A 71,720-nucleotide genomic window follows, 5' to 3' on the forward strand; every position below is an offset into this window, starting at 1 on the left:
TGGGCTACCGTGGTGGTGGAGGTGTGGGATATTCTGTGGTGGTGGTGGTGTGGAATACCATGGTGGTGGTGGTGTGGGCTACCGTGGTGGGGGAGGTGGTGTGGTGGTGGCTACCGTGGTGGTGGTAGTGGTGTGGGCTACCGTGGTGGTGGTGGTGGTGTGGGCTACTGTGGTGGTGGAGGTGGTGTGGGCTACCATGGTGGTGGTGGTGTGGGCTACCGTGGTGGGGGAGGTGTTGTGGGCTACCGTGGTGGTGGTGGTGGTGTGGGCTACCGTGGTGGTGGTGGTGTGGGCTACTGTGGTGGTGGAGGTGGTGTGGGCTACCATGGTTGTGGTGGTGTGGGCTACCGTGGTGGGGGAGTTTGTGTGGGCTACCGTGGTGGTGGTGGTGGTGTGGGCTACCGTGGTGGTGGTGTGGGCTACTGTGGTGGTGGTGGTGTGGGCTACCATGGTGGTGGTGTGGGCTACCGTGGTGGTGGAGGTGTGGGATATTCTGTGGTGGTGGTGGTGTGGGATATTCCTTGGTGGTGGTGGTGTGGGCTACCGTGGTGGTGGTGGTGGTGTGGGCTACTGTGGTGGTGGAGGTGGTGTGGGCTACCATGGTGGTGGTGTGGGCTACTGTGGTGGTGGTGGTGTGGGCTACCATGGTGGTGGTGTGGGCTACCGTGGTGGTGGAGGTGTGGGATATTCTGTGGTGGTGGTGGTGTGGGATATTCCTTATTGGTGGTGGTGTGGGCTACTGTGATGGTGGTGGTGATGTGGGCTATCATGGTGGTGGTGGTGTGGGTGGTGGTGGGCTCCTATGCTGGTGGAGGTGGTGTGGGCTACCGTGGTAGTGGTGTGGGCTACCATGGTGGTGGTGGTGTGGGCCTTCGTGGTGGTGGAGGTGGTGTGGGCTACCATGGTGGTGGTGGTGTGGGCCATCGTGGTGGTGGAGGTGGTGTGGGCTACCATGGTGGTGGTGTTGTGGGCTACCGTATTGGTGGATGTGTGGGGTACCGTGGTGGTAGTGTGACCTACCGTGGTGGTGGTGGTGTGAGCTACCGTGGTGGTGGTGGTGTGGGATACCATGGTGGTGGTGGTGTGGGCTACTGTGGTGGTGGTGTGGGCTACCGTGGTGGTGTTTTTGGCTACCATGGTGGAGGTGGTGTGGGCTACCATGGTGGTGGTGGTGTGGGCTACCGTGGTGGTAGTTTGGGCTACCATGGTGGTGGTGGTGTGGGCTACCATGGTAGTGGTGGTGTGGGCTACCGTGGTGGTGGAGGGGGTGTGGGCTACCATGGTGGTGGTGTGGGCAACTGTGGTGATGGATGTGTGGGCTACCATGGTGGTGGTGGTGTGGGCTACCATGGTGGTGGTGGTGTGGTTTACCGTGGTGGTGGTTTGGGCTACCATGGTGGTGGTGGTGTGGGCTACCATGGTGGTGGTTGTGTGGGCTACCATGGTGGTGGTGTGGGCTACTTTGGTGGTGGATGTGTGGGCTACCGTGGTGGTGGTGTGCGCTACCATGGTGGTGTTGGTGTGGGCTAACGTATTGGTGGATGTGTGGGCTACTGTGGTGGTGGTGTGAACTACCATGGTGGTGGTGGTGTGGGATATTCTGTGATGGTGGTGTTGTGGAATATTCCGTGGTGGTAGTGGTGTGGGCTACGATGGTGGTGGAGGTGGTGTGGGCTACCATGGTGGAGGTGGTGTGGGCTACCATGGTGGTGGTGGTGTGGGCTACCATGGTGGTGGTGGTGTGGGCTACCGTGGTGGTGGAGGGGGTGTGGGCTACCATGGTGGTGGTGTGGGCAACTGTGGTGATGGATGTGTGGGCTACCATGGTGGAGGTGGTGTGGGCTACCATGGTAGTGGTTGTGTGGGCTATCGTGGTGGTGGTTTAGGCTACCATGGTGGAGGTGGTGTGGGCTACCATGGTAGTGGTTGTGTGGGCTATCGTGGTGGTGGTTTAGGCTACCATGGTGGAGGTGGTGTGGGCTACCATGGTGGTGGTGGTGTGGGCTACCATGGTGGTGGTGGTGTGGGCTACCGTGGTGGTGGAGGGGGTGTGGGCTACCATGGTGGTGGTGTGGGCAACTTTGGTGGTGGATGTGTGGGCTACCGTGGTGGTGGTGTGCGCTACCATGGTGGTGGTGGTGTGGGCTAACGTATTGGTGGATGTGTGGGCTACCGTGGTGGTGGTGTGAACTACCAAGGTGGTGGTGGTGTGGGATATTCCGTGGTGGTGGTGTTGTGGGATATTCCGTGGTGGTAGTGGTGTGGGCTACAATGGTGGTGGAGGTGGTGTGGGCTACCGTGGTGGTGGTTTGGACTACCATTGTGGAGGTGGTGTGGGCTACCATGGTGCTGGAGGTGGTGTGGGCTACTGTGGTGGTGGTCTGTGATACCATGGTGGTGGTGGTGTGGGCTACTGTGGTGGTGGTGTGGGCTACCATGGTGGAAGTGGTGGTGTGGATTACCGTGGTGGTGGTGTGGGCTACCATGGTGGAGGTGGTGTGGGCTACAATGGTGGTGGGGGTGTGGGCTACCATGGTGGTGGTGGTGTGGGCTACCGTGGTGGTGGAGGGGGTGTGGGCTTCCATGGTGGTGGTGTGGGCAACTGTGGTGGTGGATGTGTGGGCTACCATGGTGGTGGTGTGGGCAACTGTGGTGGTGGATGTGTGGGCTACCGTGGTGGTGGTGTGAACTACCAAGGTGGTGGTGGTGTGGGATATTCCGTGGTGGTGGTGTTGTGGGATATTCCGTGGTGGTAGTGGTGTGGGCTACAATGGTGGTGGAGGTGGTGTGGGCTACCGTGGTGGTGGTTTGGACTACCATTGTGGAGGTGGTGTGGGCTACCATGGTGCTGGAGGTGGTGTGGGCTACTGTGGTGGTGGTCTGTGATACCATGGTGGTGGTGGTGTGGGCTACTGTGGTGGTGGTGTGGGCTACCATGGTGGAAGTGGTGGTGTGGATTACCGTGGTGGTGGTGTGGGCTACCATGGTGGAGGTGGTGTGGGCTACCATGGTGGTGGTGGTGTGGGCTACCATGGTGGTGGTGGTGTGGGCTACCGTGGTGGTGGAGGGGGTGTGGGCTTCCATGGTGGTGGTGGTGTGGGCTACCGTGGTGGTGGAGGGGGTGTGGGCTACCATGGTGGTGGTGTGGGCAACTGTGGTGATGGATGTGTGGGCTACCATGGTGGAGGTGGTGTGGGCTACCATGGTAGTGGTTGTGTGGGCTATCGTGGTGGTGGTTTAGGCTACCATGGTGGAGGTGGTGTGGGCTACCATGGTGGTGGTGGTGTGGGCTACCATGGTGGTGGTGGTGTGGGCTACCGTGGTGGTGGAGGGGGTGTGGGCTACCATGGTGGTGGTGTGGGCAACTTTGGTGGTGGATGTGTGGGCTACCGTGGTGGTGGTGTGCGCTACCATGGTGGTGGTGGTGTGGGCTAACGTATTGGTGGATGTGTGGGCTACCGTGGTGGTGGTGTGAACTACCAAGGTGGTGGTGGTGTGGGATATTCAGTGGTGGTGGTGTTGTGGGATATTCCGTGGTGGTAGTGGTGTGGGCTACAATGGTGGTGGAGGTGGTGTGGGCTACCGTGGTGGTGGTTTGGACTACCATTGTGGAGGTGGTGTGGGCTACCATGGTGCTGGAGGTGGTGTGGGCTACTGTGGTGGTGGTCTGTGATACCATGGTGGTGGTGGTGTGGGCTACTGTGGTGGTGGTGTGGGCTACCATGGTGGAAGTGGTGGTGTGGATTACCGTGGTGGTGGTGTGGGCTACCATGGTGGAGGTGGTGTGGGCTACCATGGTGGTGGTGGTGTGGGCTACCATGGTGGTGGTGGTGTGGGCTACCGTGGTGGTGGAGAGGGTGTGGGCTTCCATGGTGGTGGTGTGGGCAACTGTGGTGGTGGATGTGTGGGCTACCATGGTGGTGGTGTGGGCAACTGTGGTGGTGGATGTGTGGGCTACCGTGGTGGTGGTGGTGTGAACTACCAAGGTGGTGGTGGTGTGGGATATTCCGTGGTGGTGGTGTTGTGGGATATTCCGTGGTGGTAGTGGTGTGGGCTACAATGGTGGTGGAGGTGGTGTGGGCTAACGTATTGGTGGATGTGTGGGCTACCGTGGTGGTGGTGTGAACTACCAAGGTGGTGGTGGTGTGGGATATTCAGTGGTGGTGGTGTTGTGGGATATTCCGTGGTGGTAGTGGTGTGGGCTACAATGGTGGTGGAGGTGGTGTGGGCTACCGTGGTGGTGGTTTGGACTACCATTGTGGAGGTGGTGTGGGCTACCATGGTGCTGGAGGTGGTGTGGGCTACTGTGGTGGTGGTCTGTGATACCATGGTGGTGGTGGTGTGGGCTACTGTGGTGGTGGTGTGGGCTACCATGGTGGAAGTGGTGGTGTGGATTACCGTGGTGGTGGTGTGGGCTACCATGGTGGAGGTGGTGTGGGCTACCATGGTGGTGGTGGTGTGGGCTACCATGGTGGTGGTGGTGTGGGCTACCGTGGTGGTGGAGAGGGTGTGGGCTTCCATGGTGGTGGTGTGGGCAACTGTGGTGGTGGATGTGTGGGCTACCATGGTGGTGGTGTGGGCAACTGTGGTGGTGGATGTGTGGGCTACCGTGGTGGTGGTGGTGTGAACTACCAAGGTGGTGGTGGTGTGGGATATTCCGTGGTGGTGGTGTTGTGGGATATTCCGTGGTGGTAGTGGTGTGGGCTACAATGGTGGTGGAGGTGGTGTGGGCTACCGTGGTGGTGGTTTGGACTACCATTGTGGAGGTGGTGTGGGCTACCATGGTGCTGGAGGTGGTGTGGGCTACTGTGGTGGTGGTCTGTGATACCATGGTGGTGGTGGTGTGGGCTACTGTGGTGGTGGTGTGGGCTACCATGGTGGAAGTGGTGGTGTGGATTACCGTGGTGGTGGTGTGGGCTACCATGGTGGAGGTGGTGTGGGCTACCATGGTGGTGGTGGTGTGGGCTACCATGGTGGTGGTGGTGTGGGCTACCGTGGTGGTGGAGGGGGTGTGGGCTTCCATGGTGGTGGTGTGGGCAACTGTGGTGGTGGATGTGTGGGCTACCATGGTGGTGGTGTGGGCAACTGTGGTGGTGGATGTGTGGGCTACCGTGGTGGTGGTGTGAACTACCAAGGTGGTGGTGGTGTGGGATATTCCGTGGTGGTGGTGTTGTGGGATATTCCGTGGTGGTAGTGGTGTGGGCTACAATGGTGGTGGAGGTGGTGTGGGCTACCGTGGTGGTGGTTTGGACTACCATTGTGGAGGTGGTGTGGGCTACCATGGTGCTGGAGGTGGTGTGGGCTACTGTGGTGGTGGTCTGTGATACCATGGTGGTGGTGGTGTGGGCTACTGTGGTGGTGGTGTGGGCTACCATGGTGGAAGTGGTGGTGTGGATTACCGTGGTGGTGGTGTGGGCTACCATGGTGGAGGTGGTGTGGGCTACCATGGTGGTGGTGGTGTGGGCTACCATGGTGGTGGTGGTGTGGGCTACCGTGGTGGTGGAGGGGGTGTGGGCTTCCATGGTGGTGGTGTGGGCAACTGTGGTGGTGGATGTGTGGGCTACCATGGTGGTGGTGTGGGCAACTGTGGTGGTGGATGTGTGGGCTAATGTGGTGGTAGTGTGGGCTACCATGGTGGTGGTGTTGTGGGCTACCGTGGTGGTGGAGGTGGTGTGGGCTACCATGGTGGTGTGGGCTAACGTGGTGGTGGTTTGGACTACCATTGTGGAGGTGGTGTGGGCTACCATGATGCTGGAGGTGGTGTGGGCTACTGTGGTGGTGGTCTGGGCTACCGTGGTGGTGGAGGGGATGTGGGCTACCATGGTGCTGGTGTGGGCAACCGTGGTGGTGGTGGTGTAGGCTACTTTGGTGGTGGTGTGGGATATACCGTGGTGGTGGTGGTGGTGTTGGCTACTGTGGTGGTGGTGGTGTGGGCTACTGTGGTGGTGGTGTGGGATATTCCTTGGTGGTGGTGGTGTGGGCTACCGTGGTGTTGGAGGTGGTGTGGGATACCATGGTGGTGGTGGTGTGGGCTACTGTTGTGGTGGTGTGGGCTACCATGGTGGTGGTGGTGGTGTGGATTACCGTGGTGGTGGTGTGGGCTACCATGGTGGAGGTGGTGTGGGCTACCATGTTGGTGGTGGTGTGGGCTACCATGGTGGTGGTGGTGTGGGCTACCGTGGTGTTGGAGGGGGTGTGGGCTACCATGGTGGTGGTGTGGGCAACTGTGGTGGTGGATGTGTGGGCTACCATGGTGGTGGTGTGGGCAACTGTGGTGGTGGATGTGTGGGCTACCGTGGTGGTGGTGTGGGCTACCATGGTGGTGGTGGTGTGGGCTACCGTGGTGGTGTTGGTGGTGTGGGCTACCATGGTGGTGGTGGTGTGGGCTAACGTGGTGGTGGTTTGGACTACCATTGTGGATTTGGTGTGGGCTACCATGGTGCTGGAGGTGGTGTGGGCTACTGTGGTGGTGGTCTGGGCTACCGTGGTGGTGGAGGGGATGTGGGCTACCATGGTGCTGGTGTGGGCAACCGTGGTGGTGGTGGTGTAGGCTACTTTGGTGGTGGTGTGGGATATACCGTGGTGGTGGTGGTGGTGTGGGCTACTGTGGTGGTGGTGTGGGATATCAAATGAAATCAAATCAAATTTATTTATATAGCCCTTCGTACATCAGCTGATATCTCAAAGTGCTGTACAGAAACCCAGCCTAAAACCCCAAACAGCAAGCAATGCAGGTGTAGATGCACGGTGGCTAGGAAAAACTCCCTAGAAAGGCCAAAACCTAGGAAGAAACCTAGAGAGGAACCAGGCTATGTGGGGTGGCCAGTCCTCTTCTGGCTGTGCCGGGTGGAGATTATAACAAAACATGGTCAAGATGTTCAAATGTTCATAAATTACCAGCATGGTCGAATAATATTAAGGCAGAACAGTTGAAACTGGAGCAGCAGCACAGCCAGGTGGACTGGGGACAGCAAGGAGTCATCATGTCAGGTAGTCCTGGGGCATGGTCCTAGGGCTCAGGTCCTCCGAGAGAGAGAAAGAGAGAAGGAGAGAATTAGAGAACGCACACCTAGATTCACACAGGACACCGAATAGGACAGGAGAAGTACTAGGATATACCTTGGTGGTGGTGGTGTGGGCTACTGTGATGGTAGTGGTGGTGTGGGCTACTGTGATGGTAGTGGTGGTGTGGGCTACCATGGTGGTGGAGGTGGTGTGAACTACCGTGTTGGTGGTGGTGTGGGCTACCATGGTGGTGGTGTGAACTACCATGGTTGTGGTGGTGTGGGCTACCGTTGTGGAGGTGGTGGTGTGGGCTAATGTGGTGGTGGTGGTGTGGGATGTTCCGTGGTGGTGGTGCGGGATACCATTGTGGTGGTTGTGTGGGCTACTGTGGTGGTGGTGTGGGCTACCATGGTGGTGTTGTGGGCTACCATGGTGGTGGAGGTGGTTTGGAATACCGTGGTGGTGGTGTGGGCTACCATGGTGGTAGTGTGGGCTACCATGGTGGTGGAGTTGGTATGGGATACCATGGTGGTGGTGTGGGCTACCTTGGTGGTGGTGGTGGTGTGGGCTACTGTGGTGGTGAAGGTGGTGTGGGCTACCACGGTGGTGGTGTGGGCTACCATGGTGGTGGTGTGGGCCACCGTGGTGGTGGTGGTGTGGGCTACCATGGTGGTGGTGTGGGCTACCGTGGTGGTGGAGGTGGTGTGGGATATTCCTTGGTGGTGGTGGTGTGGGCTACTGTGATGGTGGTGGTGATGTGGGCTACCATGGTGGTGGTGGTGTGGGTGGTGGTGGGCTCCTATGTTGGTGGAGGTGGTGTGGGCTACTGTGGTAGTGGTGTGGGCTACCATGGTGGTGTTTGTGTGGGCCATCGTGGTGGTGGAGGTGGCGTGGGCTACCATGGTGGTGGTGGTGTGGACTACCATGGTGGTGGTGGTGTGGGCTACCATGGTGGTGTTGGTGTGGGCTACTGTGGTGGTGGTGTGGGATACCATGGTGGTATTGTGGGCTACCATGGTGGTGGAGGTGGTTTGGAATACCGTGGTGGTGATGTGGGCTACCATGGTGGTGGTGGTGTGGGCTACCATGGTGGTGGAGTTGGTATGGGATAACATGATGGTGGTGTGGGCTACCTTGGTGGTGGTGGTGGTTTGGGCTACTGTGGTGGTGGTGGTGTGGGCTACTGTGGTGGTGGTGTGGGATATTCCTTGGTGGTGGTGGTGTGGGATATTCCTTGGTGGTGGTGGTGTGGGCTACTGTGTTGGTTGTGTGGGCTACTTTGATGGTAGTGTTGGTGTGGGCTACCATGGTGGTGGTGGTGTGGGCTACCGTGGTGGTGGTGTGAACTCCGTGGTTGTGGTGGTAGTTGTGTGGGCTACTGTGGTGGTAGTTGTGTGGGCTACCGTGGTGGTAGTTGTGTGGGCTACCGTGGTGGTGGTGTGGGCTACCGTGGTGGTAGTTGTGTGGGCTACCATGGTGGTAGTTGTGCGGGCTACTGTGGTGGTGGTTGTGTGGGCTACCGTGGTGGTAGTTGTGTGGGCTACCGTGGTGGTTGTTGTGTGGGCTACCGTGGTGGTAGTTGTGTGGGCTACCGTGGTGGTAGTTGTGTGGGCTACTGTGGTGGTAGTTGTGTGGGCTACCGTGGTGGTAGTTGTGTGGGCTACCGTGGTGGTAGTTGTGTGGGCTACCGTGGTGGTAGTTGTGTGGGCTACCGTGGTGGTAGTTGTGTGGGCTACTGTGGTGGTGGTAGTTGTGTGGGCTACCGTGGTGGTGGTTGTGTTGGCTACCGTGGTGGTGGTTGTGTGGGCTACCGTGGTGGTGGTAGTTGTGTGGGCTACCGTGGTGGTGGTGGTGTGGGCTACCGTGGTGGTAGTTGTGTGGGCTACCATGGTGGTGGTAGTTGTGTGGGCTACCGTGGTGGTGGTAGTTGTGTGGGCTACCGTGGTGGTAGTTGTGTGGGCTACTGTGGTGGTAGTGGTGTGAGCTACCGTGGTGGTAGTTGTGTGGGCTACTGTGGTGATGGTTGTGTGGGCTACTGTGGTGGTGGTTGTGTGGGCTACTGTGGTGGTAGTTGTGTTGGCTACCGTGGTGATGGTGGTGTGGGCTACTGTGGTGGTGGTGGTGGTGTGGGCTACTGTGGTGGTAGTTGTGTGGGCTACTGGGATGGTGGTTCAAACAAACATTTTCTTATTCCATTCAATTCTAATCCTAATCCAACCTAATATATTTCTCCCATTACCTTCTAAACATCCAACATTTTAAACGTTCCAACACCATTAGATTATCAACCTCCTCCTCTAACAAACATAGTCAATATGCATCACACCTTACAGCAAACAACAATATAACATTCTAACATTTTACTGGACTACTTTAACTCCACTTTAATATTTCACAATGTTTATTTCACAATGTTTATTTCACAATGTTAATTTCACAATGTTTATTTCACAATGTTTTCAACCTTTAACATTTAACATATTTAACCTTGAATTTTCACTTCAATAAACCTCAGTCACAATAAAAAAATAATAATTTACTCTCATTTTTCTTATTTTCTTTTAATCAATGTCAAATCTCTTATCAATGTTCTCTGTGCTCCATGTGTAAGTGAAAGGGGAAGCGCTTCATGAGTATGAGTGTATGCAAATGGGGCCTTCCTACCTATGCACTCTGTCACTTTAATGTCACAGAAAACAGTATATAACTCAACAGGTGGTCCCTATTTAGTGGTCCCTATATCTATAACTCAACAGAGCTTTATTGAATCTTTCCTTCCTCTTGTGACGGGACATTGGGACTTCAGTACAGCCTACTCCATCATCATCATCATCATCATCAAATTCTTCATCCTCCAGCGACAGAATCTGCAGAGGGGCCGTCAGGTTGTCCAGTGGTCTCAGCTTCCTGGAAGTTGAGTATGGACGCATGGCGTCCAGCATGGCTTTGTACAGCTGCCCAGATGAAGGGTCTTCCATCAGGAGAGAATCCGGGGTCACCCCCCGTCTCAGTTGGCCCACAAGCTGGTGCACCAGAGTGCCCTTGTACAGCCTAGACTCCAACAGGGAAACAACAGAGGGTTGAATTAGCTGTGTTGCTGCTGGGCTAGAATACAATGTAAAGGAATACCACTGGTCTACTCTAGAGGTTAGAGGTTAGAGGTTAGGGTTGTTTTAGGAAGGGACACCTTACCAGGCACACTGAGGCTCAGGTAGAGGGAAGCACAGCAGTTGGTTCAGGTCAAGGCAATCCCTCATGCAGCGCTTCCATTGGCTATAGGCGTGGACCACACCCAGGTCTGGACTCATAGCACGTCTCTGAATCAGCCCTCTCATCCTCTCCAACACTGGTCCCTCCTCTATAAACCCTGATACACAAGAAGGGGAGGAGTCATTGGCTGCACTTCACGTACTTTATTTATAAATTCCAAGTTGTGTGTGGCTGTGTGTGTGTTTTCATTCATGCTCTGGTCCATACCTCTCTGGCTCTTCCTCTGTCTGCAGAGCTCTCCGAACACAAGTCCTAGTAGCAGGGCCTGCAGGAGAGGAAGGTCTGGTCGGGGATGGGCGTGCCTCAGCCAGTAGTAGGTAACAGCCACAGGAAGTCCCAGGTGAAGTGGGAGACCATTCAAAGTGGACTGGGACACACCAAGGGTCTCCAAAAATACCTCACGCCGCTCAAAATATGGAGTCTAAGAAACAGAACAAAATAATGAGAATCAATTTCAGAATCAACAGCAGCATGTTTATATTATACTGTATACTACATCACGTCTACATACCTGATATACTGTATACTACATCACATATACATACCTGATCCAGTGTGTCCAGCTGCAGCTGTTGTGCAGCACTGGGCAGGATGGCATTAACCTTGCTGCTGGTCAGGTTTGTTTCTTCCCTGTCATACTCCTCTACTTCCCTCCCTTCACCCAGCAGCAGCCCGTAGAATGCCTGCCGTATGGGCCGAGAGGTGTTGTTCCCACTGGGTAAGCTGTGATCTTCCACTTGGATACCCTGTATCACTGGCCTCCGCTGCAGAATGTATATCATGTAGGGGGGAAGTGTCCCGTTCGTCAACGGCAGCAGAGTCCAGTCTGGAAGGACACTCAGATGGTTTGGGAGAAGGCCGGCATCAGCCGCCTCGCCATCATTGAAGAAACACTCCAGGCAACCGGGTTGAATCTGGTATGTTTCTATGCCCTGAGAGAGGGCCTGGAGGGCAGCATCCATGTTGTTTTCCCCATGACCAATGAGGAGGTGCACATTGTCCAAGGCCTCCTGCTTCTCCTGGAAACTGGCCAGCCATTTCAGCAACTTGTTGAAAAAGACAACCCCTTCCCAAGCACAAAAAAAACAAACATATACAGTTAAAGTCGTAAGTATACGTACATTTTAGCCAAATACATTTAAACTCACTTTTTCACAATTCCTGACATTTTTTCCTTGTAAAAAAGACTGTCTTTGGTCAGTTAGGATCACCACTTTATTTTAAGAATGTGAAATGTCAGAATATTTATTTATTTCAGCTTTTATTTCTTTCATCACATTCCCAGTGGGTCAGAAGTTTACATAAACTCAATTAGTATTTGATAGCATTGCCTGTAAATTGTTTAACTTCGGTCAAATGTTTTTGGGCCAAAATACCAGCAACAGTGTGTGGAAACCTTGTGAAGACTTACAGAAAACGTTTGACCTCTGTCATTGCCAACAAAGGGTATATAACAAAGTATTGAGATTAACTTTTGTTATTGACCAAATACTTATTTTCCACCATAATTTGCAAATAAATTCATAAAAAATCCTACAATGTGATTTTCTGGATTTTTTTTTCTCATTTTGTCTGTCATAGTTGAAGTGTACCTATGATGAACATTACAGGCCTCTGTCATCTTTTTAAGTGGGAGAACTTGCACAATTGGTGGCTGACTAAATACTTTTTTTGCCCCACTGTACATACATACATACAAAACCCTAGTAGATATACAGGAGTAAAAACACACATACCCTCGTAACACCCTGACCTGACCAAAATAATGAAGAAAACAAAGATAACTAAGGTCAGGGCGTGACAGATATATACATTTAATGTCTACTTTATTATATACTGTTTTATTTAAGTATATTAAATGTATTTTAAATTATCTAAATTGGGACACTTAATTAGTACTTACGCAAATGATTAATATATTAAATAAAGAGCAAAACAAATATTCTTTGAATACACTTTAGGTCTGTTATATGATTCTGTAGTATTTAAGTATACTTCAGTATACATATAATATATTAGTATATACTTTTTTCTTGGGTTGCTTCGAGATTGGGTTGCTTTGGAGAGTAGTCTTCCCACCTGATGGGAAAGCCCATCTTATCTAAGTTGACATAGTCGTTTCCTGCGATGGCGGCGAAGACTGGGAGAAGCCGTCTGTTGATGTTGAAGTGACTGCAGAAGCTTGTTGTGGTGTACCGCTTGCAGAGGATGTCATTTTGAGGATTCCCGCCTTGCACTGACGCTTTCATCCCACTTCAAACGGGACATGGGCAGTCACATGAAAGTCACTGTCAATGGACAGAACCGGACATTTTCACCTTTGAGCCAGTGAGGCTATTTCTTGGTCTGCCTCACAGATGCTGTACGAACGGAACCTTTAAGCTGGAGAGGGCCTGTTTGAAGACTTGTTTGACGAGGGTTGATATTTAGACTTCCCCCTTGACGCCCCCATGGACAAGTTGTTGGCTGTGTTGATCTTTGATTGAATTCGTTGGTGGAGAGTTTCAAACTTTTTGTCAGAGCCTTCATCTATAATCACATAAGGGTCAATGTCGCAATCTCTCAGAGCCTTAAAAGCATCAAGATCCCCTCCATGCTTCTGATCCAAACATGAGTTAAAATAAAGCAAGTGGTAGAGATTACTGCCATCTATGATCAGCTTGGCGTTTCAGAAGTGATCATCTTTAAAAAAAAATAAAAATAAACGTTTCATTTTCATCTATAAACCCGAGATGAGCTCCGTCTGGGATGTGATGTCTTTACAATTTAAGAGTTTCAGTCACAGGACTATTTATAGGATCATTACAATGGATGAGTTTTCATTTCGTTAACTTTTCCCTTTCGATACATCATATGTCCCTCGTGATCTCTTTATGGTCACTTCACCTGATGCTGAGTAGATCTGGGGTAGGCTGTCATTGTAAACAAGAACTTGTTCTTAAATGACTTGCCTAGTTTATCTATATATATATATACCACATTTGGTGCTGATTGGTCCAGCGGTTCTGTAGAAGAATGCATTTTAAACTAGTAAACATCATTGAAAATGTTTCAAAATACATCAAAAAGCATGTAATATTGCATGATCAGTTTGTTGCTGAGATCTGATATTTGGCAAGCGTGGTAAACAGTACAGAAGCACTAACCCTACATGTCATGTTGATATCATTTTCAGTTCATCTAAAACAATTGTTGTGTGTATTTACAATCTCCTTCTCCAAACAGATGAATCATTTACCTAGCTCTTATCAATAGCTCTTATCAATAGCTCTTATCAATAGCTCTTATCAATAGCTCTTATCAATAGCTCTTATCAATTTTGAACGTACAGTGCAAAGAATGTTATTTCTATCAGAACAAATAAAGTAGATACATTTTTCCACTTGGAACAGGCAGGTTCACTCAACCTTATTCATGGTTTCCTTGCACTTAAAAGTGGGAGAATTATGATAGATTTAAGTCAAGGTCAGAATATGTCATAGCTGTAGACACACATTTCCGCCAAAACGTTAATTTCTTTGATCTCCACAACAAATGAATAGCGGGTGTTATAGCATAATATTGTCATGTTTAAATTCAAGGTCAAAATACACAAAAAGAGAGAATGGTACATGAAAAAAGGAATTATGTTCCATTGAAGCGCGCTTAACTTGGTCTTAATCGGCCCTCATCAGGAGGAATGTACTATATAAAACGTTTTCTATTCCATCTGACTTGGAAATGAAACCTCGTAACAGACAAGCTGCTGCACACAATTGGTAAAAAATTGGTTGGGTTGGTTGGTGTCTGGATCTGGATCCCAAAACTGTCTGGGTTGGTTGGTGTCTGGATCTGGAACCCAAACTGGCTGGGTTGGTTGGTGTCTGGATCTGGAACCCAAACTGTCTGGGTTGGTTGGTGTCTGGATCTGGAACCCAAACTGGCTGGGTTGGTTGGTGTCTGGATCTGGAACCCAAACTGGCTGGGTTGGTTGGTGTCTGGATCTGGAACCCAAACTGGCTGGGTTGGTTGGTGTCTGGATCTGGAACCCAAAACTGTCTGGGTTGGTTGGTGTCTGGATCTGGAACCCAAACTGGCTGGGTTGGTTGGTGTCTGGATCTGGATCCCAAACTGGCTGGGTTGGTTGGTGTCTGGATCTGGAACCCAAACTGGCAGGGTTGGTTGGTGTCTGGATCTGGAACCCAAACTGGCTGGGTTGGTTGGTGTCTGGATCTGGAACCCAAAACTGTCTGGGTTGGTTGGTGTCTGGATCTGGAACCCAAACTGGCTGGGTTGGTTGGTGTCTGGATCTGGATCCCAAACTGTCTGGGTTGGTTGGTGTCTGGATCTGGAACCCAAACTGGCTGGGTTGGTTGGTGTCTGGATCTGGAACCCAAACTGGCTGGGTTGGTTGGTGTCTGGATCTGGAACCCAAACTGGCTGGGTTGGTTGGCAAATGACTGTATGTACACTGAACAAAAATATAAAAGCAACATGCAACAATTGAAAGGTTTTTCTTTTTTTAAAGTTCATATAACAAAATTAGTCAATTTAAATGAGTTCATTAGGCCCTAATTTATGGATTTCACATGACTGGGAATACAGATATGCATCTGTTGGTCACAGAAACCTTCACAAAAACGTAGAGGAGTGGATCAGAAAACCAGTCAGTATCTGGTGTGACAAACCATTTGCCTCATCCAGCGTGACACATCTCCTTCACATAGAGTTGATCAAGCTGTTGATTGTGGCCTGTGGAATGTTGTCCAACTCCTCTCCAGTGGCTCTGTGAAGTTGCTGGATATTGGCGGGAACTGGAACACGATGTCATACTCGTCGACCCAGAGCATTCCTAACATTCTCAATGGGTGACATGTCTGGTGAGTATGCAGGCCGTGGAAGAACTGGGACATTTTCAGCTTCCAGGAATTGTGTAACAGATCCTTGAGACATGGGGCTGTGCATTATCATGCTGAAACATGAGGTGATGGGGGCAGATGAATGGCATGACAATGGGCCTCAGGATCTCGTGACGTTATCTCTGTGCATTAAACTTTCCATTGATAAATAGCAATTGTGTTCATTGTCCGTAGCTTGTACCTAACCATACTATAACCCCACCGCCACCATGGGGCACTCTGTTCACAACGTTGACATCAGCAAACCTTTCGCCCACGCAACGCCATGCCATACACATTGTCTGCCAGTTACCCAGAACAGTTGAAACCAGGATTCAGTCACAGCGTGCCAGTGGCCATCGAAGGTGAGCATTTGCCCACTGAAGTCAGTTACGTCGCCGAACAGCAGTCAGTTCAAGACCCTGATGAGGACGACGAGCACGCAGATGAGCTCCCCTGAGAGGGTTTCTGACAGTTTCTACAGAAGTTCAGCAGCAAACCAACATTTTTATCAGCTGTCCGGGTGGTTTGTCTCAGATCATCCCGCAAGTGAAGAAGCCAAATGTGGAGGACCTTGGCTGGCGTTCACAAGTAGTATGCGGTTGTGAGGCCAATTGGACGTACTGACAAATTCTCTAAAACGACGCTGGAATCGGCTTATGGTAGAGAAATTAACATTCAATTATCTGGCAACAGCTCTGGTGGGCATTCCTGTAGTCAGCATGCCAATTGTACGCTCCATCAAAACTTGAGACATCTGTGGCATTGTGTTTTGTTGTTCCCCGCACAAGGTGCACCTGTGTAATGACCGTGTTTGCCTTTCACGCCAGCTACCTGGGTTTGCTTGTGTGCCCCGCCATTCGCTAGAGTATTATATGCATCTGTAGCGATTATGTAAACTTCAGTAAACACTTAATTTATTAAAACTTACCGCGCTTCCAATTGGATTCCATCGACAAGCTGTCTTCAAACTTGATGGGAAAGCCCATCTCATCCAAGTTGACATAGTCGTTTCCTGCGATGGCAGCGAAGACTGGGAGAAGCTGTCTGTTGATGTTGACTTGTCTGCAGAAGCTTGTTGTGGTGTACCGCTTGCAGGGGATGTAATTTTGAGGACTCCAGCCTTGCACTGACGCGTTCTGCACTGAAAATGGGACATGGGAAGAAATCCAGCCTGGATGGCAAAAATATAAAAGTCACTGTCATTGGACAGGACCGGACACTTCCACTTTTGAGCCAAGGAGGCTATTTCTTGGTCTGCTTCAAAGATGCAATGCGCGAATGGCACCTTCAGGCTGGAGAGGACCTGTTTGAAGACTTGTTTGATGAAGACTGGCAGTAAACCTCTCTCCCGAAGCCCCATGGACAAGTTGTTGGCTTGGTTGATCCTTGATTGAGCTCGTTGTCGGAGAGTTTCAAACTTTTTATCGGAAAAGTCAGAGCCTCCGTCTATAATCACATAAGGTTCAATGCCACAATCTCTCAGAGCCTTAAAGAACTTGCAGACCTGGTCCTCAAATACATCATAATCCCCTCCATGCTGCTGATCCACACACGAGGTCAAATAAAGAGAGTGGTAGATATTACAACCATCTATGACTACCTTGCTGTTTCTGAAGCGATAATCTGTTAAAATCTCTCCATGATCACCTATAAAGCTGGTTAAACCCAAGACACCCATGATGTGATCTATCTAGGATGTGATGTCTTTCTAAGTGAAGAGTTTCAGTCACAGGACTATTTATAGGATCATTACAATGGATGAGTTTCCTTTTAGTTAAGTTTCACTTTCAATACGTCATATGTCCCTCATGATCTCTTTATGGTCACTTCACCTGATGCTGAGTAGATCTTTATGGTCACTTCACCTGATGCTGAGTAGATCTTTATGGTCACTTCACCTGCTGCTGAGTAGATCTTTATGGTCACTTCACCTGATGCTGAGTAGATCTTTATGGTCACTTCACCTGCTGCTGAGTAGATCTTTATGGTCACTTCACCTGCTGCTGAGTAGATCTTTATGGTCACTTCACCTGCTGCTGAGTAGATCTTTGTGTGTGGTGTGTCTTTGGTGTGGGCTACCGTGGTGGTGGTGGTGGTGTGGGCTACCACGGTGGTGGTGGTGGTGGTGGTGGTGTGGGCTGCCATGGTGGTGGTGGTGGTGGTGTGGTTTACCATGGTGGTGGTGGTGGTGGTGGTGGTGGTGTGGGCTGCCATGGTGGTGGTGGTGGAGTGGGCTGCCATGGTGGTGGTGGTGGAGTGGGCTGCCATGGTGGTAGTGGTGGTGTGGGCTGCCATGGTGGTGGTGGTGGTGGTGGTGGTGGAGTGGGCTGCCATGGTGGTGGTGGTGGTGGAGTGGGCTGCCATGGTGGTGGTGGTGGAGTGGGCTGCCATGGTGGTGGTGGTGGTGGTGGAGTGGGCTGCCATGGTGGTGGTGGTGGTGTGGGCTGCCATGGTGGTGGTGGTGGTGTGGGCTACTATGGTGGTGGTGGTGTGGGCTACCATTGTAGTGGTGGTGGTGTGGGCTACCATGGTGGTGGTGGTGGTGTGGGCTACCGTGGTGGTGGTGGTGGTGTGGGCTACCGTGGTGGTGGTGGTGTTGGTTGTGGTGTGGGCTACAATGGTGGTGGTGGTGTGGGCTACCATGTTGGTGGAGGTGGTGTGGGCTACCGTGGTGGTGGTGGTGTGGGCTACCACGGTGGTGGTGGTGGTGGTGGTGGTGTGGGCTGCCATGGTGGTGATGGAGGTGTGGTTTACCATGGTGGTGGTGGTGGTGGTGGTGTGGGCTGCCATGGTGGTGGTGGTGGTGTGGGCTGCCATGGTGGTGGTGGTGGTGTGGGCTACTATGGTGGTGGTGTGGGCTACCATTGTAGTGGTGGTGGTGTGGGCTACCATGGTGGTGGTGGTGGTGTGGGCTATCACGGTGGTGGTGGTGGTGGTGGTGTGGGCTGCCATGGTGGTGATGGTGGTGTGGTTTACCATGGTGGTGGTGGTGGTGGTGGTGTGGGCTGCCATGGTGGTGGTGGTGGTGGTGGTGGAGTGGGCTGCCATGGTGGTGGTGGTGGAGTGGGCTGCCATGGTGATGGTGGTGGTGTGGGCTACTATGGTGGTGGTTGTGTGGGCTACCATGGTGGTGATGGTGGTGTGGGCTACCGTGGTGGTGGTGGTGGTGGTGGTGTGGGCTGCCATGGTGGTGGTGGTGGTGGTGGAGTGGGCTGCCATGGTGGTGGTGGTGGAGTGGGCTGCCATGGTGGTGGTGGTGGTGTGGGCTGCCATGGTGGTGGTGGTGGTGGTGTGGGCTACTATGGTGGTGGTGGTGTGGGCTACCATTGTAGTGGTGGTGGTGTGGGCTACCATGGTGGTGGTGGTGGTGTGGGCTACCGTGGTGGTGGTGGTGGTGTGGGCTACCGTGGTGGTGGTTGTGGTGTGGGCTACAATGGTGGTGGTGGTGTGGGCTACCGTGGTGGTGGTGTGGGCTACAATGGTGGTGGTGGTGTGGGCTACCATGATGGTGGTGGTGTGGGCTACCATGTTGGTGGAGGTGGTGTGGGCTACCGTGGTGGTGGTGTTGGCTACCATGGTGGTGGTGGTGTGGGCTAACGTATTGGTGGATGTGCTGGCTACCGTGGTGGTGGTGTGGGCTACCGTGGTGGTGGAGGTGGTGTGGGCTACCCTGGTGGTGGTGGTGTGGGCTACTGTGATGGTGGTGGTGGTGTGGGCTACCATGGTGGTGGAGGTGGTGTGGCTTACCATGGTGGTGGAGGTGCTGTGGGCTACCACGGTGGTGGTGTGGACAACCATGGTGGTGGTGTGGAATACCATGGTGGTGATGGTGTGGGCTACCGTGGTGGGGGAGGTGGTGTGGGCTACCGTGGTGGTGGTGGTGATGTGGGCTACCGTGGTGGTGGTGGTGGTGGTGTGGGCTACTGTGGTGGTGGAGGTTGTGTGGGCTACCATGGTGGTGGTGTGGGCTACCGTGGTGGTGGAGGTGTGGGATATTCTGTGGTGGTGGTGGTGTGGAATACCATGGTGGTGGTGGTGTGGGCTACCGTGGTGAGGGAGGTGGTGTGGGCTACCGTGGTGGTGGTGGTGGTGTGGGCTACCGTGGTGGTGGTGGTGGTGTGGGCTACCATGGTGGTGGTGTGGGCTACCGTGGTGGTGGAGGTGTGGGATATTCTGTGGTGGTGGTGGTGTGGAATACCATGGTGGTGGTGGTGTGGGCTACCGTGGTGGGGGAGGTGGTGTGGTGGTGGCTACCGTGGTGGTGGTAGTGGTGTGGGCTACCGTGGTGGTGGTGGTGGTGTGGGCTACTGTGGTGGTGGAGGTGGTGTGGGCTACCATGGTGGTGGTGGTGTGGGCTACCGTGGTAGGGGAGGTGGTGTGGGCTACCGTGGTGGTGGTGGTGGTGTGGGCTACCGTGGTGGTGGTGGTGGTGGTGTGGGCTACTGTGGTGGTGGTGGAGGTGGTGTGGGCTACCATGGTGGTGGTGGTGTGGGCTACCGTGGTAGGGGAGTTTGTGTGGGCTACCGTGGTGGTGGTGGTGGTGGTGTGGGCTACCGTGGTGGTGGTGGTGGTGTGGGCTACTGTGGTGGTGGTGGTGGTGTGGGCTACTGTGGTGGTGAAGGTGGTGTGGGCTACCATGGTGGTGGTGTGGGCTACTGTGGTGGTGGTGGTGTGGGCTACCATGGTGGTGGTGTGGGCTACCGTGGTGGTGGAGGTGTGGGATATTCTGTGGTGGTGGTGGTGTGGGCTAACTTGGTGGTGGTGGTGGTGTGGGCTACCATAGTGGTGGTGTGGGCTACCGTGGAGGTGGAGGTGTGGGATATTCTGTGGTGGTGGTGGTGTGGAATACCATGGTGGTGGTGGTGTGGGCTACCGTGGTGGTGGTGGTGGTGTGGGCTACCGTGGTGGTGGTGGTGGTGTGGGCTACTGTGGTGGTGGTGGTGTGGGCTACCATGGTGGTGGTGTGGGCTACCGTGGTGGTGGAGGTGTGGGATATTCTGTGGTTGTGGTGGTGTGGGCTACTGTGGTGGTGGTGGTGTGGGCTACCATGGTGGTGGTGTGGGCTACCGTGGTGGTGGAGGTGTGGGATATTCTGTGGTGGTGGTGGTGTGGGCTACCGTGGTGGTGGTGGTGGTGTGGGCTACCATGGTGGTGGTGTGGGCTACCGTGGAGGTGGAGGTGTGGGATATTCTGTGGTGGTGGTGGTGTGGAATACCATGGTGGTGGTGGTGTGGGCTACCGTGGTGGGGGAGGTGGTGTGGTGGTGGCTACCGTGGTGGTGGCTAGTGGTGTGGGCTACCGTGGTGGTGGTGGTGGTGTGGGCTACTGTGGTGGTGGAGGTGGTGTGGGCTACCATGGTGGTGGTGGTGTGGGCTACCGTGGTGGTGGTGGTGTGGGCTACTGTGGTGGTGGTGGTGTGGGCTACCATGGTGGTGGTGTGGGCTACCGTGGTGGTGGAGGTGTGGGATATTCTGTGGTGGTGGTGGTGTGGGATATTCCTTGGTGGTGGTGGTGTGGGCTACTGTGATGGTGGTGGTGATGTGGGCTATCATGGTGGTGGTGGTGTGGGTGGTGGTGGGCTCCTATGCTGGTGGAGGTGGTGTGGGCTACCGTGTTAGTGGTGTGGGCTACCATGGTGGTGGTGGTGTGGGCCTTCGTGGTGGTGGAGGTGGTGTGGGCTACCATGGTGGTGGTGGTGTGGGCCATCGTGGTGGTGGAGATGGTGTGGGCTACCATGGTGGTGGTGTTGTGGGCTACCGTATTGGTGGATGTGTGGGGTACCGTGGTGGTAGTGTGACCTACCGTGGTGGTGGTGGTGTGAGCTACCGTGGTGGTGGTGGTGTGGGATACCATGGTGGTGGTGGTGTGGGCTACTGTATTGGTGGATGTGTGGGGTACCGTGGTGGTAGTGTGGGCTACCGTGGTGGTGGAGGGGGTGTGGGCTACCATGGTGGTGGTGTGGGCAACTGTGGTGATGGATGTGTGGGCTACCATGGTGGTGGTGGTGTGGGCTACCATGGTGGTGGTGGTGTGGTTTACCGTGGTGGTGGTTTGGGCTACCATGGTGGAGGTGGTGTGGGCTACCATGGTGGTGGTGGTGTGGGCTACCATGGTGGTGGTGGTGTGGGCTACCATGGTGGTGGTGTGAGCTACTTTGGTGGTGGATGTGTGGGCTACCGTGGTGGTGGTGTGCGCTACCATGGTGGTGTTGGTGTGGGCTAACGTATTGGTGGATGTGTGGGCTACTGTGGTGGTGGTGTGAACTACCATGGTGGTGGTGGTGTGGGATATTCTGTGATGGTGGTGTTGTGGAGTATTCCGTGGTGGTGGTGGTGTGGGCTACTGTGGTGGTGAAGGTGGTGTGGGCTACCATGGTGGTGGTGTGGGCTACTGTGGTGGTGGTGGTGTGGGCTACCATGGTGGTGGTGTGGGCTACCGTGGTGGTGGAGGTGTGGGATATTCTGTGGTGGTGGTGGTGTGGGCTAACTTGGTGGTGGTGGTGGTGTGGGCTACCATAGTGGTGGTGTGGGCTACCGTGGAGGTGGAGGTGTGGGATATTCTGTGGTGGTGGTGGTGTGGAATACCATGGTGGTGGTGGTGTGGGCTACCGTGGTGGGGGAGGTGGTGTGGTGGTGGCTACCGTGGTGGTGGTAGTGGTGTGGGCTACCGTGGTGGTGGTGGTGGTGTGGGCTACTGTGGTGGTGGAGGTGGTGTGGGCTACCATACTGTGGTGGTGGTGTGGGCTACCGTGGTGGTGTTTTTGGCTACCATGGTGGAGGTGGTGTGGGCTACCATGGTGGTGGTGGTGTGGGCTACCGTGGTGGTAGTTTGGGCTACCATGGTGGTGGTGGTGTGGGCTACCATGGTAGTGGTGGTGTGGGCTACCGTGGTGGTGGAGGGGGTGTGGGCTACCATGGTGGTGGTGTGGGCAACTGTGGTGATGGATGTGTGGGCTACCATGGTGGTGGTGGTGTGGGCTACCATGGTGGTGGTGGTGTGGTTTACCGTGGTGGTGGTTTGGGCTACCATGGTGGAGGTGGTGTGGGCTACCATGGTGGTGGTGGTGTGGGCTACCATGGTGGTGGTGGTGTGGGCTACCATGGTGGTGGTGTGAGCTACTTTGGTGGTGGATGTGTGGGCTACCGTGGTGGTGGTGTGCGCTACCATGGTGGTGTTGGTGTGGGCTAACGTATTGGTGGATGTGTGGGCTACTGTGGTGGTGGTGTGAACTACCATGGTGGTGGTGGTGTGGGATATTCTGTGATGGTGGTGTTGTGGAATATTCCGTGGTGGTAGTGGTGTGGGCTACGATGGTGGTGGAGGTGGTGTGGGCTACCATGGTGGAGGTGGTGTGGGCTACCATGGTGGTGGTGGTGTGGGCTACCATGATGGTGGTGGTGTGGGCTACCGTGGTGGTGGAGGGGGTGTGGGCTACCATGGTGGTGGTGTGGGCAACTGTGGTGATGGATGTGTGGGCTACCATGGTGGAGGTGGTGTGGGCTACCATGGTAGTGGTTGTGTGGGCTATCGTGGTGGTGGTTTGGGCTACCATGGTGGAGGTGGTGTGGGCTACCATGGTGGTGGTGGTGTGGGCTACCATGGTGGTGGTGGTGTGGGCTACCGTGGTGGTGGAGGGGGTGTGGGCTACCATGGTGGTGGTGTGGGCAACTTTGGTGGTGGATGTGTGGGCTACCGTGGTGGTGGTGTGCGCTACCATGGTGGTGGTGGTGTGGGCTAACGTATTGGTGGATGTGTGGGCTACCGTGGTGGTGGTGTGAACTACCAAGGTGGTGGGGGTGTGGGATATTCCGTGGTGGTGGTGTTGTGGGATATTCCGTGGTGGTAGTGGTGTGGGCTACAATGGTGGTGGAGGTGGTGTGGGCTACCGTGGTGGTGGTTTGGACTACCATTGTGGAGGTGGTGTGGGCTACCATGGTGCTGGAGGTGGTGTGGGCTACTGTGGTGGTGGTCTGTGATACCATGGTGGTGGTGGTGTGGGCTACTGTGGTGGTGGTGTGGGCTACCATGGTGGAAGTGGTGGTGTGGATTACCGTGGTGGTGGTGTGGGCTACCATGGTGGAGGTGGTGTGGGCTACCATGGTGGTGGTGGTGTGGGTTACCATGGTGGTGGTGGTGTGGGCTACCGTGGTGGTGGAGGGGGTGTGGGCTTCCATGGTGGTGGTGTGGGCAACTGTGGTGGTGGATGTGTGGGCTACCATGGTGGTGGTGTGGGCAACTGTGGTGGTGGATGTGTGGGCTACCGTGGTGGTAGTGTGGGCTACCATGGTGGTGGTGTTGTGGGCTACCGTGGTGGTGGAGGTGGTGTGGGCTACCATGGTGGTGTGGGCTAACGTGGTGGTGGTTTGGACTACCATTGTGGAGGTGGTGTGGGCTACCATGGTGCTGGAGGTGGTGTGGGCTACTGTGGTGGTGGTCTGGGCTACCGTGGTGGTGGAGGGGATGTGGTGTGGGCTACCATGGTGGTGGTGTGAACTACCATGGTTGTGGTCGTGTGGGCTACCATGGTGGTGGTGGTGGTGTGGGCTACCGTTGTGGAGGTGGTGGTGTGGGCTAATGTGGTGGTGGTGGTGTGGGATGTTCCGTGGTGGTGGTGGTGCGGGATACCATTGTGGTGGTTGTGTGGGCTACTGTGGTGGTGGTGTGGGCTACCATGGTGGTGTTGTGGGCTACCATGGTGGTGGAGGTGGTTTGGAATACCGTGGTGGTGGTGTGGGCTACCATGGTGGTGGTGGTGTGGGCTACCATGGTGGTGGAGTTGGTATGGGATACCATGGTGGTGGTGTGGGCTACCTTGGTGGTGGTGGTGGTGTGGGCTACTGTGGTGGTGGAGGTGGTGTGGGCTACCACGGTGGTGGTGTGGGCTACCATGGTGGTGGTGTGGGCCACCGTGGTGGTGGTGGTGTGGGCTACCATGGTGGTGGTGTGGGCTATCGTGGTGGTGGAGGTGGTGTGGGATATTCCTTGGTGGTGGTGGTGTGGGCTACTGTGATGGTGGTGGTGATGTGGGCTACCATGGTGGTGGTGGTGTGGGTGGTGGTGGGCTCCTATGTTGGTGGAGGTGGTGTGGGCTACTGTGGTAGTGGTGTGGGCTACCATGGTGGTGTTTGTGTGGGCCATCGTGGTGGTGGAGGTGGCGTGGGCTACCATGGTGGTGGTGGTGTGGACTACCATGGTGGTGGTGGTGTGGGCTACCATGGTGGTGTTGGTGTGGGCTACTGTGGTGGTGGAGGTGGTTTGGAATACCGTGGTGGTGATGTGGGCTACCATGGTGGTGGTGGTGTTGGCTACCATGGTGGTGGAGTTGGTATGGGATAACATGATGGTGGTGTGGGCTACCTTGGTGGTGGTGGTGGTGTGGGCTACTGTGGTGGTGGTGGTGTGGGCTACTGTGGTGGTGGTGTGGGATATTCCTTGGTGGTGGTGGTGTGGGATATTCCTTGGTGGTGGTGGTGTGGGCTACTGTGTTGGTTGTGTGGGCTACTGTGATGGTAGTGGTGGTGTGGTCTACCATGGTGGTGGTGGTGTGGGCTACCGTGGTGGTGGTGTGAACTTCGTGGTTGTGGTGGTAGTTGTGTGGGCTACTGTGGTGGTAGTTGTGTGGGCTACCGTGGTGGTAGTTGTGTGGGCTACCGTGGTGGTGGTGTGGGCTACCGTGGTGGTAGTTGTGTGGGCTACCATGGTGGTAGTTGTGCGGGCTACTGTGGTGGTGATTGTGTGGGCTACCGTGGTGGTAGTTGTGTGGGCTACCGTGGTGGTTGTTGTGTGGGCTACCGTGGTGGTAGTTGTGTGGGCTACCGTGGTGGTAGTTGTGTGGGCTACTGTGGTGGTAGTTGTGTGGGCTACCGTGGTGGTAGTTGTGTGGGCTACCGTGGTGGTAGTTGTGTGGGCTACCGTGGTGGTAGTTGTGTGGGCTACCGTGGTGGTAGTTGTGTGTCCTACTGTGGTGGTGGTAGTTGTGTGGGCTACCGTGGTGGTGGTTGTGTTGGCTACCGTGGTGGTGGTTGTGTGGGCTACCGTGGTGGTGGTAGTTGTGTGGGCTACCGTGGTGGTGGTGGTGTGGGCTACCGTGGTGGTAGTTGTGTGGGCTACCATGGTGGTGGTAGTTGTGTGGGCTACCGTGGTGGTGGTAGTTGTGTGGGCTACCGTGGTGGTAGTTGTGTGGGCTACTGTGGTGGTGGTGGTGTGAGCTACCGTGGTGGTAGTTGTGTGGGCTACTGTGGTGATGGTTGTGTGGGCTACTGTGGTGGTGGTTGTGTGGGCTACTGTGGTGGTAGTTGTGTTGGCTACCGTGGTGATGGTGGTGTGGGCTACTGTGGTGGTGGTGGTGGTGTGGGCTACTGTGGTGGTGGTGGTGGTGTGGGCTACTGTGGTGGTAGTTGTGTGGGCTACTGGGATGGTGGTTCAAACATACATTTTCTTATTCCATTCAATTCTAATCCTAATCCAACCTAATATATTTCTCCCATTACCTTCTAAACATCCAACATTTTAAACGTTCCAACACCATTAGATTATCAACCTCCTCCTCTAACAAACATAGTCAATATGCATCACACCTTACAGCAAACAACAATATAACATTCTAACATTTTACTGCACTACTTTAACTCCACTTTAATATTTCACAATGTTTATTTCACAATGTTTATTTCACAATGTTTATTTCACAATGTTTTCAACCTTTAACATTTAACATATTTAACCTTGAATTTTCACTTCAATAAACCTCAGTCACAATAAAAAAATAATAATTTACTCTCATTTTTCTTATTTTCTTTTAATCAATGTCAAATCTCTTATCAATGTTCTCTGTGCTCCATGTGTAAGTGAAAGGGGAAGCGCTTCATGAGTATGAGTGTATGCAAATGGGGCCTTCCTACCTATGCACTCTGTCACTTTAATGTCACAGAAAACAGTATATAACTCAACAGGTGGTCCCTATATAGTGGTCACCATATCTATAACTCAACAGGTGGTCCCTATTTAGTGGTCCCTATATCTATAACTCAACAGAGCTTTATTGAATCTTTCCTTCCTCTTGTGACGGGACATTGGGACTTCAGTACAGCCTACTCCATCATCATCATCATCATCATCAAATTCTTCATCCTCCAGCGACAGAATCTGCAGAGGGGCCGTCAGGTTGTCCAGTGGTCTCAGCTTCCTGGAAGTTGAGTATGGACGCATGGCGTCCAGCATGGCTTTGTACAGCTGCCCAGATGAAGGGTCTTCCATCAGGAGAGAATCCGGGGTCACCCCCCGTCTCAGTTGGCCCACAAGCTGGTGCACCAGAGTGCCCTTGTACAGCCTAGACTCCAACAGGGAAACAACAGAGGGTTGAATTAGCTGTGTTGCTGCTGGGCTAGAAAACAATGTGAAGGAATACCACTGGTCTACTCTAGAGGTTAGAGGTTAGAGGTTAGGGTTGTTTTAGGAAGGGACACCTTACCAGGCACACTGAGGCTCAGGTAGAGGGAAGCACAGCAGTTGGTTCAGGTCAAGGCAATCCCTCATGCAGCGCTTCCATTGGCTATAGGCGTGGACCACACCCAGGTCTGGACTCATAGCACGTCTCTGAATCAGCCCTCTCATCCTCTCCAACACTGGTCTCTCCTCTATAAACCCTGATACACAAGAAGGGGAGGAGTCATTGGCTGCACTTCACGTACTTTATTTATAAATTCCAAGTTGTGTGTGGCTGTGTGTGTGTTTTCATTCATGCTCTGGTCCATACCTCTCTGGCTCTTCCTCTGTCTGCAGAGCTCTCCATACACCAGTCCTAGTAGCAGGGCCTGCAGGAGAGGATGGTCTGGTCGGGGATGGGCATGCCTCAGCCAGTAGTAGGTAACAGCCACAGGAAGTCCCAGGTGAAGTGGGAGACCATTCAAAGTGGACTGGGACACACCAACGGTCTCCAAAAACACCTCAAGCCGCACTGAATGTGGAGCCTAAGAGACAGAACAAGAGAATGAGAATTAATTTCAGAATCAACAGCAGCATGTTTATATTATACTGTATACTATATCACATGTATACATACCTGATATACTGTATACTATATCACATGTCAACATACCTGATATACTGTATACTATATCACATGTCGACATACCTGATATACTGTATACTATATCACACGTCTACATACCTGATATACTGTATACTACATCACATGTATACATACCTGATATACTGTATACTATATCACATGTCAACATACCTGATATACTGTATACTATATCACATGTCGACATACCTGATATACTGTATACTACATCACATGTCAACATACCTGATATACTGTATACTATATCACATGTCTACATACCTGATATACTGTATACTATATCACATGTCAACATACCTGATATACTGTATACTATATCACATGTATACATACCTGATATACTGTATACTATATCACATGTCAACATACCTGATATACTGTATACTATATCACATGTCGACATACCTGATATACTGTATACTATATCACATGTATACATACCTGATATACTGTATACTATATCACATGTCTACATACCTGATATACTGTATACTATATCACATGTCTACATACCTGATATACTGTATACTATATCACATGTATACATACCTGATATACTGTATACTATATCACATGTATACATACCTGATATACTGTATACTATATCACATGTATACATACCTGATATACTGTATACTATATCACATGTATACATACCTGATATACTGTATACTATATCACATGTATACATACCTGATATACTGTATACTATATCACATCTACATACCTGATATACTGTATACTATATCACATGTCGACATACCTGATATACTGTATACTATATCACATGTATACATACCTGATATACTGTATACTATATCACATGTATACATACCTGATATACTGTATACTACATCACATGTATACATACCTGATATACTGTATACTATATCATGTCGACATACCTGATATACTGTATACTATATCACATGTCAACATACCTGATATACTGTATACTATATCACATGTCTACATACCTGATCCAGTGTGTCCAGCTGCAGCTGTTGTGCAGCACTGGGCAGGATGGCTGTAACCATGCTGCTGGTCAGGTTTGTTTCTTCCCTGTCATACTCCTCCACTTCCCTCCCCTCACCCAGCAGCAGCCCGTAGAATGCCTGCCGTATGGGCCGAGAGGTGTTGTTCCCACTGGGTAAGCTGTGATCTTCCACTTGGATACCCTGTATCACTGGCCTCCGCTGCAGAATGTATATCATGTAGGGGGGAAGTGTCCCGTTCGTCAACGGCAGCAGAGTCCAGTCTGGAAGGACACTCAGATGGTCTGGGAGAAGGCCGGCATCAGGCGCCTCGCCATCATTGAAGAAACACTCCAGGCTTTCGGGTTGAATCTGGTATGTTTCTATGCCCCGAGAGAGGGCCTGGAGGGCAGCATCCATGTTGTTTTCCCCATGACCAATGAGGAGGTGCACATTGTCCAAGGCCTCCTGCTTCTCCTGGAAACTGGCCAGCCATTTCAGCAACTTGTTGAAAAAGACAACCCCTTCCCAAGCACAAAAAACAAACATATACAGTTAAAGTCGTAAGTATACGTACATTTTAGCCAAATACATTTAAACTCACTTTTTCACAATTCCTGACATTTTTTCCTTGTAAAAAGGACTGTCTTTGGTCAGTTAGGATCACCACTTTATTTTAAGAATGTGAAATGTCAGAATATTTATTTATTTCAGCTTTTATTTCTTTCATCACATTCCCAGTGGGTCAGAAGTTTACATAAACTCAATTAGTATTTGATAGCATTGCCTGTAAATTGTTTAACTTCGGTCAAATGTTTACAGAAAACGTTTGACCTCTGTCATTGCCAACAAAGGGTATATAACAAAGTATTGAGATTAACTTTTGTTATTGACCAAGTACTTATTTTCCACCATAATTTGCAAATAAATTCATAAAAAATCCTACAATGTGATTTTCTGGATTTTTTTTTCTCATTTTGTCTGTCATAGTTGAAGTGTACCTATGATGAACATTACAGACCTCTGTCATCTTTTTAAGTGGGAGAACTTGCACAATTGGTGGCTGACTAAATACTTTTTTTGCCCCACTGTACATACATACATACAAAAACCCTAGTAGATATACAGGAGTAAAAACACACATACCCCTCGTAACACCCTGACCTGACCAAAATAATGAAGAAAACAAAGATAACTAAGGTCAGGGCGTGACAGATATATACATTTAATGTCTACTTTATTATATACTGTTTTATTTAAGTATATTAAATGTATTTTAAATTATCTAAATTGGGACACTTAATTAGTACTTAATTAGTACTTAATTAGTACTTACGCAAATGATTAATATATTAAATAAAGAGCAAAACAAATATTCTTTGAATACACTTTAGGTCTGTTATATGATTCTGTAGTATTTAAGTATACTTCAGTATACATATAATATATTAGTATATACTTTTTTCTTGGGTTGCTTCGAGATTGGGTTGCTTTGGAGAGTAGTCTTCCCACCTGATGGGAAAGCCCATCTTATCCAAGTTGACATAGTCGTTTCCTGCGATGGCGGCGAAGACTGGGAGAAGCCGTCTGTTGATGTTGAAGTGACTGCAGAAGCTTGTTGTGGCGTACCGCTTGCAGAGGATGTCATTTTGAGGACTCCCGCCTTGCACTGACGCTTTCATCCCACTTCAAACGGGACATGGGCAGTCACATGAAAGTCACTGTCATTGGACAGAACCGGACATTTTCACCTTTGAGCCAGTGAGGCTATTTCTTGGTCTGCCTCACAGATGCTGTACGAACTGAACCTTTAAGCTGGAGAGGGCCTGTTTGAAGACTTGTTTGACGAGGGTTGATATTTAGACTTCCCCCTTGACGCCCCCATGGACAAGTTGTTGGCTGTGTTGATCTTTGATTGAATTCGTTGGTGGAGAGTTTCAAACTTTTTGTCAGAGCCTTCATCTATAATCACATAAGGGTCAATGTCGCAATCTCTCAGAGCCTTAAAAGCATCAAGATCCCCTCCATGCTTCTGATCCAAACTTGAGTTAAAATAAAGCAAGTGGTAGAGATTACTGCCATCTATGATCAGCTTGGCGTTTCAGAAGTGATCATCTTTAAAAAAATAAAAAATAAACGTTTCATTTTCATCTATAAACCCGAGATGAGCTCCGTCTGGGATGTGATGTCTTTACAATTTAAGAGTTTCAGTCACAGGACTATTTATAGGATCATTACAATGGATGAGTTTTCATTTCGTTAACTTTTCCCTTTCGATACATCATATGTCCCTCGTGATCTCTTTATGGTCACTTCACCTGATGCTGAGTAGATCTGGGGTAGGCTGTCATTGTAAACAAGAATTTGTTCTTAAATGACTTGCCTAGTTTATCTATATATATATATACCACATTTGGTGCTGATTGGTCCAGCGGTTCTGTAGAAGAATGCATTTTAAACTAGTAAACATCATTGAAAATGTTTCAAAATACATCAAAAAGCATGTAATATTGCATGATCAGTTTGTTGCTGAGATCTGATATTTGGCAAGCGTGGTAAACAGTACAGAAGCACTAACCCTACATGTCATGTTGATATCATTTTCAGTTCATCTAAAACAATTGTTGTGTGTATTTACAATCTCCTTCTCCAAACAGATGAATCATTTACCTAGCTCTTATCAATAGCTCTTATCAATAGCTCTTATCAATAGCTCTTATCAATAGCTCTTATCAATAGCTCTTATCAATTTTGAACGTACAGTGCAAAGAATGTTATTTCTATCAGAACAAATAAAGTAGATACATTTTTCCACTTGGAACAGGCAGGTTCACTCAACCTTATTCATGGTTTCCTTGCACTTAAAAGTGGGAGAATTATGATAGATTTAAGTCAAGGTCAGAATATGTCATGGCTGTAGACACACATTTCCGCCAAAACGTTAATTTCTTTGATCTCCACAACAAATGAATAGCGGGTGTTATAGCATAATATTGTCATGTTTAAATTCAAGGTCAAAATACACAAAAAGAGAGAATGGTACATGAAAAAAGGAATTATGTTCCATTGAAGCGCGCTTAACTTGGTCTTAATCGGCCCTCATAGGAGGAATGTTTTATATAAAATGTTTTCTATTCCATCTGACTTGGAAATGAAACCTCGTAACAGACAAGCTGCTGCACACAATTGGTAAAAACTTGTTGGGTTGGTTGGTGTCTGGATCTGGAACCCAAAAGTGTCTGGGTTGGTTGGTGTCTGGATCTGGAACCCAAAACTGTCTGGGTTGGTTGGTGTCTGGATCTGGAACCCAAAACTGTCTGGGTTGGTTGGTGTCTGGATCTGGAACCCAAAACTGTCTGGGTTGGTTGGTGTCTGGATCTGGATCCCAAAACTGGCAGGGTTGGTTGGTGTCTGGATCTGGATCCCAAACTGTCTGGGTTGGTTGGTGTCTGGATCTGGAACCCAAAACTGGCTGGGTTGGTTGGTGTCTGGATCTGGAACCCAAACTGGCTGGGTTGGTTGGTGTCTGGATCTGGATCCCAAAACTGGCTGGGTTGGTTGGTGTCTGGATCTGGAACCCAAAACTGTCTGGGTTGGTTGGTGTCTGGATCTGGAACCCAAAACTGGCTGGGTTGGTTGGTGTCTGGATCTGGATCCCAAAACTGTCTGGGTTGGTTGGTGTCTGGATCTGGATCCCAAACTGGCTGGGTTGGTTGGTGTCTGGATCTGGAACCCAAACTGGCTGGGTTGGTTGGTGTCTGGATCTGGATCCCAAAACTGTCTGGGTTGGTTGGTGTCTGGATCTGGAACCCAAAACTGGCTGGGTTGGTTGGTGTCTGGATCTGGAACCCAAAACTGGCTGGGTTGGTTGGTGTCTGGATCTGGATCCCAAAACTGTCTGGGTTGGTTGGTGTCTGGATCTGGATCCCAAACTGGCTGGGTTGGTTGGTGTCTGGATCTGGAACCCAAACTGGCTGGGTTGGTTGGTGTCTGGATCTGGATCCCAAAACTGTCTGGGTTGGTTGGTGTCTGGATCTGGAACCCAAACTGGCTGGGTTGGTTGGCAAATGACTGTATGTACACTGAACAAAAATATAAAAGCAACATGCAACAATTGAAAGGTTTTTCTTTTTTTAAAGTTCATATAACAAAATTAGTCAATTTAAATGAGTTCATTAGGCCCTAATTTATGGATTTCACATGACTGGGAATACAGATATGCATCTGTTGGTCACAGAAACCTTCACAAAAACGTAGAGGAGTGGATCAGAAAACCAGTCAGTATCTGGTGTGACAAACCATTTGCCTCATCCAGCGTGACACATCTCCTTCACATAGAGTTGATCAAGCTGTTGATTGTGGCCTGTGGAATGTTGTCCAACTCCTCTCCAGTGGCTCTGTGAAGTTGCTGGATATTGGCGGGAACTGGAACACGATGTCATACTCGTCGACCCAGAGCATTCCTAACATTCTCAATGGGTGACATGTCTGGTGAGTATGCAGGCCGTGGAAGAACTGGGACATTTTCAGCTTCCAGGAATTGTGTAACAGATCCTTGAGACATGGGGCTGTGCATTATCATGCTGAAACATGAGGTGATGGGGGCAGATGAATGGCATGACAATGGGCCTCAGGATCTCGTGACGTTATCTCTGTGCATTAAACTTTCCATTGATAAATAGCAATTGTGTTCATTGTCCGTAGCTTGTACCTAACCATACTATAACCCCACCGCCACCATGGGGCACTCTGTTCACAACGTTGACATCAGCAAACCTTTCGCCCACGCAACGCCATGCCATACACATTGTCTGCCAGTTACCCAGAACAGTTGAAACCAGGATTCAGTCACAGCGTGCCAGTGGCCATCGAAGGTGAGCATTTGCCCACTGAAGTCAGTTACGTCGCCGAACAGCAGTCAGTTCAAGACCCTGGTGAGGACGACGAGCACGCAGATGAGCTCCCCTGAGAGGGTTTCTGACAGTTTCTACAGAAGTTCAGCAGCAAACCAAAATTTTTATCAGCTGTCCGGGTGGTTTGTCTCAGATCATCCCGCAAGTGAAGAAGCCAAATGTGGAGGACCTTGGCTGGCGTTCACAAGTAGTATGCGGTTGTGAGGCCAATTGGACGCACTGACAAATTCTCTAAAACGACGCTGGAATCGGCTTATGGTAGAGAAATTAACATTCACTTATCTGGCAACAGCTCTGGTGGGCATTCCTGTAGTCAGCATGCCAATTGTACGCTCCATCAAAACTTGAGACATCTGTGGCATTGTGTTTTGTTGTTCCCCGCACAAGGTGCACCTGTGTAATGACCGTGTTTGCCTTTCACACCAGCTACCTGGGTTTGCTTGTGTGCCCCGCCATTCGCTAGAGTATTATATGCATCTGTAGCGATTATGTAAACTTCAGTAAACACTTAATTTATTAAAACTTACCGCGCTTCCAATTGGATTCCATCGACAAGCTGTCTTCAAACTTGATGGGAAAGCCCATCTTAACCAAGTTGACATAGTCGTTTCCTGCGATGGCAGCGAAGACTGGGAGAAGCTGTCTGTTGATGTTGACTTGTCTGCAGAAGCTTGTTGTGGTGTACCGCTTGCAGGGGATGTAATTTTGAGGACTCCAGCCTTGCACTGACGCGTTCTGCCACTGAAAATGGGACATGGGAAGAAATCCAGCCTGGATGGCAAAAATATAAAAGTCACTGTCATTGGACAGGACCGGACACTTCCACCTTTGAGCCAAGGAGGCTATTTCTTGGTCTGCTTCAAAGATGCAATGCGCGAATGGCACCTTCAGGCTGGAGAGGACCTGTTTGAAGACTTGTTTGATGAAGACTGGCAGTAAACCTCTCTCCCGAAGCCCCATGGACAAGTTCTTGGCTTGGTTGATCCTTGATTGAGCTCGTTGTCGGAGAGTTTCAAACTTTTTATCGGAAAAGTCAGAGCCTCCGTCTATAATCACATAAGGTTCAATGCCACAATCTCTCAGAGCCTTAAAGAACTTGCAGACCTGGTCCTCAAATACATCATAATCCCCTGCATGCTGCTGATCCACACATGAGGTCAAATAAAGAGAGTGGTAGATATTACAACCATCTATGACTACCTTGCTGTTTCTGAAGCGATAATCTGTTAAAATCGCTCCATGATCACCTATAAAGCTGGTTAAACCCAAGACACCCATGATGTGATCTATCTAGGATGTGATGTCTTTCTAAGTGAAGAGTTTCAGTCACAGGACTATTTATAGGATCATTACAATGGATGAGTTTCCTTTTAGTTAAGTTTCCCTTTCAATACGTCATATGTCCCTCATGATCTCTTTATGGTCACTTCACCTGCTGCTGAGTAGATCTTTATGGTCACTTCACCTGATGCTGAGTAGATCTTTATGGTCACTTCACCTGATGCTGAGTAGATCTTTATGGTCACTTCACCTGCTGCTGAGTAGATCTTTATGGTCACTTCACCTGCTGCTGAGTAGATCTTTATGGTCACTTCACCTGCTGCTGAGTAGATCTTTATGGTCACTTCACCTGCTGCTGAGTAGATCTTTATGGTCACTTCACCTGATGCTGAGTAGATCTTTATGGTCACTTCACCTGCTGCTGAGTAGATCTTTATGGTCACTTCACCTGCTGCTGAGTAGATCTTTATGGTCACTTCACCTGCTGCTGAGTAGATCTTTATGGTCACTTCACTTTAAGGTTTATTAACTTAAAACGCAGGAGGACATGGAGTGAAGCATTTCAGTCACATGACTATCTACATCATCATCATTACAATGGATAGTTTTCTCTTTTGTTAAGTTTCCTTTTCCCGAAAACCTAACAGGCAAATGCCCTGGAGGAGGAATGTATTATGAAAACAGTGCTCATCACACATGATCACTTAGACACTGCCAGGTAGCTTGTCTAGTTTCCTGCTCCATTGTATTTGTGAATGAAACCTCCATAACTGATAAACTGCTGCACACTATTTCTATAAACTGATTGGGTTGGTTGGCAAAGGCCTGTCTTTAGTATAGGTTGCTGATGGTGTTGTGGGCTACTGTGATGGTGGTGTTGTGGGCTACTCTGGTGGTGGTGTTGTGGGCTACTGTGATGGTGGTGTTGTGGGCTACTGTGGTGGTGGTGTTGTGGGCTACCATGGTGGTGTTGTTGTGGGCTACCATGGTGATGGTGTTGTTGTGGGCTACCATGGTGGTGTTGTTGTGGGCTACCATGGTGATGGTGTTGTTGTGGGCTACCATGGTGGTGGAGTAGTGGGTTACCATGGTGGTGGAGTAGTGGGCTACTGTGGTGGTGGTGGTGGTGTGGGCTACAATGGCGGTGGTGGTGTGGGCTACCATTGTGGGGGTGTCGTGGTCTACTGTGGTGGTGGTGATGTTGGTGGTGTGGGCTACCATGATGGTGGGGCTGTGGGCTACCATGGTGGTGGAGTTGTGGGCTACCATGGTGGTGGAGTTGTGGTCTACTGTGGTGGTGGTGCTGTGGGCTACCATGATGGTGGAGTTGTGGGCTACCATGGTGGTGGAGTTGTGGGCTACCATGGTGGTGTTGTCGTGAGCTACCATGGTGGTGGAGGTGTGGGCTACCATGGTGGTGGAGTTGTGGGCTACCATGATGGTGGTGGTGGGCTACCATGGTGGTGGAGTTGTTGTCTACTGTGGTGGTGTGCTGTGGGCTACTGTGGTGGTGGTGCTGGGAGCTACTATGTTTGTGGTGGTGTGGGCTACTGTGGTGGTGGTGGTGTTGGTGGTGTGGGCAACCATGGTGTTGTTGTTGTGAGCTACCATGGTGGTGGAGGTGTGGGCTACCATGATGGTGGTGCTGTGGGCTACCATGGTGGTGGAGTTGTGGTCTACTGTGGTGGTGGTGCTGTGAGCTACTATGTTTGTGTTGGTGTGGGCTACTGTGGTGATGGTGCTGTTGACTACTGTGGTGGTGGTGTGGGCAACCATGGTGGTGGAGTAGTGGGCTACCATGGTGGTGGAGATGTGGGTTACCGTGGTGGTGGTGTTGGCTACCATGTTGGTGGTGGTGGTGCTGGTGATGTGGGTTACCATGCTGGTGTGAGAGAGAGGAGAGAGAGAGCATACTTAAATTCTCACAGGACACTGGATAAGACAGGAGAAATACTCCAGGTATAACAGACTGACCCTAGCCCCCTGACACGTAAACTATTGCAGCATAAATACTGGAGGCTGAAACAGGAGGGGTCGGGAGACACTATGGCCCCGTTCGACGATACCCCGGACAGGGCCAAACAGGAAGGATATAACCCCACCCACTTTGCCAAAGCACAGCCCCCACACCACTAGAGGGATATCTTCAACCACCAACTTACCATCCTGAGACAAGGCCGAGTATAGCCCACAAACATCTTCCATACGGCAAGACCCCAAGAAGGGTGCGCCAACCAGGACAGGAAAATCACGTCAGTGACTCAACCCACTCAAGTGACCCACCCCTCCTTTGGTCGGCATGGAAGAGCACCAGTAAGCCAGTGACTCAGCCCCCTTTATAGGGTTTGAGGCAGAGAATCCCAGTGGAGAGAGGGGAACCGGCCAGGCAGAGACAGCAAGGACGGTGCGTTGCTCCAAAAAAAAAAAATATATATATATATATATATATATATATATATATATTATTTTTATTTATATAGCCCTTCGTACATCAGCTGATATCTCAAAGTGCAGTACAGAAACCCAGCCTAAAACCCCAAACAGCAAGCAATGCAGGTGTAGAAGCACGGTGGCTAGGGAAAAACTCCCTAGAAAGGCCAAAACCTAGGAAGAAACCTAGAGAGGAACCAGGCTATGTGGGGTGGCCAGTCCTCTTCTGGCTGTGCCGGGTGGAGATTATAACAAAACATGGTCAAGATGTTCAAATGTTCATAAATGACCAGCATGGTCGAATAATATTAAGGCAGAACAGTTGAAACTGGAGCAGCAGCACAGCCAGGTGGACTGGGGACAGCAAGGAGTCATCATGTCAGGTAGTCCTGGGGCATGGTCCTAGGGCTCAGGTCCTCCGAGAGAGAGAAAGAGAGAAGGAGAGAATTAGAGAACGCACACCTAGATTCACACAGGACACCGAATAGGACAGGAGAAGTACTCCAGATATAACAAACTGACCCTAGCCCCCCGACACATAAACTACTGCAGCATAAATACTGGAGGCTGAGACAGGAGGGGTGCCTTTCCGTTCGCCCACACCACGGCTACCATGGTGGTGGTGTTATGGGCTACAGTGGTGGTGGTGGTGATGGTGGTGTGGGCTACCGTGGTGGTGGTGGTGTGGGCTACCATGATGGTGGTGTTGTGGGCTACCATGGTGGTGGTGGTGGTGGTGGTGGTGGTGTTGGTGGTGTGGGCTACCATGTTGGTGGTGGTGGTGTGGGCTACCATGTTGGTGGTGGTGGTGGTGTGGGCTGCCTTGTTGGTGGTGGTGGTGGTGTGGGCTACCATGGTGGTGTTGGTTGTGTTGGTGTGGACTACCATGGTGGTGTTGGTGTGGGCTACCATGGTGGTGGTGGTGGTGGTGGTGTGGGCTGCCTTGTTGGTGGTGTTGGAGGTGTGGGCTACCATGGTGGTGTTGGTTGTGTTGGTGTGGAACACCATGGTGGTGTTGGTGTGGGCTACCATGGTGGTGGTGGTGTTGGTGTGGGCTACCATGATGGTGGTGTTGTGGGCTACCATGGTGGTGGTGGTGGTGTTGGTGGTGTGGGCTACCATGTTGGTGGTGGTGGTGGTGGTGTGGGCTGCCTTGTTGGTGGTGGTGGTGGTGTGGGCTACCATGGTGGTGTTGGTTGTGTTGGTGTGGAGTACCATGGTGGTGTTGGTGTGGGCTACCATGGTGGTGGTGGTGTTGGTGTGGGCTACCATGGTGGTGGTGTTGTTGGAGGTGTGGGCTACCATGTTGGTGTTGGTGGTGTGGGCTACCATGTTGGTGGTTGTGGTTGTGGTGTTGGTGTGGGCTACCAGGGTGGTGGTGCTGGTGGTGTTGGTGTGGGCTACCATGGTGGTGGTGGTGGTGGTGTGGGCTACCAGGGTGGTGGTGCTGGTGGTGTTGGTGTGGGCTACCATGGTGGTGTGGGAGGACATGGACCACTATACTAAGGCTGTATATAATTCACTATACTACGACTGTATATAATTCACTATACTATGGCTGTATATAATTCACTATACTACGGCTGTATATAATTCACTATACTACGGCTGTATATAATTCACTATACTAAGGCTGTATATAATTCACTATCCGATGGCTGTATATAATTCACTATACTACGGCTGTATATAATTCACTATACTACGGCTGTATATAATTCACTATCCGATGGCTGTATATAATTCACTATACTACGGCTGTATATAATTCACTATACTACGGCTGTATATAATTCACTATCCGATGGCTGTATATAATTCACTATACTACGGCTGTATATAATTCACTATACTACGGCTGTATATAATTCACTATCCGATGGCTGTATATAATTCACTATACTACGGCTGTATATAATTCACTATCCGATGGCTGTATATAATTCACTATACTACGGCTGTATATAATTCACTATCCGATGGCTGTATATAATTCACTATACTACGGCTGTATATAATTCACTATACTACGGCTGTATATAATTCACTATACTACGGCTGTATATAATTCACTATCCGATGGCTGTATATAATTCACTATCCGATGGCTGTATATAATTCACTATACTACGGCTGTATATAATTCACCATCCGATGGCTGTATATATGTGTTGCGAAGCGAAATCCATTTTACCAGGACAAATGTTGACTTGCCTTTTATATTATTTAAAAACCTGTTTTCTACTCAACCCTTATTTTTGTTGGCATGAAACCAGAAACATCTGTCTTTCCATCCCATCCAGAGTTCCATTAAAGCCAATTTCCACCCCCTAATATCAAACCCTGCTAGCTGACAATTACCTTCCAACAGTTGCTATGCAACTGCACCATCTCTGTAGAAGCTTGTCATTTACCCAGCCAAACCAATATCCCAAAATAAGCCCTCCCATCTGACTGTAGGATTGCTGCAAGCTCCCTGATTGCACCTCTGCCTTGGGCTGGACACAGGAGATACTGAAGTATATTGAGGTATCAGTACAGCCAATATAAAGGACATACTGAAATCTCTAACAAAATAAATAACACATATGGAATCATGTAGTAACCAAAAAAGTGTTAAACAATTCAAAATATATTTCATATTTGAGATTCTTCAAAGTAGCCACCCTTTGCCTTGATGACAGCTCTGCACACTCTTGGCATTCTCTCAACCAGCTTCATGAGGCAGTCACCTGGAATGCATTTCAATTAGCAGGTGTGCCTTGTTAAAAGTTATTCTAGAATACAAAAAATGTGTCCAAACTTTTGACTGGTACTGTACACGTGAGATCATTGTAAAGTAGGTTTATGATGAATCCTACATGACTTAATCCATTATACATGTGAGTTCATTCTAAAGTAGGTTTATGATGTATCCTACATGACTCAATCCTACATGACTCAATCCATTATACATGTGAGATCATTCTAAAGTAGGTTCATGATGTATCCTACATGACTCAATCCTATATGACTTAATCCATTATACATGTGAGATCATTCTAAAGTAGGTTTATGATGTATCCTACATGCCTCAATCCTACATGACTTAATCCATCATACATGTGAGTTCATTCTAAAGTAGGTTAATGCAGAGCCCTATATGGAGGTATATACCTACTAAAGTATCCGGCTCGCTCACACTTTTCAAAAGAGGAATTGGCACCGCCAAAGATACTTAGTTAGCTAAAGGTACTGAGCTAATACTCAGCACTTTATGACATCAAAACCATGTTTATTTCGCTCCATACTTTTCCAAAACTCCTATGTTACAGTACAATGGGCCACGTTTAAAATACGCAGATGGTATTGGTTCCATTCCAACACTATAAAAGTGAAAGGAGATTGTGACTTGGGGCTGATTTTTTATTTAACCAGGCAAGTCAGTTAAGAACAAATTCTTATTTTCAATGACGGCCTAGGAACAGTGGGTTAACTGCCTGTTCAGGGGCAGAACGACAGATTTTGTACCTTGTCAGCTCGGGGGTTTGAACTTGCAACCTTCCGGTAACTAGTCCAACGCTCTAACCACAAGGCTACCCTGCCGCCTCTACACTCTAACCACTAGGCTACCCTGCCGCCTCTACACTCTAACCACTAGGATAACCTGCCGCCTCTACACTCTAACCACTAGGCTACCCTGCCGCCTCTACACTCTAACCACTAGGCTACCCTGCCGCCTCTACACTCTAACCACTAGGCTACCCTGCCGCCTCTACACTCTAACCACTAGGCTACCCTGCCGCCTCTACACTCTAACCACTAGGCTACCCTGCCGCCTCTACACTCTAACCACTAGGCTACCCTGCCGCCTCTACACTCTAACCACTAGGCTACCCTGCTGCCTCTACACTCTAACCACTAGGCTACCCTGCCGCCTCTACACTCTAACCACTAGGCTACCCTGCCGCCTCTACACTCTAACCACTAGGCTACCCTGCCGCCTCTACACTCTAACCACTAGGCTACCCTGCCGCCTCTACACTCTAACCACTAGGCTACCCTGCCACCTCTACACTCTAACCACTAGGCTACCCTGCCGCCCCAATTGATGAAGTGCAGCCACGCCGGAACAGCAAAGATCGTCCTTTGAGAGATGTGTTATGTTGTTGACTCTGTGATAAAAAACATTTCAGCGTGTAGCCAGCCTCCTTCTCTTGATAAGATTGTACGCCACCAACCTCCAACCTCCATCAAACGTTACATATTGCCCTGGAAACAGAGCCGAACGCAGAGGATAAAATCTTTCTGATCATACACCTTGCTCAATTTACCAGACAGACAGACAGACAGACAGACAGACAGACAGACAGACAGACAGACAGACAGACAGACAGACAGACAGAGAGCGCGAGAAGTAGAGAGAGAGCTGGATCGCTGGAATTAAATGAGAGATGGAGAGAGCGACATGGAGAGAGAGAGAGAGAGAGAGAGAGAGAGAGAGAGAGAGAGAGAGACATGGAGAGAGGAGGGAGAGTGGTTTCATTTTCTTATGAAAGGTTCACTTCATCATAAAGTCTCAGTCTGTTTCCTTCTCATCTTCAGATTCACTCAGACACAATACCTCAGAACCACAGGCAAGGAAAAACATTCTGTCTCAGTCCCAAATGCATCCCTACTCCCTGTAGATTTCACTACGTTTGACCAGGGCCCTAGCCAAAGTGCACTATGTAGGGAATAGGATTCCATTTGGGGTGCGGAATCTATAATGGCTTAAAAACAGTCTACCAATAGCCAGGAAATCTGTTTTACTTTTCAAATTTGCCCCAAACTCTGTGAACTATGGAGTGTTGCAACGGACAGAACCGTATATAAGCTGTCCTTTCAAAACATCCGTTCACTAAATGGGGTTGAATTCTGTTATTTTTAGGGGTTCTGCACTTTTCAAGGTTCCAAAAATGGTGTCACGGCACCAACATTTGAACTTACCTCAGGTATCTTACAACCAACGTGCTGTATCGTTAATTCTTTTTTTTACAGCGTGATATAAAGAAAGAGAAATGACCAAATGTCCCGTTCTGACCATAGTTATTTTGTGTTTCCTTTGTTCTAGAGTTGGTCAGGACGTGAGCTGAGTGGGCATTCTATGTTGTGTGTCTAGTTTTCACGTTTCTATGTTTGGGCCTGATATGGTTCTCAATCAGAGGCAGGTGTTAGTCATTGTCTCTGATTGGGAACCGTGTTTTAGGTAGCCTGTTTTGTGTTGGGTTTTGGTGGGTGGTTGTCTTCTGTCTTTGTGTCTATGCACCAGATAGGACTGGTTCGGTTTTTCCACATTTGTTGTTTTGGTATTTTGTAGTGTTCATGTTTATTGACTTTATTAAACATGTTTAACTCTAACCACGCTGCGCTTTGATCCTTCGTCCACAGAAGAAAACCGTTACACCAAATGACAGTGACAAGTTATAAATTATACTTCTTTTAAAATGTCAAGTTCTTGTTTTCTGAAGACGAGTACCCGTAGCATTGTTCAGCGGCCGTTACGTTGCATCGAGACTTGTCTTGAGGAAAGGTTCAAGGTTACGGCAGAAAGGACTATGAAAAGTCATTTTATACTCCCCCCTTTGTTATTTGGCCTTTTTCTCATTAAAAAACGGATTAGATTGGAAATGGACAGAAATGGACCACTGTGACAAAGAAATGGTATATGTATCGATCACATGTTTCACATGGAGCTCGGCTGTGGGGAAAAACACTTCCTTTTCAGATCATGTCATTTCTCTCACACTCACACCCACTGTCAGTTCTTGACAATTCTGTTACTAACTGCTATGGAAGGGACTCGATCTTCTGCAGTGACAACATCATCACGCATGGAAGGAGAGAGGGAGAGGGAGAGGGAGAGAGGGCGAGAGAGAGGGAGAGAGAGGGGAGAGAGAGATAAGGAGATGGAGAGGGAGAGAGGGAGAGAGGGAGATAGAGAGGGAGTCAGAGAGAGAGGGAGATAGAGAGAGAGAGGGCGAGAGAGAGGGAGATAGAGATAAGGAGATAGAGAGGGGGAGAGAAAGAGGGGGAAAGAGAGGGGGAGAGAGAGGAGGAGAGATAGAGAGAGGGGGAGATGGGGAGAGAGCGATAGAGAGAGGAAGAGAAAGAGGGGAGAGAGAGGAGGAGAGATAGAGAGGAAGTGTGTTTATGAGAAATAGCTGTCATGTCTCCTTGTAAGCAGCTGTGTTTAGATTATTTCTACTGGGCGTAGGAGGAGTAGCAGCTACACACAACCTATAGGCTCCTCTCCTGTAGCTGTGGTTGGTTCTTAGCCTCACAGCAGCTTCCTGCCTTCACAACCCCTGCTAACCTCATTTCTTGCCTGCTCTTAGACTCACAACAGCAGTCTGTCTTTAAATCCCCTGCTAACTTAACTTCCTGCCTTCACAACCCCTGCAAACCTAATTTCCTGCCTGCTCTTAGACTCACAACAGCAGTCTGTCTTCAAAACCCCTGCTAACTTAACTTCATGCCTTCACAACCCCTGCTTGCCTAACTTCCTGCCTTCACAACCCCTGCTAGCCTAACTTCCTTCCTTCACAACCCCTGCTAGCCTAGCTTCCTTCCTTCACAACCCCTGCTAGCCTAGCTTCCTGCCTTCACAACCCCTGCTAGCCTAGATTCCTGCCTTCACAACCCCTGCTAGCCTAGATTCCTGCCTTCACAACCCCTGCTAGCCTAGCTTCCTGCCTTCACAACCCCTGCTAGCCTAGCTTCCTGCCTTCACAACCCCTGCTAGCCTAGATTCCTGCCTTCACAACCCCTGCTAGCCTAGCTTGGTTGTGAAGACAGGTAGTTAGGTAGTTAGGCTAGCAGGCAGATTGCGGCTGTGAGGCTAAGAGCAGTCGGGAAGTTAAACTAGCAGGTGTTGTGAAGGCAGGAAGTTAGGCTAGCAGGTGTTGTGAAGGCAGGAAGATCGCTGGAATTAAATGAGAGATGGAGAGAGCGACATGGAGAGAGAGAGAGAGAGAGAGAGAGAGAGAGAGAGAGAGAGAGAGACATGGAGAGAGGAGGGAGAGTGGTTTCATTTTCTTATGAAAGGTTCACTTCATCATAAAGTCTCAGTCTGTTTCCTTCTCATCTTCAGATTCACTCAGACACAATACCTCAGAACCACAGGCAAGGAAAAACATTCTGTCTCAGTCCCAAATGCATCCCTACTCCCTGTAGATTTCACTACGTTTGACCAGGGCCCTAGCCAAAGTGCACTATGTAGGGAATAGGATTCCATTTGGGGTGCGGAATCTATAATGGCTTAAAAACAGTCTACCAATAGCCAGGAAATCTGTTTTACTTTTCAAATTTGCCCCAAACTCTGTGAACTATGGAGTGTTGCAACGGACAGAACCGTATATAAGCTGTCCTTTCAAAACATCCGTTCACTAAATGGGGTTGAATTCTGTTATTTTTAGGGGTTCTGCACTTTTCAAGGTTCCAAAAATGGTGTCACGGCACCAACATTTGAACTTACCTCAGGTATCTTACAACCAACGTGCTGTATCGTTAATTCTTTTTTTTACAGCGTGATATAAAGAAAGAGAAATGACCAAATGTCCCGTTCTGACCATAGTTATTTTGTGTTTCCTTTGTTCTAGAGTTGGTCAGGACGTGAGCTGAGTGGGCATTCTATGTTGTGTGTCTAGTTTTCACGTTTCTATGTTTGGGCCTGATATGGTTCTCAATCAGAGGCAGGTGTTAGTCATTGTCTCTGATTGGGAACCGTGTTTTAGGTAGCCTGTTTTGTGTTGGGTTTTGGTGGGTGGTTGTCTTCTGTCTTTGTGTCTATGCACCAGATAGGACTGGTTCGGTTTTTCCACATTTGTTGTTTTGGTATTTTGTAGTGTTCATGTTTATTGACTTTATTAAACATGTTTAACTCTAACCACGCTGCGCTTTGATCCTTCGTCCACAGAAGAAAACCGTTACACCAAATGACAGTGACAAGTTATAAATTATACTTCTTTTAAAATGTCAAGTTCTTGTTTTCTGAAGACGAGTACCCGTAGCATTGTTCAGCGGCCGTTACGTTGCATCGAGACTTGTCTTGAGGAAAGGTTCAAGGTTACGGCAGAAAGGACTATGAAAAGTCATTTTATACTCCCCCCTTTGTTATTTGGCCTTTTTCTCATTAAAAAACGGATTAGATTGGAAATGGACAGAAATGGACCACTGTGACAAAGAAATGGTATATGTATCGATCACATGTTTCACATGGAGCTCGGCTGTGGGGAAAAACACTTCCTTTTCAGATCATGTCATTTCTCTCACACTCACACCCACTGTCAGTTCTTGACAATTCTGTTACTAACTGCTATGGAAGGGACTCGATCTTCTGCAGTGACAACATCATCACGCATGGAAGGAGAGAGGGAGAGGGAGAGGGAGAGAGGGCGAGAGAGAGGGAGAGAGAGGGGAGAGAGAGATAAGGAGATGGAGAGGGAGAGAGGGAGAGAGGGAGATAGAGAGGGAGTCAGAGAGAGAGGGAGATAGAGAGAGAGAGGGCGAGAGAGAGGGAGATAGAGATAAGGAGATAGAGAGGGGGAGAGAAAGAGGGGGAAAGAGAGGGGGAGAGAGAGGAGGAGAGATAGAGAGAGGGGGAGATGGGGAGAGAGCGATAGAGAGAGGAAGAGAAAGAGGGGAGAGAGAGGAGGAGAGATAGAGAGGAAGTGTGTTTATGAGAAATAGCTGTCATGTCTCCTTGTAAGCAGCTGTGTTTAGATTATTTCTACTGGGCGTAGGAGGAGTAGCAGCTACACACAACCTATAGGCTCCTCTCCTGTAGCTGTGGTTGGTTCTTAGCCTCACAGCAGCTTCCTGCCTTCACAACCCCTGCTAACCTCATTTCTTGCCTGCTCTTAGACTCACAACAGCAGTCTGTCTTTAAATCCCCTGCTAACTTAACTTCCTGCCTTCACAACCCCTGCAAACCTAATTTCCTGCCTGCTCTTAGACTCACAACAGCAGTCTGTCTTCAAAACCCCTGCTAACTTAACTTCATGCCTTCACAACCCCTGCTTGCCTAACTTCCTGCCTTCACAACCCCTGCTAGCCTAACTTCCTTCCTTCACAACCCCTGCTAGCCTAGCTTCCTTCCTTCACAACCCCTGCTAGCCTAGCTTCCTGCCTTCACAACCCCTGCTAGCCTAGATTCCTGCCTTCACAACCCCTGCTAGCCTAGATTCCTGCCTTCACAACCCCTGCTAGCCTAGCTTCCTGCCTTCACAACCCCTGCTAGCCTAGCTTCCTGCCTTCACAACCCCTGCTAGCCTAGATTCCTGCCTTCACAACCCCTGCTAGCCTAGCTTGGTTGTGAAGACAGGTAGTTAGGTAGTTAGGCTAGCAGGCAGATTGCGGCTGTGAGGCTAAGAGCAGTCGGGAAGTTAAACTAGCAGGTGTTGTGAAGGCAGGAAGTTAGGCTAGCAGGTGTTGTGAAGGCAGGAAGTTAGGCTAGCAGGTGTTGTGAAGGCAGGAAGTTAGGCTAGCAGGTGTTGTGAAGGCAGGAATTCCAGCGGTCAATGACATTTAGGTGTATTGTTCTGCTCAGCCACCACCTCTTCATTATCTATAATAACACTAGCTATGGCCATTATTACCTACTGTGTTGTTCCAGCCACCTTCTCTACTGTGAGTCTTCTATTGTACCTTTAACTATCCATACTGATGATGACATTAGGAGCATTCATCGGCCACCTAGACAACTGTACTGTTCATTATCCATCGTGACATTAGGAGCACTGTTCAGTCATCTAGTGGACTGTTCTCTCTCCATAATGATTATAGCAGCATTGTTCAGTCAGCTAGTGGACTGTTCTCTCTCCATAATGATTATAGCAGCATTGTTCAGTTAGCTAGTGGACTATTCTCTCTCCATAATGATTATAGCAGCATTGTTCAGTTAGCTAGTGGACTATTCTCTCTCCATAATGATTATAGCAGCATTGTTCAGTCATCTAGTGGACTGTTCTCTCTCCATAATGATTATAGCAGCATTGTTCAGTTAGCTAGTGGACTATTCTCTCTCCATAATGATTATAGCAGCATTGTTCAGTCATCTAGTGGACTGTTCTCTCTCCATAATGATTATAGCAGCATTGTTCAGTTAGCTAGTGAACTATTCTCTCTCCATAATGATTATAACAGCATTGTTCAGTCATCTAGTGGACTCTATTCTGGAGTGTTGCGGATCCTGTTTAAGAGAAGGGAACTACAGATTGTGATGATGGCTGAGTCTCAAACGGCAGCCTATATACTGCTCCAGTCAAAAATAGTGCACTGTGTAGGGAATAGGGTGCCAGCCCTGGTCTAAAGTAGTGCACTATGTAGGGAATAGGATGCCAGCCCTGGTCTAAAGTAGTGCACTATGTAGGGAATAGGGTGCCAGCCCTGGTCTAAAATAGTGCACTGTGTAGGGAATAGGGTGCCAGCCCTGGTCTAAAATAGTGCACTATGTAGGGAATAGGGTGCCAGCCCTGGTCTAAAATAGTGCACTGTGTAGGGAATAGGGTGCCAGCCCTGGTCTAAAATAGTGCACTATGTAGGGAATAGGGTGCCAGCCCTGGTCTAAAATAGTGCACTGTGTAGGGAATAGGGTGCCAGCCCTGGTCTAAAATAGTGCACTATGTAGGGAATAGGGTGCCAGCCCTGGTCTAAAATAGTGCACTATGTAGGGAATAGGGTGCCAGCCCTGGTCTAAAGTAGTGCACTATGTAGGGAATAGGGTGCCAGCCCTGGTCTAAAGTAGTGCACTATGTAGGGAATAGGGTGCCAGCCCTGGTCTAAAATAGTGCACTATGTAGGGAATAGGGTGCCAGCCCTGGTCTAAAATAGTGCACTATGTAGGGAATAGGGTGCCAGCCCTGGTCTAAAGTAGTGCACTATGTAGGGAATAGGGTGCCAGCCCTGGTCTAAAGTAGTGCACTATGTAGGGAATAGGGTGCCATTTGGGATGCAGCGATGTGTCTGTTATGGCCTGTGCCTCCATTAACCTCAGCTCAACCGTCTCATTCACATCGTCTAACTGCCTGCTGACAAGTGACAGATGAGGCAGTGCAGACAGTGGCCTTTTCTCAATTGGATTCGCTCAACTCCTGAGTCCTCTCTCCTCACCCTCCTCCTCCCTCCTCCTCTCTCCTCCCTCCTCCTCTCTCCTCCCCCTCCTCCTCCTCTCTCCTAGAGAGAGGTGGTCGAGGAGAGGAAATGGACTCTCATATGAAATGAGAGTCTCCTGTCAATCTCGAGTCATCGGGTAAATGATATTTACAGGGTGGAATCCCCACAATAAATGTATAAAGGGGTCCAAACCAATGTAGCCAGTCGTGAAGACATTTCATAGATAAAAGATGAGTAGAATATGTTTTTTTTAAATGTTGGCATGCTGTTCTCCTTCAATAAAACTATAGTTGATTCAAAAGGGGGTGTGGCATAAGTCTTCCACGAAGGACTCAGGTAGGATGCACCTGTGCTTCCTCGCCAAAAGGAGGCTATCGAGGAGGGGATGACAGTCTTCCGTTTGCCTACTAACGAATTGCCAACTTCCTCGACCACTCAATCACATCGGTTTCCAAGTCACGGAGGAGAGATGATGGAGGGAGAGAGTGTGGAAGTTGGACTTTCGCCGTTGTCATTGAAACAACACTGGCCATGTTTGATTGAGTGGCTGACGTCAAGGTGTTGAATTCAAAAAATTGTGTTTGTGTTTCTCCACATGTAGATGAGCACAGTCAGTCATCTAGTGGACGAGGAACAGGGATGAGGCTGTTACGGCTATATCTGGTTATATCATCTAGTGGATGAGGAACAGGGATGAGGCTGTTATGGTTATATCATCTAGTGGACGAGGAACAGGGATGAGGCTGTTACAGCTAAGGGGCCTCCCGGGTTTCGCAGTGGTTAAGGGCGCTGTACTGCAGCGCCAGCTGTGCCACCAGAGACTCTGGGTTCACGCCCAGGTTCTGTCACAACCGGGAGGTCCATGGGGCGACTCACAATTGGCTTACCGTCGTAGGGAGGGCTTGGCCGGTAGGGATATCCTTGTCTCATCGCGCACCAGCGACTCCTGTAGCGGGCTGGGCACAGGGTTTGGCCCAGCGTCGTCCGGGTTTGGCCCAGCGTCGTCCGGGTTTGGCCCAGCGTCGTCCGGGTTTGGCCCAGCGTCGTCCGGGTTTGGCCCAGCGTCGTCCGGGTTTGGCCCAGCGTCGTCCGGGTTTGGCCCAGCGTCGTCCGGGTTTGGCCCAGCGTCGTCCGGGTTTGGCCCAGCATCGTCATTGTGAATAAGAATTTGTTCTTTAACTGACTTAAACAAAGGTTAAATTTTAAAAAATGTATATAAATATATATATATACTGTATACATAGATGTCACACAATAGACTAGGTTTTGATTCATATTATAACTGAAGGCTGAAACTCTACCAAACAGAGATACAATGCATCCAAAGTGGCACCCTATTCCCTATATTATATCCACTATATAACTACTATAAGTAGTTCACTACATAGGGCATAGGGTGCCGTACGAGACACAGTGACACAGTACATTGACGTAGTCCTTTTAAGTTTTAAAAGACTCTGATCGAATTGAAATGAGACACGACGCTATTTAAGGAGTTGGATTTAAAAAATATAGACCCCAACCTAGACGTTCACCTCAAACCCCATTCACTCTACGAAGTCTATTTTGTCTGTTACTAATATTGTCAATAAAGTTGAATCAAATCAATCAATCAATCAAATGATTGTAATTTGCATCTGTTTAATAAATAACACACTTAACGATTTCATGGAAACACATTTCATTTACGACGGGCAAGATTCCCATTCACAGCGGTCGCGTTAAATCATTCTTTCTTCTGAATGTTTTAAATATTTATTACATTTTGCCCGAAATCTTTTCGAAACCGTAGACGACTTTCATGGGCCTTCAATACTGCGGATAACAAAGTTCAGAAGCCATTTAGAAAAGTTATTAAGCCAAAAAAGCCGTTGCTTATTAATTGAGATAATTTCAATATTCAAAAATGTAAGTGGTCTTTTATGAAAGGACATGAAACGATCCGACTAATTAGAGAGGAAATGCCTTTCTGTAAATGAAAGCAGCTATGCTTGAATAATTCAACGAGCATCGTATTAGACTAGAGGAGAACTCCGTTTTCATGTTGGGGATTATGTTGTTACAGCGTAGAAGTGTTTTGTGGCTAAAGCAGGATTTATTTGTCATCAGAAAATTGCATGAAAATAATAAGTAACCCTACCCTAACATTACCTCCCCTAACCCTGATATAACCTCCCCTAACCCTGATATTACCTCACCTAACCCTGACATTACCTCCCCTAACCCTGACATTACCTCCCCTAACATTACCTCCCCTAACCCTGACATTACCTCCCCTAACCCTGACATGACCTCCCCTAACCCTGACATTACCTCCCCTAACCCTAACATTACCTCCCCTAACCCTAACATTACCTCCCCTAACCCTGATATAACCTCCCCTAACCCTGATATTACCTCCCCTAACCCTGACATTACCTCCCCTAACCCTGACATTACCTCCCCTAACATTACCTCCCCTAACCCTGACATTACCTCCCCTAACCCTGACATTACCTCCCCTAACCCTAACATTACCTCCCCTAACCCTGACATTACCTCTCCTGACCCTAACCCTAACATTACCTCGCCTAACCCTAACATTACCTCCCCTAACCCTAACTTTACCTCCCCTAACCCTAACATTACCTCCCCTAACCCTAACTTTACTTCCCCTAACCCTAACATTACCTCAAAACACTAACATTAACATTACCTAAGCCTGATATTACCTCACCTAACCCTGACATGACCTACCCTAACCCTAAACACTAACATTACCTCAAAACACTAACATTAACATTACCTAACCCTGATATTATCTCACCTAGCCCTGACATTACCTCCCCTACCCTGACATTACCTCCCCTAACCCTGACATGATCTCCCCTAACCCTAACATTACCTCCCCTAACCCTGCCATTATCTCCCCTAACCCTGATATTACCTCCCCTAACCCTGACATTATCTCCCCTAACCCTGACATTACCTCCCCTACCCTGACATTACCTCCCCTAACCCTGGCATTATCTCCCCTGACCCTAACCTTAACAATACCTCCCCTAACCCTGATATTATCTCACCTTCCCTAACCTTACCTACCCCAACCCTGGCATTACCTCCCCTAACCCTAACATTACCTCCCTACCCTGACATTACCTCCCCTAACCCTGCCATTATCTCCTATAACCATAACCTTACCATGACCTCCCCTAACCCTAACATTAGCTCCCCTGACCCTGGTATTACCTCCCCTGACATTACCTCCCCTGACCCTGGCATTACCTCACCTAACCCTAGCATTACCTCCCCTAACCCTGGTATTACCTCCCCTAACCCTAGCATTACCTCCCCTAGCCCCAATTTGTATCCTTATCCTGACATTACCTCTCCTAACCCTAATCCTAACAATCCTAAACTTACCTCCCCTAACCCTAATCCTGATATTACCTCCCCTAACACTAATCCTAATATTACCAACCCGAAACAATAATCCTAACATTACCTCCCCTAACACTAATCCTAACATTACCTCTCCTAATCCTAAAGTTTCCTCTCCTAACCCTAATCCTAACATTACCTCCCCTAACACTAATCATAACATTACCTCCCCTAATCCTAAAGTTTCCTCCCCTAACCCTAATCCTGACATTACCAACCCTAATCCTAACATTACCTCCCCTAGCCCCAATTTTTTATCCTTATCCTGACATTACCTCTCCTAACCGTAATCCTAACAATCCTAAATTTACCTCCCCTAACCCTAATCCTAACATTATCTCCCCTAACCCTAATCCTGATATTACCAACCCTAACCCTAACATTACCTCCCCTAACCCTAACCCTGATATTACCAACCCTAACCCTAATCCTAACATTACCTCCCCTAACCCTAATCCTAACATTACCTCTCCTAACCCTAATCCTAACAATCCTAAACTTACCTCCCCTAACCCTAATCCTAACATTACCTCCCCTAACCCTAATCCTAACATTACCTCCCCTAACACTGATCGTAACATTACCTCCCCTAACCCTAATCCTGATATTACCAACCCGAAACAATAATCCTAACATTACCTCCCCTAACACTAATCCTAACATTACCTCTCCTAATCCTAAAGTTTCCTCTCCTAACCCTAATCCTAACATTACCTCCCCTAACACTAATCCTAACATTACCTCCCCTAATCCTAAAGTTTCCTCCCCTAACCCTAATCCTGACATTACCAACCCTAATCCTAACATTACCTCCCCTAGCCCCAATTTTTATCCTTATCCTGACATTACCTCTCCTAACCGTAATCCTAACAATCCTAAATTTACCTCCCCTAACCCTAATCCTAACATTATCTCCCCTAACCCTAATCCTGATATTACCAACCCTAACCCTAACATTACCTCCCCTAACCCTAATCCTGATATTACCAACCCTAACCCTAATCCTAACATTACCTCCCCTAACCCTAATCCTAACATTACCTCCCCTAACCCTAATCTTGATATTACCAACCCTAACCCTAATCCTAACATTACCTCCCCTAACACTAATCCTAACATTACCTCCCCTAATCCTAAAGTTTCCTCCCCTAACCCTAATCCTGACATTACCAACCCTAATCCTAACATTACCTCCCCTAGCCGCAATTTTTTATCCTTATCCTGACATTACCTCTCCTACCCTAATCCTAACAATCCTAAATTTACCTCCCCTAACCCTAATCCTAACATTACCTCCCCTAACCCTAATCCTGATATTACCAACCCTAACCCTAATCCTAACATTACCTCCCCTAACACTAATCCTAACATTACCTCCCCTAATCCTAAAGTTTCCTCTCCTAAACCTAATCCTAACATTACCTCCCCTAATCCTAAAGTTTCCTCTGCTAAAGCTAATCCTAACATTACCTCCCCTAACACTAATCCTAACATTACCTCCCCTAATCCTAAAGTTTCCTTTGCTAAAGCTAATCCTAACATTACCTCCCCTAAAGCTAATCCTAACATTACCTCCCCTAAAGCTAATCCTAACATTACCTCCCCTAAAGCTAATCCTAACATTACCTCCCCTAACACTAATCCTAACATTACCTCCCCTAAAGCTAATCCTAACATTACCTCCCCTAACACTAATCCTAACATTACCTCCCCTAAAGCTAATCCTAACATTACCTCCCCTAACCCTGATCGTAAATATAACAGATGTCAATCTGTTTGCATAATCATAACCTTCTGATGGGCCGGTTTTGGATACACTTCTAAACTGTTATCATCACTTGACAGAACACAATACTTAATGGACTGAAAGTTGCATATGAAACTACCCTCCTTTAATGGACTGAAAATTGCATATGAAACTAGCCACCTTAAAGGACTTAAACGTCAACCCAGGTTCAATATCATTAGAATTTATAGTTGAACAGCAGCTACATATAACAACCCTCATTACCATTTCCCTTCATCGTCAGCCCAGTTAATGAACCTATATCTGGCTAATACCAAAAGGGTCTAATAGCATAAGGGTCGAATAGCATAAGGGTCTAGCTAATAGCATAAAGGTATAGCTAGTAGCATAACGGTCTGGCCAATACCGTAAGGGTCTAGCTAATATCATAAGGGTCTAGCTAATATCATAAGGGTCTAGCTAATACCGTAAGGGACTAGCTAATATCATAAGGGTCTAGCTATTATCATAAGGGTCTGGCTAATACCATAAGGGTCTAGCTAATATCATAAGGGTCTGGCTAATACCATAAAGGTCTAGCTAATACCATAAGGGTCTAGCTAATATCATAAGGGTCTGGCTAATATCATAAGGGTCTGGCTAATACAATAAGGGTCTGGCTAATACCGTAAGGGTCTAGTTAATACCACAAGGGTCTGGCTAATACCATAAGGGTCTGGCTAATACAATAAGGGTCTGGCTAATACCGTAAGGGTCTAGCTAATACCACAAGGGTCTGGCTAATACCATAAGGGTCTAGCTAATAGCATAAAGGTCCAGCTAATAGTATAAGAGGGTATCATCGTATTTGCTTCAATTAAGTCCCAGCTATTAAAAGGACACAGTCATTAGAGCCAGTGCTGAGTTGAATATTAAGGACAGACCGGTCACTGTTAATTAGCTTTCATATCTGTATCACAATGTAAAGGAGCCCTAAACGTACCGGTCTTTGACACTGTGTGTGTCCAAAATGGCACCACATTCCCTATATAGTGCACTCCATTTAACCATGGCCCATAGTAGTGCAGTATATAGGGAATAGGGTACCATTAGGGATGTATCCACTGTGTAACAGGGACCTCACTATAACTAACTAGCCGACTATAACATCCACACGCGGTCAGGATAGATGGTGAGGAATAAAGGCAATACAAGATGTATCCACTGTGTAACAGGGACCTCACTATAACTAACTAGCCGACTATAACATCCACACGCGGTCAGGATAGATGGTGAGGGATAAAGGCAATACAAGATGTATCCACTGTGTAACAGGGACCTCACTATAACTAACTAGCCGACTATAACATCCACACGCGGTCAGGATAGATGGTGAGGGATAAAGGCAATACAAGATGTATCCACTGTGTAACAGGGACCTCACTATAACTAACTAGCCGACTATAACATCCACACGCGGTCAGGATAGATGGTGAGGAATAAAGGCAATACAAGTCCTAAAATAGAGTTTGTGCCTTTGGATGAAAAACCAATGGAGAAGGAAGATGGTGGCTCAAGACTTTATCTTTGTCCTTCCTCCTTTGTTCCGACCCCAAACCCTGAGTGTTCAGAGACGTTTTAGTCGTGATAATCCACAGTCTCTCTCTCTCTCCAAACCCTGAGTGTTCAGAGATGTTTTAGTCGTGATAATCCACAGTGTGTCTCTCCAAACCCTGAGTGTTCAGAGACGTTATAGTCATGATAATCCACAGTCTCTCTCTCCAAACCCTGAGTGTTCAGAGATGTTTTAGTCGTGATAATCCACAGTCTCTCTCTCTCTCCAAACCCTGAGAGTTCAGAGACGTTATAGTCGTGATAATCCACAGTCTCTCTCTCTCTCCAAATCCTGAGTGTTCAGAGACGTTATAGTCATGATAATCCACAGTCTCTCTCTCCAAACCCTGAGAGTTCAGAGACGTTATAGTCGTGATAATCCAAAGTGTGTCTCTCTCTCTCTCCAAACCCTGAGAGTTCAGAGACGTCATAGTCGTGATAATCCACAGTGTGTGTCTCTCTCTCTCCAAACCCTGAGTGTTCAGAGACGTTATAGTCGTGATAATCCACAGTGTGTCTCTCTCTCTCTCCAAACCCTGAGAGTTCAGAGACGTTATAGTCGTGATAATCCACAGTGTGTCTCTCTCTCTCTCCAAACCCTGAGTGTTCAGAGACGTTATAGTCGTGATAATCCACAGTCTCTCTCTCCAAACCCTGAGTGTTCAGAGACGTTATAGTCGTGATAATCCACAGTCTCTCTCTCCAAACCCTGAGAGTTCAGAGACGTTATAGTCGTGATAATCCACAGTGTGTCTCTCTCTCTCTCCAAACCCTGAGAGTTCAGAGACGTCATAGTCGTGATAATCCACAGTGTGTCTCTCTCTCTCTCCAAACCCTGAGTGTTCAGAGACGTTATAGTCGTGATAATCCACAGTGTGTCTCTCTCTCTCTCCAACCCCTGAGAGTTCAGAGACGTCATAGTCGTGATAATCCACAGTGTGTCTCTCTCTCTCTCCAAACCCTGAGTGTTCAGAGACATTATAGTCGTGATAATCCACAGTGTGTCTCTCTCTCTCTCCAAACCCTGAGAGTTCAGAGACGTCATAGTCGTGATAATCCACAGTGTGTCTCTCTCTCTCTCCAAACCCTGAGAGTTCAGAGACGTTATAGTCGTGATAATCCAGTGTGTCTCTCTCTCTCTCTCCAAACCCTGAGAGTTCAGAGACGTTATAGTCGTGATAATCCACAGTCTCTCTCTCCAAACCCTGAGTGTTCAGAGACGTTTAAATCGTGATAATCCGCAGTCTCTCTCTCCAAACCCTGAGTGTTCAGAGACGTTATAGTCGTGATAATCCACAGTCTCTCTCTCCAAACCCTGAGTGTTCAGAGACGTTATAGTCGTGATAATCCACAGTGTGTCTCTCTCTCTCTCTCCAAACCCTGAGTGTTCAGAGACGTTATAGTCGTGATAATCCACAGTCTCTCTCTCCAAACCCTGAGTGTTCAGAGACGTTTAAGTCGTGATAATCCGCAGTCTCTCTCTCCAAACCCTGAGTGTTCAGAGACGTTTAAGTCGTGATAATCCGCAGTCTCTCTCTCCAAACCCTGAGTGTTCAGAGACGTTACTAGTCGTGATAATCCACAGTCTCTCTCTCCAAACCCTGAGTGTTCAGAGACGTTATAGTCGTGATAATCCACAGTGTGTCTCTCTCTCTCTCTCCAAACCCTGAGTGTTCAGAGACGTTATAGTCGTGATAATCCACAGTCTCTCTCTCCAAACTCTGAGTGTTCGGAGACGTTTTAGTCGTGATAATCCACAGTCTCTCTCTCTCCAAACCCTGAGTGTTCAGAGACGTTATAGTCGTGATAATCCACAGTCTCTCTCTCCAAACTCTGAGTGTTCGGAGACGTTTTAGTCGTGATAATCCACAGTCTCTCTCTCTCCAAACCCTGAGTGTTCAGAGACGTTATAGTCATGATAATCCACAGTCTCTCTCTCCAAACTCTGAGTGTTCGGAGACGTTTTATTTGTGATAATCCACAGTGTGTCTCTCTAAACCCTGACTGTTCAGAGACGTTTTAGTCGTGATAATCCACAGTCTCTCTCTCCAAACTCTGAGTGTTCGGAGACGTTTTAGTCGTGATAATCCACAGTCTCTCTCTCTCTCCAAACCCTGACTGTTCAGAGACGTTTTAGTCGTGATAATCCACAGTCTCTCTCTCCAAACCCTGACTGTTCAGAGACGTTATAGTCGTGATAATCCACAGTGTGTCTCTCTCTCTCTCTTCAAACCCTGAGTGTTCAGAGATGTTTTAGTCGTGTCTCTCCTGTTAATCCCATTTTGGTCTTTTTTAAATTAAAGCACATGCCTGTGTGTGTGTGTGTGTGTGTGTGTGTGTGCGTGTGCCTGTGTGTGTGTGTGTGTGTGTGTGTGCCTGTGTGTGTGTGTGTGTGCCTGTGTGCATGTGCCTGCCTGTGTGTGTGTGTGTGTGCGTGCGCGCGTGCGTCCGTGCGTCCGTCCGTCCGTGTATACATGCACTCCTGCACTTCTTTCACAGACACCCACAGCGTCATTTCATCGCTGATAAACACATTGTCATTTAGCTTCCTGGTGAGTCTCTCCAACCTCTTGAAGTTGTCCATGTTGGTCATCGGGAGCTCTGCATTCAATCATGTTTGCTGATGCCCTGTAAAGCACATCTCTCATTTAATTGGATTGTGAGGCGCTCTCTGAATATTTAATGCAGACTGGCATCATCAGACACATTCAAATGCTAATATGACTAGAAATGGACGATCTGAGGGTGTCAGGACGGGGTGATAGTGTTGATGGGTAATGTTAAGTCACTGCCATCTCTGTCAACGTTCACTTCAGAAATACTGGATATCAGAATTATAACCATCATAAGTTTAGCCATTTTGTAAAAGTGTCTTAGAATTTTTTTTTACATTCATGTCATATCTATGGTAATACTGTCAATCTTTTTAACTGTTGATGATTAAAGCTGCCAGAAGGCCAGACAGCCTGACAGCCAGATAGTGAGAGGAAAACATTTGACTCCAGTCCAACTCAGCCTCCATCCAGTTGTTACAGAATAAGGAGGAGGAAAAGTGAGGATGACGAGGAGGAAACAAGAGAATGACGAGGAGGAAACAAGAGAATGACGAGGAGGAAACAAGAGAACGACGAGGAGGAAACAAGAGAACGACGAGGAGGAAACAAGAGAATGACGAGGAGGAAACAAGAGAATGACGAGGAGAAAACAAGAGAATGACGAGGAGGAAACAAGAGAATGACGAGGAGGAAACAAGAGAATGACGAGGAGAGGAAACAAGAGAATGACGAGGAGGAAACAAGAGAATGACGAGGAGGAAACAAGAGAATGATGAGGAGGAAACAAGAGAATGACGAGGAGAGGAAACAAGAGAATGACGAGGAGGAAACGAGAAAGACGAGGAGGAAACAAGAGAATGACGAGGAGGAAACAAGGGAATGACGAGGAGGAAACAAGAGAATGACGAGGAGGAAACAAGAGAATGATGAGGAGGAAACAAGAGAATGACGAGGAGAGGAAACAAGAGAATGACGAGGAGGAAACGAGAAAGACGAGGAGGAAATAAGAGAATGACGAGGAGGAAACAAGAGAATGACGAGGAGGAAACAAGAGAATGACGAGGAGGAAGTAGAGATAGTGCTGCAGACCAAATGTCACCCTATAGTGCACTACTTCTGACCAGAGCCCCCATGGGCCCTGTTTTAAAAGTAGTGCACTATATAGGGACTAGTGTACCATTTGGAAGGATACCATGATATATCTGCTTGGTGTGTAGCAGAGATGAAATCTCCTGTTACTGGCTTCGAAGTGTAAATGAGAGTGAAGGTCATCATGCTATGTGGGGAGTAATGAAACAACCTGAATAGACTAGAGATCAGCCCAGAGCTAGTAATGAAACCACCTGGATAGACTAGAGATCAGCCCAGAGCTAGTAATGAAACCACCTGGATAGACTAGAGATGAGCCCAGAGCTAGTAATGAAACCACCTGGATAGACTAGAGATCAGCCCAGAGGTTGTAATGAAACCACCTGGATACACTAGAGATCAGCCCAGAGCTAGTAATGAAACCACCTGGATAGACTAGAGATCAGCCCAGAGGTAATAATGAGACCACCTGGATACACTAGAGATCAGCCCAGAGGTAGTAATGAGACCACCTGGATACACTAGAGATCAGCCCAGAGGTAGTAATGAGACCACCTGGATAGACTAGAGATCAGCCCAGAGGTAGTAATGAGACCACCTGGATACACTAGAGATCAGCCCAGAGGTAGTAATGAGACCACCTGGATACACTACAGATCAGCCCAGAGGTAGTAATGAGACCACCTGGATAGACTAGAGATCAGCCCAGAGGTAGTAATGAGACCACCTGGATAGACTAGAGATCAGCCCAGAGCTAGTAATGAAACCACCTGGATAGACTAGAGATCAGCCTAGAGGTAGTAATGAAACCACCTGGATACACTAGAGATCAGCCCAGAGGTAGTAATGAAACCACCTGGATAGACTAGAGATCAGCCCAGAGGTAGTAATGAAACCACCTGGATAGACTAGAGATCAGCCCAGAGGTAGTAATGAAACCACCTGGATACACTAGAGATCAGCCCAGAGGTAGTAATGAGACCACCTGGATAGACTAGAGATCAGCCCAGAGGTAGTAATGAAACCACCTGCATAGACTAGAGATCAGCCCAGAGCTAGTAATGAAACCACCTGGATACACTAGAGATCAGCCCAGAGGTAATAATGAGACCACCTGGATAAACTAGAGATCAGCCCAGAGGTAGTAATGAGACCACCTGGCTAGACTAGAGATCAGCCCAGAGGTAGTAATGAGACCACCTGGATACACTACAGATCAGCCCAGAGGTAGTCATGAGACCACCTGGATACACTACAGATCAGCCCAGAGGTAGTAATGAGACCACCTGGATACACTACAGATCAGCCCAGAGGTAGTAATGAGACCACCTGGATGGACTAGAGATCAGCCCAGAGGTAGTAATGAGACCACCTGGATAGACTAGAGATCAGCCCAGAGGTAGTAATGAGACCACCTGGATACACTAGAGATCAGCCCAGAGGTAATAATGAGACCACCTGACTTCCATTATTACATCACCACAGAAATAAAGAGAGGCAGGTAGTTGACTTCCATTATTACATCACCAGGGCAGTAAAGACAGGCAGGTAGTTGACTTCCATTATTACATCACCAGGGCAGTAAAGACAGGCAGGTAGTTGACTTCCATTATTACATCACCACAGCAGTAAAGACAGACAGGCAGTTGACTTCCATTATTACATCACCACAGCAGTAAAGGCAGGCAGGCAGTTGACTTCCATTATTACATCACCACGGCAGTAAAGACAGGCAGGCAGTTGACTTCCATTATTACATCACCACAGCAGTATAGACAGGCAGGTAGTTGACTTCCATTATTACATCACCACAGCAGTAAAGACAGGCAGGTAGTTGACTTCCATTATTACATCACCACAGCAGTAAAGACAGGCAGGTAGTTGACTTCCATTATTACATCACCACGGCAGTAAAGACAGGCAGGTAGTTGACTTCCATTATTACATCACCACAGCAGTAAAGACAGGCAGGTAGTTGACTTCCATTATTACATCACCACAGCAGTATAGACAGGCAGGTAGTTGACTTCCATTATTACATCACCACAGCAGTAAAGACAGGCAGGTAGTTGACTTCCATTATTACATCACCACAGCAGTATAGACAGGCAGGTAGTTGACTTCCATTATTACATCACCACAGCAGTAAAGACAGGCAGGTAGTTGACTTCCATTATTACATCACCAGGGCGGTAAAGACAGGCAGGTAGTTGACTTCCATTATTACATCACCACAGCAGTAAAGACAGGCAGGTAGTTGACTTCCATTATTACATCACCACAGCAGTATAGACAGGCAGGTAGTTGACTTGCATTATTACATCACCACAGCAGTAAAGACAGGCAGGTAGTTGACTTCCATTATTACATCACCAGGGCAGTAAAGACAGGCAGGTAGTTGACTTCCATTATTACATCACCACAGCAGTAAAGACAGGCAGGTAGTTGACTTCCATTATTACATCACCACAGCAGTAAAGACAGGCAGGTAGTTGACTTCCATTATTACATCACCACAGCAGTAAAGACAGGCAGGTAGTTGACTTCCATTATTACATCACCACAGCAGTAAAGACAGGCAGGTAGTTGACTTCCATTATTACATCACCAGGGCAGTAAAGACAGGCAGGTAGTTGACTTCCATTATTACATCACCACAGCAGTAAAGACAGGCAGGTAGTTGACTTCCATTATTACATCACCACAGCAGTAAAGACAGGCAGGTAGTTGACTTCCATTATTACATCACCAGGGCAGTAAACACAGGCAGGTAGTTGACTTCCATTCATACAGAACACATGAAATGAAATACATGAACGGAATAGAGGGTTGAGTCATATTCCAGCTAATTTAGAAGGTATCCAATCCATTTCCCCTGCAGGAATGCCAGGTGCACAGAGTGAGACTGCACATCACATCAAACATCTGTGAAATGCTTCTGTCTGTTGATGGACATGCCAACCAGAACAACAGCAACGAGGCACATCAATAATAATATGGTCCATTTAGCAGACGTCTTTATCCCACATAATTTACACAACTGTGTATCGAGTGTACAAAACATTAAGAACACTTTCCTAATAATGAGTTGCCCCCCCCTCCCCCTTTTGGCCTCAGAACAGACTCAATTTGTCTGGGGATGGACTCTACGAGGTGTCGAAAGCGTTCCACATTGATGTTGGCCCATATGGACTCTACGAGGTGTAGAAAGCGTTCCACAGTGATGTTGGCCCATATTGACTCTACAAGGTGTAGAAAGTGTTCCACAGTGATGTTGGCCCATATTGACTCTACAAGGTGTAGAAAGTGTTCCACAGTGATGTTGGCCCATATTGACTCTACGAGGTGTAGAAAGCGTTCCACAGTGATGTTGGCCCATATTGACTCTACAAGGTGTAGAAAGTGTTCCACAGTGATGTTGGCCCATATTGACTCTACGAGGTGTAGAAAGCGTTCCACAGTGATGTTGGCCCATATTGACTCTACGAGGTGTTGAAAGTGTTCCACAGTGATGTTGGCCCATATTGACTCTACGAGGTGTAGAAAGCTTTCCACAGTGATGTTGGCCCATATTGACTCTACAAGGTGTAGAAAGCGTTCCACAGTGATGTTGGCCCATATTGACTCTACAAGGTGTAGAAAGCGTTCCACAGTGATGTTGGCCCATATTGACTCTACGAGGTGTAGAAAGCTTTCCACAGTGATGTTGGCCCATATTGACTCTACAAGGTGTAGAAAGTGTTCCACAGTGATGTTGGCCCATATGGACTCTACGAGGTGTAGAAAGCGTTCCACGGTGATGTTGGCCCATATTGACTCTACGAGGTGTCGAAAGTGTTCCACGGTGATGTTGGCCCATATTGACTCTACAAGGTGTAGAAAGCGTTCCACAGGGATGTTGGCCCATATTGACTCCAGTGCTTCCCACAGTTGTGTCCAGTGGGCTGGATGTCCTTTTGGGTGGGGGACCCGTTCTTGATAAACACGGGAAACTATTGAAAGTGAAAAACCCAGAAGCGTTGCAGTTCTTGACACAAACCGGTGAGCCTGGTACCTACTACCATAACCCTGTTCAAAGGCACTTCAATCTTTTGTCTTGCCCCATTCACCCTCTGAATGGTACACAGACACAATCCATGTCTCAACTGTCTCAAGGCTTAAAAATCCTACTTTAACCCCGTCTCCTCCCCTTCATCTACACTGATTGAAGAGGATTTAACAAGTGACATCAATGAGGGATCATAGCAGGGAGGGAGGGAGGGAGGGAGGGAGGGAGACAGGCAGGGAGACAGACAGACAGACACAGACAGACAGACAGGAGGGAGACAGGCATGGAGGGAGGGAGACAGGCATGGAGGGAGACAGACAGACAGACAGACACACACACAGGGAGGGAGGGAGGGAGGGAGGGAGGGAGGGAGGGAGGGAGGGAGGGAGGGAGGGAGGGAGGGAGGGAGGGAGGGAGGGAGGGAGGGAGGGAGGGAGGAGGGAGGGAGGGAGGGAGGGAGGGAGGGAGGGAGGGAGGGAGGGAGGGAGGGAGGGAGGGAGGGAGGGAGGGAGGCAGGCAGACAGGGAGGCAGGGAGGGAGGGAGACGGAGGGAGGGAGGCAGGCAGACAGGGAGGCAGGGAGAGAGACAGGCGAAGAGGGAGGCAGGGAGGGAGGCAGGCAGGGAGGCAGGGAGGGAGACAGGGAGGGAGGGAGGGAGGCAGGCAGGAAGGCAGGCAGGGAGGCAGGGAGGGAGACAGGGAGGGAGGGAGGGAGGCAGGCAGGAAGGCAGGGAGGGAGGCAGGGAGGGAGACAGGGAGGGAGGGAGGGAGGCAGGCAGGAAGGCAGGGAGGGAGGCAGGGAGGGAGACAGGCAGGGAGACGGGCAGGGAGACAGGCAGGCAATGTTTGCCAGTACGGAGGTGTAGAAGCCGTGCAGAGCTGTTCATTATGCTGATAATGCTAATGACTCAGTCTCAGTCTCAGTCTATAGGGACTAGTGTACCATTTGGAAGGATACCATGATATATCTGCTTGGTGTGTAGCAGAGATGAAATCTCCTGTTACTGGCTTCGAAGTGTAAATGAGAGTGAAGGTCATCATGCTATGTGGGGAGTAATGAAACAACCTGAATAGACTAGAGATCAGCCCAGAGCTAGTAATGAAACCACCTGGATAGACTAGAGATCAGCCCAGAGCTAGTAATGAAACCACCTGGATAGACTAGAGATGAGCCCAGAGCTAGTAATGAAACCACCTGGATAGACTAGAGATCAGCCCAGAGGTTGTAATGAAACCACCTGGATACACTAGAGATCAGCCCAGAGCTAGTAATGAAACCACCTGGATAGACTAGAGATCAGCCCAGAGGTAATAATGAGACCACCTGGATACACTAGAGATCAGCCCAGAGGTAGTAATGAGACCACCTGGATACACTAGAGATCAGCCCAGAGGTAGTAATGAGACCACCTGGATAGACTAGAGATCAGCCCAGAGGTAGTAATGAGACCACCTGGATACACTAGAGATCAGCCCAGAGGTAGTAATGAGACCACCTGGATACACTACAGATCAGCCCAGAGGTAGTAATGAGACCACCTGGATAGACTAGAGATCAGCCCAGAGGTAGTAATGAGACCACCTGGATAGACTAGAGATCAGCCCAGAGCTAGTAATGAAACCACCTGGATAGACTAGAGATCAGCCTAGAGGTAGTAATGAAACCACCTGGATACACTAGAGATCAGCCCAGAGGTAGTAATGAAACCACCTGGATAGACTAGAGATCAGCCCAGAGGTAGTAATGAAACCACCTGGATAGACTAGAGATCAGCCCAGAGGTAGTAATGAAACCACCTGGATACACTAGAGATCAGCCCAGAGGTAGTAATGAGACCACCTGGATAGACTAGAGATCAGCCCAGAGGTAGTAATGAAACCACCTGCATAGACTAGAGATCAGCCCAGAGCTAGTAATGAAACCACCTGGATACACTAGAGATCAGCCCAGAGGTAATAATGAGACCACCTGGATAGACTAGAGATCAGCCCAGAGGTAGTAATGAGACCACCTGGCTAGACTAGAGATCAGCCCAGAGGTAGTAATGAGACCACCTGGATACACTACAGATCAGCCCAGAGGTAGTCATGAGACCACCTGGATACACTACAGATCAGCCCAGAGGTAGTAATGAGACCACCTGGATACACTACAGATCAGCCCAGAGGTAGTAATGAGACCACCTGGATGGACTAGAGATCAGCCCAGAGGTAGTAATGAGACCACCTGGATAGACTAGAGATCAGCCCAGAGGTAGTAATGAGACCACCTGGATACACTAGAGATCAGCCCAGAGGTAATAATGAGACCACCTGACTTCCATTATTACATCACCACAGAAATAAAGAGAGGCAGGTAGTTGACTTCCATTATTACATCACCAGGGCAGTAAAGACAGGCAGGTAGTTGACTTCCATTATTACATCACCAGGGCAGTAAAGACAGGCAGGTAGTTGACTTCCATTATTACATCACCACAGCAGTAAAGACAGACAGGCAGTTGACTTCCATTATTACATCACCACAGCAGTAAAGGCAGGCAGGCAGTTGACTTCCATTATTACATCACCACGGCAGTAAAGACAGGCAGGCAGTTGACTTCCATTATTACATCACCACAGCAGTATAGACAGGCAGGTAGTTGACTTCCATTATTACATCACCACAGCAGTAAAGACAGGCAGGTAGTTGACTTCCATTATTACATCACCACAGCAGTAAAGACAGGCAGGTAGTTGACTTCCATTATTACATCACCACGGCAGTAAAGACAGGCAGGTAGTTGACTTCCATTATTACATCACCACAGCAGTAAAGACAGGCAGGTAGTTGACTTCCATTATTACATCACCACAGCAGTATAGACAGGCAGGTAGTTGACTTCCATTATTACATCACCACAGCAGTAAAGACAGGCAGGTAGTTGACTTCCATTATTACATCACCACAGCAGTATAGACAGGCAGGTAGTTGACTTCCATTATTACATCACCACAGCAGTAAAGACAGGCAGGTAGTTGACTTCCATTATTACATCACCAGGGCGGTAAAGACAGGCAGGTAGTTGACTTCCATTATTACATCACCACAGCAGTAAAGACAGGCAGGTAGTTGACTTCCATTATTACATCACCACAGCAGTATAGACAGGCAGGTAGTTGACTTGCATTATTACATCACCACAGCAGTAAAGACAGGCAGGTAGTTGACTTCCATTATTACATCACCAGGGCAGTAAAGACAGGCAGGTAGTTGACTTCCATTATTACATCACCACAGCAGTAAAGACAGGCAGGTAGTTGACTTCCATTATTACATCACCACAGCAGTAAAGACAGGCAGGTAGTTGACTTCCATTATTACATCACCACAGCAGTAAAGACAGGCAGGTAGTTGACTTCCATTATTACATCACCACAGCAGTAAAGACAGGCAGGTAGTTGACTTCCATTATTACATCACCAGGGCAGTAAAGACAGGCAGGTAGTTGACTTCCATTATTACATCACCACAGCAGTAAAGACAGGCAGGTAGTTGACTTCCATTATTACATCACCACAGCAGTAAAGACAGGCAGGTAGTTGACTTCCATTATTACATCACCAGGGCAGTAAACACAGGCAGGTAGTTGACTTCCATTCATACAGAACACATGAAATGAAATACATGAACGGAATAGAGGGTTGAGTCATATTCCAGCTAATTTAGAAGGTATCCAATCCATTTCCCCTGCAGGAATGCCAGGTGCACAGAGTGAGACTGCACATCACATCAAACATCTGTGAAATGCTTCTGTCTGTTGATGGACATGCCAACCAGAACAACAGCAACGAGGCACATCAATAATAATATGGTCCATTTAGCAGACGTCTTTATCCCACATAATTTACACAACTGTGTATCGAGTGTACAAAACATTAAGAACACTTTCCTAATAATGAGTTGCCCCCCCCTCCCCCTTTTGGCCTCAGAACAGACTCAATTTGTCTGGGGATGGACTCTACGAGGTGTCGAAAGCGTTCCACATTGATGTTGGCCCATATGGACTCTACGAGGTGTAGAAAGCGTTCCACAGTGATGTTGGCCCATATTGACTCTACAAGGTGTAGAAAGTGTTCCACAGTGATGTTGGCCCATATTGACTCTACAAGGTGTAGAAAGTGTTCCACAGTGATGTTGGCCCATATTGACTCTACGAGGTGTAGAAAGCGTTCCACAGTGATGTTGGCCCATATTGACTCTACAAGGTGTAGAAAGTGTTCCACAGTGATGTTGGCCCATATTGACTCTACGAGGTGTAGAAAGCGTTCCACAGTGATGTTGGCCCATATTGACTCTACGAGGTGTTGAAAGTGTTCCACAGTGATGTTGGCCCATATTGACTCTACGAGGTGTAGAAAGCTTTCCACAGTGATGTTGGCCCATATTGACTCTACAAGGTGTAGAAAGCGTTCCACAGTGATGTTGGCCCATATTGACTCTACAAGGTGTAGAAAGCGTTCCACAGTGATGTTGGCCCATATTGACTCTACGAGGTGTAGAAAGCTTTCCACAGTGATGTTGGCCCATATTGACTCTACAAGGTGTAGAAAGTGTTCCACAGTGATGTTGGCCCATATGGACTCTACGAGGTGTAGAAAGCGTTCCACGGTGATGTTGGCCCATATTGACTCTACGAGGTGTCGAAAGTGTTCCACGGTGATGTTGGCCCATATTGACTCTACAAGGTGTAGAAAGCGTTCCACAGGGATGTTGGCCCATATTGACTCCAGTGCTTCCCACAGTTGTGTCCAGTGGGCTGGATGTCCTTTTGGGTGGGGGACCCGTTCTTGATAAACACGGGAAACTATTGAAAGTGAAAAACCCAGAAGCGTTGCAGTTCTTGACACAAACCGGTGAGCCTGGTACCTACTACCATAACCCTGTTCAAAGGCACTTCAATCTTTTGTCTTGCCCCATTCACCCTCTGAATGGTACACAGACACAATCCATGTCTCAACTGTCTCAAGGCTTAAAAATCCTACTTTAACCCCGTCTCCTCCCCTTCATCTACACTGATTGAAGAGGATTTAACAAGTGACATCAATGAGGGATCATAGCAGGGAGGGAGGGAGGGAGGGAGGGAGGGAGACAGGCAGGGAGACAGACAGACAGACACAGACAGACAGACAGGAGGGAGACAGGCATGGAGGGAGGGAGACAGGCATGGAGGGAGACAGACAGACAGACAGACACACACACAGGGAGGGAGGGAGGGAGGGAGGGAGGGAGGGAGGGAGGGAGGGAGGGAGGGAGGAGGGAGGGAGGGAGGGAGGGAGGGAGGGAGGGAGGGAGGGAGGGAGGGAGGGAGGGAGGGAGGGAGGCAGGCAGACAGGGAGGCAGGGAGGGAGGGAGACGGAGGGAGGGAGGCAGGCAGACAGGGAGGCAGGGAGAGAGACAGGCGAAGAGGGAGGCAGGGAGGGAGGCAGGCAGGGAGGCAGGGAGGGAGACAGGGAGGGAGGGAGGGAGGCAGGCAGGAAGGCAGGCAGGGAGGCAGGGAGGGAGACAGGGAGGGAGGGAGGGAGGCAGGCAAGAAGGCAGGGAGGGAGGCAGGGAGGGAGACAGGGAGGGAGGGAGGGAGGCAGGCAGGAAGGCAGGGAGGGAGGCAGGGAGGGAGACAGGCAGGGAGACGGGCAGGGAGACAGGCAGGCAATGTTTGCCAGTACGGAGGTGTAGAAGCCGTGCAGAGCTGTTCATTATGCTGATAATGCTAATGACTCAGTCTCCACCTCACCAGAACTCCATCCCAAATGGCACCCTATCCACTATGTACTGTAGTGCACTACTTTAGACCAGGGCCCATGGGGAACGGGCTGGCACTTGGGACACAACTCCCAAACTGCTGGGGCGTAGAGGAGGATATTTGCAATAACACAAAAGTACAGTTTTAGACGAGCCATAAAATCTACAAGCATCCAGATCATTTACAAACATATGGCACATTCCCTTGCAGGTCAACATATGGCAGTTTTACATTTTGATTAACTATGAATTTAGACAAAAACACAACAGCCTCCCTTCTCCTCCCTACTTTCCCTCCCCCCCTTCTTCCATCTGTCACCACGGCAATGCTGCCTGCCTGCGAACGCTGAAGCTGTTGAGAATGATTGAAACAAACTGACACAAACCCACGAGGGTGAACAGACATAGCTTACAACATGGATGTGCATTCCAAATGGCACCCTATTCCCTATATAGGGCTCTGGTCAAAAGTAGTGCACTATATAGGGAATAGGGTGCCATTTGGGACGAAACCCTGCTATTGTGGCTAGAGGTCTAGAGAGTAAACAGCAGCTCATTAAAATAGGCAGTGAAGCAGAAAGAGATATGTGTTAATGTGGTCTAGCACCACTTCAGTGAAGCAGAAAGAGAGAGGTGTTAATGTGGCCTAGCACCACTTCAGTGAAGCAGAAAGAGAGAGGTGTTAATGTGGTCTAGCACCACTTCAGTGAAGCAGAAAGAGAGAGGTGTTAATGTGGCCTAGCACCACTTCAGTGAAGCAGAAAGAGATATGTGTTAATGTGGTCTAGCACCACTTCAGTGAAGCAGAAAGAGAGAGGTGTTAATGTGGCCTAGCACCACTTCAGTGAAGCAGAAAGAGAGAGGTGTTAATGTGGTCTAGCACCACTTCAGTGAAGCAGAAAGAGAGAGGTGTTAATGTGGCCTAGCACCACTTCAGTGAAGCAGAAAGAGAGAGGTGTTAATGTGGCCTAGCACCACTTCAGTGAAGCAGAAAGAGAGAGGTGTTAATGTGGTCTAGCACCACTTCAGTGAAGCAGAAAGAGAGAGGTGTTAATGTGGCCTAGCACCACTTCAGTGAAGCAGAGAGAGAGAGGTGTTAATGTGGCCTAGCACCACTTCAGTGAAGCAGAAAGAGAGAGGTGTTAATGTGGTCTAGCACCACTTCAGTGAAGCAGAAAGAGAGAGGTGTTAATGTGGCCTAGCACCACTTCAGTGAAGCAGAAAGAGAGAGGTGTTAATGTGGCCTAGCACCACTTCAGTGAAGCAGAAAGAGAGAGGTGTTAATGTGGTCTAGCACCACTTCAGTGAAGCAGAAAGAGAGAGGTGTTAATGTGGCCTAGCACCACTTCAGTGAAGCAGAAAGAGAGAGGTGTTAATGTGGCCTAGCACCACTTCAGTGAAGCAGAAAGAGAGAGGTGTTAATGTGGTCTAGCACCACTTCAGTGAAGCAGAAAGAGAGAGGTGTTAATGTGGCCTAGCACCACTTCAGTGAAGCAGAAAGAGAGAGGTGTTAATGTGGTCTAGCACCACTTCAGTGAAGCAGAAAGAGAGAGGTGTTAATGTGGCCTAGCACCACTTCAGTGAAGCAGAGAGAGAGAGGTGTTAATGTGGTCTAGCACCACTTCAGTGAAGCAGAAAGAGAGAGGTGTTAATGTGGTCTAGCACCACTTCAGTGAAGCAGAAAGAGAGAGGTGTTAATGTGGCCTAGCACCACTTCAGGGAAGCAGAAAGGGGGAGGTGTTAATGTGGCCTAGCACCACTTCAGTGAAGCAGAAAGAGAGAGGTGTTAATGTGGCCTAGCACCACTTCAGTGAAGCAGAAAGAGAGAGGTGTTAATGTGGCCTAGCACCACTTCAGTGAAGCAGAAAGAGAGAGGTGTTAATGTGGCCTAGCACCACTTCAGTGAAGCAGAAAGGGAGAGGTGTTAATGTGGCCTAGCACCACTTCAGTGAAGCAGAAAGAGAGAGGTGTTAATGTGGCCTAGCACCACTTCAGTGAAGCAGAAAGAGAGAGGTGTTAATGTGGTCTAGCACCACTTCAGTGAAGCAGAAAGAGAGAGGTGTTAATGTGGCCTAGCACCACTTCAGTGAAGCAGAGAGAGAGAGGTGTTAATGTGGTCTAGCACCACTTCAGTGAAGCAGAAAGAGATATGTGTTAATGTGGCCTAGCACCACTTCAGTGAAGCAGAAAGAGAGAGGTGTTAATGTGGTCTAGCACCACTTCAGTGAAGCAGAAAGAGAGAGGTGTTAATGTGGCCTAGCACCACTTCAGTGAAGCAGAGAGAGAGAGGTGTTAATGTGGTCTAGCACCACTTCAGTGAAGCAGAAAGAGAGAGGTGTTAATGTGGTCTAGCACCACTTCAGTGAAGCAGAAAGAGAGAGGTGTTAATGTGGCCTAGCACCACTTCAGTGAAGCAGAAAGGGGGAGGTGTTAATGTGGCCTAGCACCACTTCAGTGAAGCAGAAAGAGAGAGGTGTTAATGTGGCCTAGCACCACTTCAGTGAAGCAGAAAGAGAGAGGTGTTAATGTGGCCTAGCACCACTTCAGTGAAGCAGAAAGAGAGAGGTGTTAATGTGGCCTAGCACCACTTCAGTGAAGCAGAAAGGGAGAGGTGTTAATGTGGCCTAGCACCACTTCAGTGAAGCAGAAAGAGAGAGGTGTTAATGTGGCCTAGCACCACTTCAGTGAAGCAGAAAGAGAGAGGTGTTAATGTGGTCTAGCACCACTTCAGTGAAGCAGAAAGAGAGAGGTGTTAATGTGGCCTAGCACCACTTCAGTGAAGCAGAGAGAGAGAGGTGTTAATGTGGTCTAGCACCACTTCAGTGAAGCAGAAAGAGATATGTGTTAATGTGGCCTAGCACCACTTCAGTGAAGCAGAAAGAGAGAGGTGTTAATGTGGCCTAGCACCACTTCAGTGAAGCAGAAAGAGAGAGGTGTTAATGTGGTCTAGCACCACTTCAGTGAAGCAGAAAGAGAGAGGTGTTAATGTGGCCTAGCACCACTTCAGTGAAGCAGAAAGAGAGAGGTGTTAATGTGGCCTAGCACCACTTCAGTGAAGCAGAAAGAGAGAGGTGTTAATGTGGTCTAGCACCACTTCAGTGAAGCAGAAAGAGAGAGGTGTTAATGTGGCCTAGCACCACTTCAGTGAAGCAGAGAGAGAGAGGTGTTAATGTGGCCTAGCACCACTTCAGTGAAGCAGAAAGAGAGAGGTGTTAATGTGGTCTAGCACCACTTCAGTGAAGCAGAAAGAGAGAGGTGTTAATGTGGCCTAGCACCACTTCAGTGAAGCAGAAAGAGAGAGGTGTTAATGTGGCCTAGCACCACTTCAGTGAAGCAGAAAGAGAGAGGTGTTAATGTGGTCTAGCACCACTTCAGTGAAGCAGAAAGAGAGAGGTGTTAATGTGGCCTAGCACCACTTCAGTGAAGCAGAAAGAGAGAGGTGTTAATGTGGCCTAGCACCACTTCAGTGAAGCAGAAAGAGAGAGGTGTTAATGTGGTCTAGCACCACTTCAG

At 48.7% G+C, this 71,720-nt stretch overlaps 2 protein-coding genes across 2 annotated transcripts; both read right to left on the reverse strand.

The window, feature by feature from the left end:
• Positions 1-9,498: 9,498 nt before the first annotated feature.
• Positions 9,499-16,833, reverse strand: LOC149984298 (single-strand DNA endonuclease ASTE1-like). Its single transcript, XM_090230535.1, has 6 exons — positions 16,298-16,833; positions 12,302-12,528; positions 10,821-11,341; positions 10,483-10,696; positions 10,198-10,372; positions 9,499-10,056 (listed from the first exon to the last, which is right to left on the reverse strand). Exons 1-6 carry the CDS (start codon positions 16,831-16,833, stop codon positions 9,732-9,734), a joined length of 1,998 nt encoding a protein of 665 aa, XP_090086661.1. The 3' UTR covers positions 9,499-9,731.
• Positions 16,834-26,051: 9,218 nt separating this feature from the next.
• LOC149984299 (single-strand DNA endonuclease ASTE1-like) lies at positions 26,052-34,426 on the reverse strand. Its single transcript, XM_090230625.1, has 5 exons — positions 33,658-34,426; positions 28,221-28,741; positions 26,911-27,124; positions 26,626-26,791; positions 26,052-26,484 (listed from the first exon to the last, which is right to left on the reverse strand). Exons 1-5 carry the CDS (start codon positions 34,406-34,408, stop codon positions 26,160-26,162), a joined length of 1,977 nt encoding a protein of 658 aa, XP_090086751.1. The 5' UTR covers positions 34,409-34,426; the 3' UTR covers positions 26,052-26,159.
• Positions 34,427-71,720: the final 37,294 nt, after the last annotated feature.

The sequence above is a fragment of the Oncorhynchus mykiss genome, chromosome 3, assembly GCF_057628025.1.
Source record: "Oncorhynchus mykiss isolate SJ-2025 chromosome 3, ASM5762802v1, whole genome shotgun sequence".
In the NCBI taxonomy this organism is placed as follows: domain Eukaryota; kingdom Metazoa; phylum Chordata; class Actinopteri; order Salmoniformes; family Salmonidae; genus Oncorhynchus; species Oncorhynchus mykiss.

Bases quoted from the DNA above. Each gene is read 5' to 3' on its own strand.
- LOC149984298 (XM_090230535.1), bottom strand. From the start codon at position 16,833: ATGGGTGTCTTGGGTTTAACCAGCTTTATAGGTGATCATGGAGAGATT. The intron at 10,697-10,820 runs GTATGTATATGT...TCTGTTTCTTAG, and splicing joins AGCTGGACACACTGGATCAG to ACTCCATATTTTGAGCGGCG. The intron at 10,057-10,197 runs GTAAGGTGTCCC...GTTGGAGTCTAG, and splicing joins CCTGAGCCTCAGTGTGCCTG to GCTGTACAAGGGCACTCTGG.
- LOC149984299 (XM_090230625.1), bottom strand. From the start codon at position 34,408: ATGGGTGTCTTGGGTTTAACCAGCTTTATAGGTGATCATGGAGCGATT. The intron at 28,742-33,657 runs GTAAGTTTTAAT...GTGCTTGGGAAG, and splicing joins GGAATCCAATTGGAAGCGCG to GGGTTGTCTTTTTCAACAAG. The intron at 26,792-26,910 runs GTATGGACCAGA...CAGGGTTTATAG, and splicing joins ACAGAGGAAGAGCCAGAGAG to AGGAGAGACCAGTGTTGGAG.